General features: G+C 36.6%; 1 protein-coding gene across 1 annotated transcript; it reads right to left on the bottom strand.

Moving 5' to 3' along the window:
* Positions 1–11,603: 11,603 nt before the first annotated feature.
* vih (ubiquitin conjugating enzyme vih) lies at positions 11,604–61,788 on the bottom strand. Its single transcript, XM_090376838.1, has 5 exons — positions 61,693–61,788; positions 43,065–43,092; positions 31,011–31,097; positions 17,280–17,484; positions 11,604–11,792 (listed from the first exon to the last, which is right to left on the bottom strand). The coding sequence occupies exons 2-5, from the start codon at positions 43,074–43,076 to the stop codon at positions 11,683–11,685; spliced, it is 414 nt and encodes a 137-aa protein (XP_090232964.1). The 5' UTR covers positions 43,077–43,092; positions 61,693–61,788; the 3' UTR covers positions 11,604–11,682.
* Positions 61,789–66,847: the final 5,059 nt, after the last annotated feature.

Raw genomic sequence — 66,847 nt, 5'->3', positions numbered from 1 at the left:
TTGTTCTCCCTGCTGCTATGAAAATGATTTCAATCATACATGGAGAAAAGTACATCAACGATTTAAATACCATTCCTCTATCCAGAGCCAGTTCACAGCGTATTAGTTATCGCGGACAACAAAATTCAGTTTATTAAATCGATTGAGAGAAAGTCCAGTTTTTGCAATACAGTTAAACGAGTTGACAGATATTTAAAACCTAGCTCAACTTATTGTATTTGCGCGATACTACATATACGAGGGAGATATTTTAGAGAATTTTCCATTTTGCAAAGCTTTGGAAGGAAGAACGATAGGCAAGAAGATTTTTAATTTTATAAATATTTTCTTTCAAACAAATAATCTAACGTGGAACAACTGCTTTGGGATTTGTACTGATGGTGTGGATGCATTAACAGGATAAAATAAATGTTTAAAAGGTAAAGTAAAGGAAATTTCTCCAAATATAGTTTTGAATCATTGCATTGTACAGTACAAAACCATGTGCAAGGAAGCTACTGGCTAATGGATATTGATACATACGTTGCAGCATATAGTAAAATATTATGTTGTACTGTGCTCAGATAAAGCAGTTCAGGTGTGTGTTTCATTCTGAAATCTGAAAATAGTTTGGCTCGAAGATTGCCAAATTTGATAGTTTATGCTATATTTCAATTCCCCCCCCCCCCCAGAAATGTCCCTTTTGTAATAATATGTACTGTACAACATGACAAATATCTGCCGGACAGTGGGTGGAGTGGCATGCACAACATCCAAAATCTCCTCCTCTACTTCAGGAGTCATAGATCTTGGTCCTCTGCCAGCAGCACGAAGTGTAAAGGTCCCATGTTCACAAAGACGGCGATGGATAACTGAAACGTTTTTCTATGTGGACATCTTTGTTCTGGGAACCTTTCGTGATACAAATGACAAGCCTCCAGAACATTGCCGTCTGCCAAACCGTACATAAAGTGCATATCCGCTTGCTCCTGATTTGAGTACATGGTCGGAATGGAAAACCACCAGATTCTGTCAGTACCTTGTGATGAAGGAAATCACTTGCTGGAGATAAGACATTCTGGTTAATACATAACTCGGGAACCAAGCATTTGCGGAACTATGTTGATATAAAATATTTTTGTCTACATTTGAGGAACTCATTCCTGAAGTTATGCCGTGTATTTTTGAGACACCCTGTATACTGGAATATACAACAGATTTTCAGTTTGCAAGATATTTGTAATTTATAAAATAGGTATTAATACAATAAAATATGCTGGATGACCATTAGATACACTAACTTAATGAGTAGATTTATTCTTGAGGACAGCCTCCACTTTGTGGAGAATGGATGCCATATGTTCCAGTGGAAGGCTGGTAAATGCAGACTATTGGATCCCATTGCCTCAGAGTAGATGGAAAATTCCTGCAAATACCAAACCAGATTGAGATTCAGTGACTAACCAAGCCAATGGTAGTCACCTTCATGATCTCAGAACCACACCCAAACTATGTGTCTTAACATGCACATTATCCTGCTGGAAAAATTTGATAACTTGTTTTCATCACCATTTTCAATCCACACCAGGATGAAGGCCTCTCCAGCAATTTTCCAATTCCTTCTGTTTTATGCAATGACAGTATTTACTGCTCACAAAATTCTGAATTTCATATGTCCATCTTCCAGGTTTTCATTTAGCTCCTCTTGGGTACCATGTTTAGTTCTTGTTTTTCCAGTCTATTTATTCAGACAGCCACTGTGCTTAAGTATTTTTTTACTCCAGTAGCATGAATTAATGAATGAAAATGTATGCCTGCCTGCCTGTTTTTTCTTTTTAGATGGTATGAAATGTTAGTTTTCAAATCTTGGCATGTACACAGTATGTACACACAAGACAACTCATTCAAAATGCCCTCCCTTGTTTTTTTACAGACCTCAAATGTTCTGGCCATTCATTAACAGAAGTACACACAACACTCAGCAGGAAATTGGCTACAGCATGGCCATCCCTTCCACAAACAGCAATCAAGTGGATTAATATCTGGGCTGGCAGGAGGCCATTCGCCATGATTGATGAATTCTCGCACATTCTCAGCTGGCCATGTTTGGGCGATCTTTGGCTTCTGGACAGGTGCAAAGTCCTGTTGGAAGATCTAATGCAGCTCCAGAATATCCTTGCACTGGTCTTCAACCCCTGAACACAAAAATGCATCTTTGTTGCACCTTCACAGGAGACTCCCCACCAAACCAACACTGATGCAGGATGATGCAATTTAATGGCCTGACACACCTCTGCAGAGCTATGAGCATACACCTTGTCATTTTGATGGTTGTAACTCCTCACTAGCAAAGATCTTTTCATCTGTGAAGAGTATGTCAATGCTTACAATTGGCATGCCAGTGCTACAAGTTCCTCTGATCCATCAGAGCTGGAGTTAGGAGCTGTCCTGTTCTCCTGCTGTAGGCACTCATCCCTAGATCATGTGCGACATCAATCTTGGTGATATTCCCATTTCTCTGGACGATTGTTTACCACCATGATAGCTGCAGGGGTTCTCAGTTCTTGGGCAGCTGGACAGTGACCTGTCATCAATGCTCTGTTGTTCATTCATTGTAGTAGTAGTGACATGTAATGCAAGTATATGAGCTTATGCAGTCAGGCAAAAAAAAAAAAAAAAAAAAAAAGAAGAAAATCACACCATTCCCTCCAAATGCCTGTCCAGTTCCTCCTTAAATTTATTTAACCTATCAACTTCCACAGCAATTAACCACCACCTGGCTAAAGGCAAATTTCCGCCCATCTATTCTACATGTCTTTTCTTAATTTGAATTTATGCCCCCTAAGGTTCGTAATCTGAACAAGTGGAAGGATCCCATCAGAATTCAGCGTGCTCAACCCATCCAAGGCCTTATACACCTCAATCAGATCACCATGCAGGTGCCTAGTTTCCAGCCACTGCAATTTGCAGAACTTAAGCCTCTTGGTAAGAGGATCCCTCCATTCCCCTCACCAATCTTGTTGCTCTTCTCTGTACACACTCAAGCAAATCTACATCCTTCCTAAAACGAGGCCTCCAGACCTGTACGCAGTATTCTAAGCGTACTCTGACCATTGCCTTATACACAGGTACAATCACCTCCTTTTCCCTGCTAGCAAAATTCCTATATATCATTGATAAAAAACCCCACAACCTGCCCTGACAGCCTGTCTGCATTGCTCAGAAAACTTCATACCTACTGCACAATTACTCCCAGAACTTTTTCATTTTCTACCACCTTAAGTGTAGTACCACACAGTTGGTACATTTCTCTGGGGTTACTTCTACCCATATGCAGTACTTTGCATTTGTCAAGGTTAAACTTCAGTTGCCACTTCTTAGCCCATCTGCCCAAATTATTTAGATCCTGTTGCAGTAGCACACTGCCATTACTGTCATTAACAACCCTACCAACCTTTGTATCATCTGCAAACTTCGACATTAAGCCTGATATACCTTCATCAATATCATTGATAAATATACAAAACAACAGTGGACCCAACACTGAACCCTGTGAGACTCCACTAATAACATTAGTCCACAAAGAGCAGCAACCATTGATTACCACCCTCTGTCTTCTCCCACTCAACCATCCTTTTATCCATTGTAGCAACTTACCCTAAATGCCATTCTGCTCCAATTTGTACAAGTCTTCCATGCATAACAGTGTCAAAAGCTTTCCTGAAATCCAATATATCAAAATTATTTTTTGCATCCAGTTCCTTTGTAACCACATCATATCAAATTTGTCAGACAAGACTTTCCCTTAGACAAACCCATGCTGTCTGAATTATTGCTGCAGTCTTGTCTAGATGATCCTGCAATGCACCTTTAACCAGTGACTCCATTATTTAACCCGGAACAGAAGTTAAACTTACAGGCCTGTAATTACTCGTGTCACCCTTCGATTCCCCCTTTGTGAATTGGGGATACATTTGCACATCTCCAGTCCGTGGGGACCTCCCGAGTCCAAGGATGCTCTCATAATTATGGCTAAGGGTTTGCTTAGTTGCTTTGCTGCCTCCTTTAATATAAATGGAGCCTTTATGTTTAACTGGGGTGGATCAACTGTTCTGTAAACAAATCTTGAGCTTATTCCCAGTGATTTCAGAAGTTTGAAAATTGTAGGTGCATCATGTCCTGTCTTATGAAGACCACCTACGATAGTAGGCATTTTATTTCCCCATTCCATTTTCACTGGCTTCCCTACTTGATACCTGTTAAAGAAAACCATACATCAGTGCTACACATGATGCAACACCCTCAGCTCTGTGATATTTTCTATTTTTATGGGAGCCTTACTTTTGTGACAGTATACCTTTACAGAATACAAATTAATCACATGAACAATGACAGCCTATTACCACAAAGTTAACAAATCTCTTTTAGTACTCTTGTTGCTTTGGTTTTTAAGCCTACTATAATATTAGACAAATTATGAACACGTCAGATGGTTTTCAATAGATATCCCATATTTCCAAGAAGAAGTCCAACATTTTCTGTTATGGTCACTTTTTAACAGATGGCAAAGTGCTTTGAATATTTTTTATATTTTCTTAGGAAAGGTCACTACACAGGGATACAGCTCCAAATCACTTTGATTATTGCCATCTGTAGCAAATGAAAATGGCAATTTTAAGCACCATCACTTCCTTCTTTCCCTGTCCAGTTTCACTAATAATGCCTGCTGTTTAGTTCTCACAATTTCACTATCGGGAAACATTAACAATGATCTATACGATTAGTAAGCTCAGAAGAGCTTATCATTTAGGATCATATCATTTATATAGCACATTCACATTTAAGACTACACTGCTGTTTCGGTCTGTCTGAAAAACTCAGAATAACCCATAGGTAAGCATCACTCCCTCCACCTGAGATCAACTAACTACAGCCCCAGATGAAAATGTGTTCTAGAATTCCAGACCTCTCCAAAAGAATGACAAAGCTACTGCGCTTTTACGAAGGACAATGATTATGATGTTCTATGACAAATGATGCAAGTGAGAATTCAGCACAGATGGCACTTTGAAACACTACATCTAAAGCATTTCTTTATACTATAATACCTGCACTTTTCTTATGTTTGTCTACATTACATTTCCCACCACTCAAAACTGAAAGAAAAAAAATATATATACATAGCATTAGCATAGGCATTTGATGCAAGAAAGCAAGCTTATGCAGCATCAGCCAAAAAAAAAAAATAAAGTAAAATAAATAAATAAAAAATAACCACTTCCACTTCACCCCTCTGTTCGTTCAAAATACCTGTCCAGCTGAGCCTTAAACTTATTTAGGCTATCAACTTCCACGACAAGATGAAAGTCTGTTCCACCAACCAACCACCCGCTGGCTAAAGGCAAATTTCCGCACGTCTGTCCTACATCTGTCTTTCCTCAATTTGAATTTATGCCCTCTCAGGTGATTATTCTGAGCAAGAGGAAGAATCTCATCAGCATTGACCTCTATACACCTCTATCAGATCACCTCGCTGGTGCCTAGTCTCCAGACACTGTAATTCGCAAAACTTAAGCCTTTCTTCATAAGAGCACCCCTTTGTTCCATTCACTAATCTTGTTTCTCTTCTCTGTACTCGTTCCAGCAGCTCTACATCCTTCTTGAAATGGGGCCTAAAGGCCTGTATACAGTACTCTAGGTGTGGCCTGACCATTGCCTTATACAAAGGAATAATCACCTCCTTATCCCTGCTAGAAAAATTCCTATATATCATTGACAATACACCATGAGCTACTCTTGCAGCCCATCTGCACTGCTCAGAGAACTTCATATCTGCCTGCACAACCACCCCCAAGTCCCTTTCATTCTCTACCACTGTCAGTGTAGTACCACAGAGTTGATACGTTGCTCTGGGGTTGCTGTTTCCCATATGTAGTACTTTACATTTGTCAATGTTAAACTTCATTTGCCACCTCTCAGCCCATCTGCTCAACCTTTCCACATCCTGTTGCAGCAGCGTAGTGTTCTTAACAACCCTGCCAACCTTCGTATCGTCTGCAAACTTAGATATTAAGCTTGATATACCATCATCAACATCATTTATAAATACAGAGAACAATAAAGGTCCCAATACTGAACCTGAGGGACTCCACTAATAACATTAGTCCACGATGAGCAGTGTCCATTGATTACCACCCTCTGTCTTCTCCCCCTCAACCACCCCTTTATCCATAGCAGCAATTTGCCTCCAATGCCACACTGCTCCAATTTGTGCAGCAGTATCAAAAGCCTTTCTAAGATCCAAGTATATAATATCAAAGTTATTCCCTGCATCCAGTTCTTTTGTGACTGCATCATAGTATCCAATCAAATTGGTCAGGCAAGACTTCCCCTTAACAAAACCATGCTGTGTCTGAGCTATGACTGAAGTCTTGTCTAGATGATCCTGCAGTGCTTCTTTAACCAGTGCCTCCATTAATTTTCCGGGAACAGAAGTTAAACTCACAGGTCTATAATTACTTGTGTCAGCCTTTGATCCTCCCTTGTGAATTGGGGTCACATTTGCACATCTCCAGTCCATGGGTACCTCCCCTGAGTCCAAGGAAGCTCTCATAATTATGGCTAAGGGTTTGCTTACTTCCTTTGCTGCCTCCTTTAATATAACTGGATAGATCCCATCCACCCCAGGTGCCTTTCTTGTGTTTATCTTCAACAATTTCTCCTCCCCTTTACTCTCAGTTATTACAAGATTCTGTAGCTTACTGCTAGAGTTGAATACACCTCTGGCATTCCCCTCGCTGAATAACTCCTCATGTGTGAATGTCGATGCAAAATATTCATTTAGTTTGTTAGCTACCTGAGCAGGGTCATCAACAGTTGACCCATCGATATCAAGTGGACCAATCTGATTCATCCCCTTCCCTCTAGTTTACATAAGTAAAGGAGTCTGCTGTTTTTCTTTGCATCCCTTGCCAAGGATCTCTCGTAATCTGCCTTTGCCTGCCTAACCTCCTTTGTAACTTGGTTACAGATCAACTTGTATCTATCATAGGCTTTGTACACCTCTATCAGATCACCTCGCTGGTGCCTAGTCTCCAGACACTGTAATTCGCAAAACTTAAGCCTTTCTTCGTAATATTTCTTAGTTGGTATGTAAAGCCTAGTAGCTTGCAAGGTTCTTTGAATGCTTCCCATTTTGAATTTGCTGTTGGTAACATCATCAGTTGATCCCACTGTATAGAATTTAAATACTGTCTCAGTCCATCGTAGTCGCCTTTACGAAAGCAATACCCCTTCCCTTTACCCCTAATGGTAGTTACCTCTTTGAGTAACTCCCACTTCAGAACACTGTGATCACTGCCACCTATTAGTTCATTTATCTGCAGATTCTTAATGCATGAAGAATCACTACTGATAATCAAATCAAGAGTATTACTCCCTCTAGTTGCCTCCCGAACATGCTGATGTAGAAAACAATCATCCAATAAATCCACAAAAGCCTTGCTAGTGTGTGTGACCAGCCCCCAAATTCCAGTCAATATCTGGGAAATTAAAATCTCCCATTATAAGACTGATTTACTGGCCCACTCTATTTCTCTGTACAGTTTCTTATTATACTCATCAGAGTCATTAGGCCTATACCACACTCCTACTCTCAATTTTCATCTCCCAATGCTTATGTCACACCAAACTGACTCGACACTGCACTGTCCACTGATGTCGATTGGCTTCACTTCCTTGGATTTTATGTGTTTCTTAACTAATAGCATAACCCCTCCTCCCTTCCTCTCCTGTCCTGTCTATCCTTTCTGTAGACATTGTACTCCCCAAATTCCAGTTCTGTATTCCTTATATCTGTGTGACACCACGTCTCTGAAATCCCAACAATATCTGCCTTTGATATTTTGAGCAATAACTCAAATTCATCAAATTTATTTACTTAACTCCTAGCATTGGTGTACACGCAAGTATACATGCACCTGCTCTTCCTCTTAGCCACCCTAACACAACCCATGTGTTTACTTGTACCCCCATGATTCCCAGCAGTCTCTGTAATATCCTGCATCTTATTTTCCAGGCTGCTGCTCATTCCAATAGAAGCAGTGCAGGAATCACTTTCTCCTCTGCCAGTGGCTACTGTTAATCTATTAGTCCTTGTATCCCCCCCAATCTAGCAGTTTTCCGACCCACCTAACACTGCCTCGATAGCATCAGCAAACATTCTTGCACCCTTTCAATTTAAGTGTATCCCATCCCTGTAGAAGCAGTCTCTCCTGTTAACAAGTACAGACCAGGCTGAAAAAAATTCTACCCCTTGAGCCCTGCACAATCTTTCCAGGGCCGAATTGATCGACAGGGCTCTCATCATATACTCCCTCCTATCGTGTCTGGGCAGAATTGCAGACACTTTCAAATTCAACCCTAATTCACGGCTTTTTTTCATCAGTGACCTGTACTTGTTAAGTAATTCCGCTGGTTTACAACTTAACTCAAATATATATATATTTGAGTTAAGTTGTAATGTATAACATGAAATGAAAGCTAGTAAAAAAGCTACTCAAGAAAAACCAGAAACCTATAAGGGTGCTAAACGTAGCCTGGAAAAAAATACATATATGCCAAAAATAACATGAAATAAGCAATACAAATGTAAAATTAAATAGTTAATTACAGGCGATCAGATACATTGAAAGGGACTTTTTCGAGGGCTAACCCTTTCAAAGTATCAACCATAATTAACAAGCAATCCATTTCTGTAGTCATCTTCCAGCATAACTTGTCCGAATGAGAGTTAATAATTAATGAGATAATTAATAATTATCTCATTATTAACTATCATTCGGACAAGTTATGCTGGAAGATGACTACAGAAACGAATTGCTTGTTAATTATGGTTGATACTTTGAAAGGGTCAGCCCTCGAAAAAGTCCCTTTCAATATATCTGATCGCCTATAATTAACTTTAATTTTACATTTGTATTGCTCATTTTATGTTATTTTTGGCATATATGTATTTTTTTCCAGGCTACGTTTAGCACCCTTATAGGTTTCTGGTTTTTCTTGAGTAGCTTTTTTACTAGCTTTCATTTCATGTTATGCATTACAACTTAACTCAAATAATATACAGACGGATATAATGTTTAATCATTTTGATGGCATTAATCAGATCTGTGACGAAATAATATTACAGATTAGAAATAATATTATAAAATAGATATAAATTAACTATCCTATTTTCTTTTTACATACTTGGATATATATATATCTACATAAAGCATACAAACGTGTGACCTTGCCTTTCAAGATAACATAACGCAAGATAAATTTCAGATATATTATTTTTAAAAAGTACATTATTTTTTGGCATCTTAACAATGGACTTGGGTAAATTTTGCTTTGCACATGTAAAAAAAAAATTGGCTGATAACAGACTAGCATGTCGAACAACCAATTTGTTAACTAGGGACAAAATTTAATTCAGAATTTTTATTTAATCCTGAATTTAATGGCAAAGGTTTTTTTTTTTTTTGAAAAAGACAGGAAAACTTAACATACGAACAAGTAACATGATTTTACTTTGTTTGCTGGAATGACCTATCTGTCATCAACTGCCCATCCTACCCAAAACATGCTTCAGCAAATATGCCCTTGCATTACACCTGAATTGTGTGCATATATGTTATGAATTTTGGCAAAAAGTTTCCAGACTGGTACCGTTACAGTCACGTTCAATGAATCTGAAAATAAGAGACTTGAAAATAAATAAAACATTGTCCAGTAGTCGACAGGTTGCAAGTAACTAAGTTTCGTTAATAGAATTAACAGTCCATGTCATGATTTTGCAATGGAGCCATGAACAAATGTCATTATGCTTTAAACTGAAAATCTGCAACAGAAACGTGAAATGTTAAATTGTTTATGGTGATGAAACATTAAATCGTACCAGTGTATTTGAATGGTATAAGCAGTTCAAAGACAGACATGAGGATGCTTGCTTTGCAATGTCCCAAGGGGTTGTGTCCATCAACCTCTTGAAAAGAGGGCACAGTTGGGAAATTGTGGCAAGAGATCAGTTTAATCTTTAGAATTGCTGACGAGTTGGATAAAATGATTCGTCAAATTCTGCATGAAGATTTAGGAAATAAGGCCAGCAAAATTTGTGCCTTACAGATGAGCAGAAGCAATGAAGTGTCACATGAAGACTTCATCCAGACTTGTCAAAACAATCCTCAACTGCTCAACTGTATTTTCACTGAAGACGAGTTAGGTTTTTGAGTATGACTCAGAGACGAAACATCAGAGCATGCAGTCTACTTCAAAATCATCACCAAAGCCCAGAAACCTGTTTCCAGAAGTCCAGAATCAAGACAACACTGATCATATTTTTCAAGTGATTCACAAGGAATTTGTACCTGAAGGGGAGATAGTCAATGCTGCATTCTGGATACAGATGCTTCAAAGACTATTGAAGTGCATTTCCCATGTGGGGATGCAAATTGAAGAGAAAGGCAGCTGGTTCTTGCTGCATGACAATGCCCCCCACCATTTCACACTTGCTGTGAAGACATTTTTCACGAAACAAGGCATTATACAGATCAACCATCCACCCTACTCTCCCCACCTAGCACCAACAGGCTTCCTCCTTTTTTTTCCAAGGTGAAAAAAAAAAAAAAAAAAAAACTGTCCTCAAAGGAAAGAGACATCAGGATCAGGATGTTGTAGACAAAGAAAACTATAACTGCCAAATTGAATATCAACTCTTTGCATGCCTTGGCTGACTCTTTTCAGAAGCTTTTAGAACAGTGTAATAAGTGCATTCAATCAGGTGTTTACTTTAAACAAAAATAAAACCATTTTCGAGCTCCTCCACTTTGTTCTTTTAATTGCACCAGTTTGGGAACTTTATTGCCACACCTTGTGTATGTGCATACACACACACCAGGACTGAATCGCCGACTGGGCTAGCCAGGTGGGTAAAGTGCCTGCTTGGCAACCCAAAGGTCGCTGATTCGAATCAGAGTAAAGTGCAAAAACTTTGGGAGTTGCATTATGGCCACAGAAGCCGATGCACCAACAACTAACGGGGGGGGGGGACCAGGACTGAACGTTTATTAAAAATATATATTTACAATTATACACTGAAATAATGATTATGGTGGCTAGTCAGTTTTTTGTCATTTTAAACAAAAAGTGATAAAGTAACCAATGCAATGACATTTACTGACCCATAAGAAATACACAGAGCAAGCAAGGGAACTTTTGCAGTTTCATTTAACTAAATTTAGTTCTTACAATCACTGGTAGACCATGCAATTTCCTCAAAATCTTATATATTCATTAGTTCTGCTAAATGAAACAAGATTTCTTTCTTCTTTTTTTTAAATTTGGTAATACTTTGAGGAGTAATTTGTGTGTCTCTTTATATGAATTATCTTGAAACCTAGTAAGTGCTGCCATCTTTATCTGTTTCCTAGTAATAGTGCACAGTTAATAACAGATGGCAACACAAAAATGACTGAAAATAAATATATATATGGGGAAATAGTTAAAACCCTACAGATTCTTTAAAAAGTGACAAGATTTTGTTCCACAAGATGTGATGACAATTTGACATAAAAAGCCTCTTAAGAAAGTATATACTTTATTTACATAGAAACAGTATAAGACAAATCAGACTGGCAGATTTAAAAAACTAAGATTAACTTATTTCTTCTGTTTTGAATTGTAATGTTCTTGTAGAAATTGCCTATATGCAGTCTGGTTAGGCCACAATTCAGCAGCCTTTGTGTTCAGTGGACTCTCATTATTGGGTTCTGAAAGTAAAATAAGTACATTAGTTCAGAAATATAAACATCTGCACTTCTTTTCAGAGCAAATTATACAGTATGAGGTATATAGAGGGGGGAAAAAACTTCAGAGAAAAAAAAATACAAATCATAAATGTCTAATAAACAAGGTACACACTGAATAAGAGGTCATTCAAACTATCCCGATGTCTGGCAAACCTGTGCCACTACATCCACCACAGAATTCAGTTCTGTAATATATAGACAGGAGCTTTCCAGTGTTGTTCATAGGTATGGTTAATGTGCTGACCATGTTACATTCCCATGTAAAATTCACAGCAGAGATTGCGACACTAGCAGCTGGTGTGGTGAAATTTCATGACGTGCATTTATCACCTATGGTTAATTGGCATCTTCCAGAAACTTGTTAATTCTATGAAGACGGATGTTGCTAGAAAGATGGACATATAGCATAAAGCAATCAATGAAATAATTACCCAACAGCCCAGATCATACTTGGCAGAATTACTTCTGGCATTTGCAGAGTGGGATTGTGTTCTTCTTATGCCCATGTATAGTATTATCCTCAATTAATTCAATACTGAGTTATTTGAAATGCAAACTATTTCAAAATTACTACCATACCCCAATTAACAATAGTTATGTGCCTTTTAGTGTGAATAATTTGAAATACGTGTATACAATGAAGCAAAATTAATAGTCTTTTTAGAAAAGACTGCCAAAATCAACTACAGTCAAACATTATGAGAAAAAACTATTTTTTATGCCATTTTTCAAGAATTGTATGCTGAATAGAAACAGTATCACATGGAATTTGTATATCTTTAACTCTGCCATTGTACACAAGTTTAAAACTATACTACTAAAACCAAAATATACTGAGTAACTAACAACACTGTATGATTTTCAAAATGCAAATAGTACAGTACACATCAATTATCAGAACAAATATTAAAGAATATGCTTCACAGGGAAAAAAAAAAAATTTCACTTTCACATATCTAATGCAAACCTAATTAACTTAAAGCGTGTACAATATTTTTCAATTTACATGATTACTTTCTTTTAAATAAGGTACTGTGGAGAAATTGAATCAATTCTCACATGTAATAAAAAGTTTTTATTTCTACTGTAATTATAACTAACAATGCAGATGAGCTGTAAATTTAAAAAGTACTGTGTTGTCTATTATGTATAACTGTATCAGTTAAGAGAGTGTATCCATATCTTGAAATACTAGGATATCTACCACTGAAAATCATAAAAAACTAGTTAAGTTTTTTCTTTTAGTTTATCATCACTCAGTAAACTTAACTTAGTGCAAACTAAGTTAATTTGTGAATTAGAGCTATGTAACTAATCATTGCATGATCTGATTACCAGCTGCAAAAGAGATTATAGATGTACACTGAAAGGACAGAATTCATGGGATACCTGATTCCTGGGCAATGCGATGCTGCCACCCCTCCCACCAGTGGACAAACCCAGTGTTTGGCAGGTATATAGGTACAATGCATTCACGTAAATGGCCATTCAATGTCAGTATGGATAAATGTCACAAGTTAACCAACTTTGAAAGAGGAATGATAGTGGATGCCCGATGCATGGGTCACTCTATCGGAGTGTTGGTAAAGAAATTGCACCATCCCCATTCGACAGTATCGGGGAATACGCCATTTCCGGAATAACTTGTGGGCAGAGAAAGGTGGTGGATGAATGTGGCCACCGATGTGTGTCTGGCATTGTTTCAGCCAACCGGAGAGCGACAGTAGCACAAATCACCACAGACTTCAGTGAGGGAGGTGCCAGAAACGTCTCCAAAAAGACCATCAGGTGATCATTAATTGCAATAGGCTATGGGAGCCAACCCACCAGTGTTCCACTGATAACCCCATGATGCAGGACTCTGCCTAAACTGGATGAAATAATGTCGGCACTGGATGATTGAAGATGGATCTCCTGGTCAGATGAGTCCCGTTTACAGTTATTTCGAGCAGACGGGAGGGTGCATATCTGACAAAAACCGCACGAAGCTATGCACCCATCATGTCAACAAGGAGTTGTTCAGGCAGGTGGATGGTCGGTAATGGGCTGGGGTGTGTTCAACTGGCACACGTTGGGAACTCTGGTACATCTACATGCATTTCTGAATGGTTCAGGTTGTGTCCATCTGCATCCCTTCATGGTCATTATGCACCTACAAGGCAATGGACTCTTCCAGCAGGACAATGAGCCTCCCCACAGAGCCGTGATGACTACAACGTGGTTTGGTTCGAAGAGCATTCTGCAGATTTTACCACCATGGAATGACCTCCCCATTCATGAACCCTGTCGAGAATTTTGGGATACTGTGGAAAGGTCCGCTTGAGCTCTGGATCCTCCACCCAGGAATGCGATGGAATTATGGACAGCAGTGCAGCAGGCATGGATGGAAATACCTGTGGAATGCTTTCTCAAACTAGTGGACTCAATTCCTCACCATGTGACTACCCTTATCCGGGTACGTATTCCATACATTACTAGGTTTCCATCTCATGATTTCTATCCACTAAGTGCAGAAGAAAAAGGGAAAAAAATTTTTTTCTTTTTTTTTTTTCTTTTTTTTTTTTTTTTGGTTGTATGAAAAATGTGTATATAATGAAGGCCAAGTATACAGTTTTCTAACTTGTCCATGCTAGGCATTCTCCCTCTCAAACATCTGGAACCCAATTACAATATGAAGGTCTCTGAATAAGCAATACCACTAAAACAGAAATGCTGCCTTATTTGCATGGATTTGTACCAGTATTAGCCAAATATACTGGCAGACACAACAACTGCATAATCTTAAAAAAAGTACCATTTGTAGTGAAACATAAGAGTCAGTAACTGCGAGATGTTGCATCAGCCATTTCTATAAATACGGTGTTGGAAGGGTATACGCTCATTAGTATCATGTTTTGCAGAGGTATAAGCATGGCTCCATATGTTCAGTTGACACCAAGAAAAAAAGTGTAGCTGTTGCTCTGTCCCAGGAAGGGCTTTCTACATATGCTATTGCTGATAAAATAGGCTGCCACCAGTCAACACTATCCTTGGTGCTGAAATTAAAGCATGAAACCGGTGATGTGAAGAGAAGACTTTGATCAGGCCACAAGAGAGTGACTATGCCTTCCCAAGGTCAATATTTGAAATGGCTATGCCATCGTAATCGCCATGCTAGTGCTCCTAATCTAAAACTGGACTTTGAGATGGCCTCTGGTGTTTGCATTTTTCGACAGGACTCAGCACCTTGCCACACAGCAAAATTGGAAATTTTATGTTATTTAGATTTAATGATGAGCTTGTCTTCTTGTCTCACAAGGCTTAAAGCATACTTACACCAATGATTTTCATCCATTTCCTCCCTTAAGGTGCAGTCATACCTCAGAAATGCTGGCATTACAGTGTCAGACTGGCCCAGCAACAGTCAGATTTGAACCCTATTGAAAATTGCTGGCACAATCTCGTTAAAATTGCTCAGAAGAAACCAACAAGATTCAGCTGCAGGAGAGCATTGTAAGGTGGTACCACAAAATTGGACAACCACGTATCCAGAAGTTGATTAACTCTATGCCAGATCGTTGCAAGGCTGTAATTGCAGCTCAAGGAGGAACAACAAAATATTGAGGACTTATTTTTCTGATTTACAATACACAATACTATTAATGTACTAAACATACATAAAAATGTATGTTTGTTTGTCATGATTGCCACTTGCGTGATTTCGCATATTTTCATTAATTACGTATTTTACCCTTCGGGAAGATATTATCCCATCTAACAAATGCATTTCGAACATTCCTGAAACTCACAATGCAGCACAAACCACATTATTTCACAAGTGACACAGTTTTGTCCTTCAATGTACTACAAGGAAGCCACAGGCTTTTGCTGAAACAATTAGCAAGTTTGTATGATTGACTGTTGTATTAAAAAAAAAAAAAAAAAAACACTTTTAAACACAGAACTGCATGACTGTGACAGAAAAAAATAAAATAAAACTTGGCAATTTGTTAATACAATAGAGAAATTAATTAAATTTTCCCAAAGAACTGAAGTCTTTGGAATTGGGAAAATTATCTATGGTATTAATACAGCATCTGACAAAATTTCTTGATTAATATTAACATGTTATTTTATCTGGATTTTGAAACTATTTAAATCACAACCATCAATGTTCACTTGAAATTCAAATTAATGAAATTTCACTGTATAAAGGTTTTATAGGTTCCAGCATCTCTTTTGAATCATGCCACATCTGTGAACAGGCAGATCATAGATGCTTGAAATACAACAAACTAATCGATGGAAGAAGGTATGTGAAAGATTATCAGATGGGTTTGCAGTGATGCTTGTTCTCTTTCTTATACATGACTGTCACAATACAAAGAATTGAAGGAGCTCACACAACTCCCCTCTTCCACAATTAATGATCCACTAAAATATGAGTTTTATGTATCATGACTGATAGCTCTACATAACCCTATTTGTAGGGGTATGTAGAGCTGTCCCAGGTTATTTTATTTCTGTTTTTGTATCATGTTAGCAACTCTGCTATAGGGCACCTGCTAGCACGGTTTACATATGTATATACTTCATGGTCTGCACTACTTATTCTTCAAGATCTGTGGCAGATAACAGAAAAATTGTAAGTGGAAATGGAGAGACAGCAGTAATAATTCATTTGACTACATGGGTTACAAAACTCTGCTGTAACACAAATTTATTCTCTGTTTATTAGACTATTTCCAATTCAGAGTAGTTTTCCAGAGTGATCTTGCACTGACAGCTGAGACTGGTCAGTGGCATTTGGAACCAAACTGGTTTAATTTTTAAATAAATAAATAATCTTTACAACAAAATAACAACAAGTCCTGTTTATACTGTGGTGCAACCATGTAAGTCAGATTTACAATTAATCATTTTAACAATACACATGATGATTACATTTTTAACCCTGGCACAAATACATGGTATTTGTGCCAGGGAGATACAATTTCTGGAGAAGCAGAAGAGAAAACATTTCATGTTTTCTCTTCTGCCTCTCCAGAAATTGTAGCCTTGCTGTTACACTATCACACTCACCAAAGAAGTGGAAAAATCGCCGGAGTGGAATTTGCACTTGCACATTTGAAAAAAAAACTTTACACAGGTGTAGTTCTTTCAGATCAACTATTTAGATTTAAATTCATTGTGCCATTCGTAATCAGAAGAAATTGAAGTGAGGAGAAATTAGAACAAAAGTGAGAAGTTTTAAGAATTAACAATTATTACACATTGTTTATAATAACTCCTTGCCAAATATAAGAGATCCGCTGGATAATTTACATACTATTTGCATTCTTTATTATAATAAATAGATATCATGCACAATTTCCCAGAGGCTTTCAAAAGTCAGCAAATTATTTTAATCTTGAATTACGGTGTGAACAAACATCAAAATGTTGATTACAAATATGATACCATACATACCTCCTAATAAAGACTGTATTGAGAGTAAAATCGATCTTATATCGTAAAGGGCTGTCCATTTGTCTTTTAGAATATCTAAGCATATATTTCCATGGTCATCAACATTTGGATGAAAGCAAGGTGTAGTGAAACGCACAACAGGTGCAGTATAAGGGTAGTTTGGAGGAAACTCAAGATGGAGTTTATATGAATATCCTTCATAAACCTAGATGGGGGAGAAAAAAAAGTTAATGTTCAACAAAAATTAATTGAACTGGATATTAACTAAATTTACAGTATATTTGAAAATACCATTATTTTCAAATATACTGTAAATACTTTCAAATACACTTAGGAAATAACTCCCACACACATATATATATATATATATATATATAAATGTAGGTTGACCAAATTACAACCATTTCTAATCAAATAAATATTATCCTGCATGGGTTTGAAAATGTATATTTATTCTCTTTCTGATTAAAAAAAAATAAAAAAAAGTTTAGCAAGTACGAGAAGCGGGGGGTTTCAAAAAAGATTTGTATTCACCCAGTAGCTGTGATAGAAGGTTGAAACAAACCACGTAATAACTTTTTCAACGTAACCAGACAAAATGATATTTTTGCTGCCTCTCAGTACCCTTCTACAGGCCACTTTTGTAGAAATCCTCTTCTCACTCTCCTTCAAATTATGACTTGGCAGCAAAAATCACCACATCATCATCAGAAGTGTTTTCCATGAAGAAAGGACTTCAGGGCAGGAAAGAAGAAATCTGAGGGTGTAGGATCGTGAAAATAAGCAGGATGTGGCAATATTTCAAACCCTCATTCATGGGCACATCTCACTGCACATGCAAGGGAATAATCATTGAGCAGACACGCCTTTCAATAGTTTTCCCCATCTTTTTTTTCTTTTATAGCAGCACATAGCTTTATGAGGAGGACTGTCACAGTACAGCCCTTTTGAAGGTAATCTATTAGTATTACACCATGCAAAAAAAAGTCAAAACAATGGAAGCATGCAGAATCACTGCCTCCTCAAAATGCTGACAGCATCACTTTGCTAGAACCTTTGCAACCAAGTTGGGGGGGGGGGGAGATGATTCTGCATGCTTTATTGTTTTGACATTTGTTTAGCTTCAGGATCATAGTAATGGATCCAAATTTCATCCATGGTGTGAAAATCCTACTTTTCCCGGCACATCGACAACATTCCAGGTGCAAATTGTGTCCTTTTCTTCTGATAAGGGGTCAGAAGTCCGGGAACCTATCTAGCAGACTCTTTACTCATGTACAACTGTTGATGGATGTTTTCCACAAACCATACACCAATTCACAGCTCTGCAGCTAGTTCTTTGATGCTAATATGGCAATCTTCCAGTATCAATTTTTGCAACACTTTCCTGTTACAGAAGTTGCTGGGCATCCTGGGATTTCTTCACCACACTGAGGTTCTTCCACATTTGAACTGTTTACACCAATATGGAGCAACACTGTAACCTAGGCAGTCTTAATGAGCAGCAATCATTTCTCTGTAGATATTTTTTGGCATTTTCCCTTGTAGAAAGGGGAACCGAATCACTGATCTGTATTCCACTTTATCCATGTCATTCAGCACTGCCAAGAAAAAAATATGAACATATGAACTGTCAGATTAAAACCAAATAAATTTTGGTTGCTATAGAGATAAGGTATCAAACAAAAAAAAAAATAAATAATGAATAAAAAAGAGGAAAAATAAATAAATAATCATCTTTCTCACAACTATGTGAATAGAAATCTTTTTTAGAGCCTCCCCCTCATATAACTACAACGCTTCCTCGACATATGCTGTAAGAAAGATGTAAAGCAGTTAGTATAAATGACAATTTTTTATAAGTTTAAAAGAATTAACAAATAATTTTTTTTTTTTTAAACACTGCTGCATTCCACAGATCCTCCAACATTATTGGTGCTACCTATTCATTGTTCGTGAAATTCCCTATCCATTTAGTTGCAGAGAACAGTATCAAAATGTAGAGGTGCATTATCCTGTTGAAAAAATGCCATATCTGAAAACAATTCAAGACAATTTTTGATACTTGTCTTTTTCCTCCTACTGTTTGTCTTAATGATATTATGTACAGTTCTGCATTCTTAACTTTATCACCCAGGCAGACAAGTTACTATTAGATGAGCAGGTAACCTTTTCCACACACACTTACCTCTATAACATTGTTGAATTTCTAGTACCATTTAAGAATTTCCTTTCTCTCATCCAAACTTGTTACCATTAATATATATATATAAAAAGAAAATACAAATCAGCAATCCAATTCACAAATTTTGGATTGTTAAAGTGTATGTACAAAATTTCAGTTCACTCTGTATAATAAAAATATAAAGTACTTAAAACCACTGTTCCAACCAACTTCCACAAAACTACAATAGCAACTGAGCCAAGACTAATTTACAATAGCTCAGTTTCTCTATCATTTTGTAAACCCACCAGAGACCTCTGGATAACAAAAACAGTTCAAGGTTCTCTTAGTTGTAGGCCATGACTCCCTTAATTCTAAAAGATTAAAGGGAGTGAGTCATGGCAACTGCCTAGTGGAATGATCCAATAAACAATTTCAGTCATATTTAGAAAAAACTTAGTTTTTGGTTAAAGACAGTCACTAGAATTGTGAGAAAAATAACTAATTGGTTGAGTTAAATAGGAAAATTAAATAGGATGATATACAATTTTTAAAGATAATAAAAAATTAGTTGAAGGGAGAAAGTTTTATAATCTGTGGGATCTGTGCAATTTGCTTGGAACTTAAGTTTTATAAGGTGAAAAGACTGATTTACATTCACTTATCTGACTTATTGGCATGACTAGTAGCAACGTTTATTCCATGTTTTATATTTATACTGCACTGTATTGCATTTAGTATTTATTAAGCCGTTGGGAAGTCATCACCTATTGGTCAACCTATCTTTTGTGAAAAGAGAAGTTCAATGAAAATTCCACCAACATCCCTTCCTCTAAGAGCAGAGAGCTGGATTAGATCTGTTTTGCCTCTCTACATCAGGTTCTTCCATTTTGTATTCAGATGAGAATACTGATTTTCAAAATAAAACTGGAGAGAACTTATGATTAATGCCTCCTTTCATTTCCTGTGCAACATACCTTTTAGACAATGTTAAAATGATAAAGGTCTTCACAAATTTGTTTCAAAACCTAGGCACTTAGCTTTTTTTTTTAGGGGGTGTAATATATTAAACAAACAAGGGTTATTGCCATATACTCAAATTGCATGATGAGAAATATCAGTGTTTACCTTGCATGTTACCATTAACTTCCCAAAGCAGTCAATATCAATTAAAGCTCAAACCATAATACCAACAGTCTGGTGATAATTAAAAGCTTTTAAATTTCTTTACGCAGTTAATTTTTATCTATATGCTAAATGAATTATGATACCCAGGGACAGCCTGGCAAAACCCCATGTACTTTTTCTGTCAGAAAAAGTACATGGGGTTTGGCAGACTACAAGTGGAAATGGTCATCGCTGAGATTAGAATTTAGACCACGTATATTTGTGAAATGAACTAGGAAGTGTTTGGGAGGTTTAGATCTTTTCACAGATAGGCTTACTCTATTAGTTTGACAATTCATGGTGTTTTCAATAGTAAGAAACAGTGGAGGGGGGCATGCTGTATGAAGTAATGAAATTTTTGGGTATGGCATACATATGTTGTAAATTATATCTTAAGATATAATTTACAACAGGGTGTGCACAATCAAATTTTTACTCAGGAAAATAAAACAAGTTCTGAAGGAGATTACTGTAACCAAGAAGAAAGTTGATTGTATGTACAGTGGTACCTTGGATTACGAGTAACTTGGTATGCGAGTGTTTTGCAAGACGAGCAAAAATTTTTAATAAATTTTAACTTGATAAACGAGCGAGGTCTTGCAATACGAGTACAGTCAGTCCTCGTATAATACGTGTTTACACTACACGAATTCGATCATACACAATTTATAAATAGGGGAACGATATCTTATATAACACGAGCCGAATTCGCTTATGCACAATTAGCCTTTGTGTTTACAAGAAATGGCAGTCGAACGCAGAATCACCCCCAACCGAACGCAACCCGATAGGAATGAAGAGAAGATTTTGAAAATGTATTTATGGTTTTTTATATCAGTGAAGGGGAAACACATTTCACCATAATAACGTAAAAACCAACACAATTCCAGCTATCGGTATAATCGCAAAAGCAATTAGATCGAGTTTACTACCAGTTTATAACAGATTCACTCGCAGAAACGCAACTGGAAATTGTTTTTATTGTTTTATGGTAGTAACCCCTAGAAATGTGCTTTAGTAAAATGTAAGGTGTTAATAGTGTATCTCGGCCTTTACGGTGTTGTTTATTCAGTTGCTACACGCGCAGCTTTGTTTATGTGTATCAAGCGTGCCTCCTCGTTTTGTAATTGTGCTTTATTCCCTAAAAATGAGTAAAATAATTAAAAGGTTTGAAAAGAAAGCATCCTGGCGAAGACACTGCAGATTCAGAGAGAAAAAAAAAAAAAAAGCAATATCGATAAACAGAGGCGGACTGGGTCAAAAATTCTTACCCGGGAAAATTTATAGTGGCCTCATACTACGGTTTATGGCCAAAATCACACCGGCCTCCGGCCCACCGGGCTACACGCGTGCAGCTTTGTTTATGTGTATCAAGCGTGCCTCCTCGTTTTGTAATAGTGCGAGCGATGAATCTGATTTCCGTGAAATCCTCAAAAGGAGGCAAAAGCAAGTGTCATTGGAAAAATTCCTTGTTAAAGTCGCACAAAAAGAAAAAATCAACAGATAGCAGTGATTCCGTTAGAGACAGTGAAAGTCGTCCTACCCAATAATTAATAAATTCGATTGCTTTATGTATATTAAATTTAAATATTAAAAATATAAAAAGGTATGTATTTTGTATTAATCATTTTTACAGTATATGAATATTTTTGAGTTTTGGAACAAATCATCTGGGTTTCCATTATTTCTTATGGGGAAATTCGCTTTGATATACGAGTGCTTTGGATTACGAGCACGTTTCCGGAACGAATTATGCTCGCAAACCAAGGTACCACTGTATATGCAAAAAAAAAAAAAAAAAAAAAAAAGCAATTTCTCTGAAATGTCTATGACTAAAAGCAAATGCACTATAAATTTTTAACACAGGACAAAACTCATTTGACACATATGATGCCATAAAACAAGCTTATGCAGCATCAACCAAAAAAAAAAAAAAAAAATTCCCATTTTACCTATTCATTTGCTCCAAATGCTGGTCCAGTTCCTCCTTAAATTTATATTTAAGCTATCGACTTCCACAATTGCAGATGGAAGTTTGTTCCAACAATCAGCCATCCACTTGCTAAATGCAAATTTCTGCACATCTATTCTGCAACTGCCTTTCAAAGTGAGAAATTTGAGCAAGAGGAAGAATCCCATCAGCAATGAGCTTGCTCAGCCCATTCAAATCCTTATACACCTCGCAGGTGCCTAGTCTCCAGAAACTGCAATGTGCAGAACTTAAGCCTTTCTTGGTAACTAACTCTCTGTTCCACTCAACAAACTCATTGCCCTCTCTGTACTCATTCCAGCAGCTCTACATTCTTCTTAAAATGAGGCCTGACCATTGCCTTGTACAAAGGGATAACCACCTCCTTTTCACTGCCATAAAAATTCCTGTATATCATTGACAATACCCTATGAGTTGTTATGGCAATATGTCTGCAATGCTCAGAAAACTTCATATCTAATTGCAAAATTACTCAGAGGTCATTTTCATTCTCCACTACCCTGAGTGTAGTACCTCACAAGTTGGTACGGTACTCTAGGGTTGTCAGATTATCCTAAAAAAAAAAAAATTTTTTTTGTCAATAAAATTAGTTTTAATAAATACAAGAAAATTCAAATTGTCTAATATTTTAATTGTACTTATTTTGACATTTTTTCCTTTTTAACAATTGTTTATCCTGTTTTACATACTGAAGGAACTCTACAGGTAAAAGAGAAATTCATTACAATCTGCAACTCTGACTCAATTAATTCTTGGTGACTTCTGTTTCTGACCTCTCACTTAAATTTCATTAACAAAAACACCCTTTCTACTACAGCATTTGGGCCAGGAATATTTAACAAATATTCTACTCTTCTACTAATATGGGTACATTTTCTTTAGGAACTTTGGGAAAAAAATCAAGCTGCTTGTGCACATCACTTCCTGTGCTCAACACTTTACAGAAACTTTAACCTATTCTCACAAAACTCTTCATACAACTCATCCAGATTTACACATTCTTAGAGTTGAAAAATATCAATTGCCATTTCAAAATCTTGATACTTAATTTCTTCTGTTTCCAGAGAAAAGTTTATTAACTTAGAACACTTATTTTCCTCACCGAAGTCATAGATTCATCAACAATCCTTTTCTGTTTGCATCGTGGTAACTTTTTCAAAAATTGCTTTGAGAAATTTCTGTACTTTGATCCAGGATCAAAGTATTGATCCTGGATTCTTTGATTTATTTTATTTCTGATCATTGTCATTGATTTGTATGAATCCATAATACTCAAGTCACTTTTCTCAAGAATTTTAGTAGTAACATCAAACAATTCTCCAACATTGACAAAAAAAATTAAAAACCATTTGCAATTTTATTTTTTAATCTGTATCCTCACTTTGAAATAATTTGGAGAAAAATTGGGGCAATCATCAATACTTTGGAAATAGCAGGCCAGTTTTGAAGTAATCTTTTGACAGCTGTTGTTAAGGACAACCATGTCGTTGGTACATGGCGTACCAACGACATTCAGACCAGTCCAGCTCCACAAAGTCAAAAAATTGTGAAGTTTTAGTACAATGTTTTCTATATCTACTTCAAAACTGTCACAAGCATGTTTCATGGCATTATGCATGGTTACCACAATTAGCTTTAACAATATCGGCATTACTTGCCCTTAACAACTGAAAAACATAGTGATATTTTCCAAAATTTACATTTCCGTTATCAGCACTGTAGGCAGAAATATATTTTGGGTTAGGGTGAAAAGCCTCAAGCTTTTCTAACAACATTTCAGATATAGAAATAACTGTTTCATCAGCCCTTTCAACAACAGCTAACAATTTAGCAACCGACTTTTAACTATATTTACCGGGAAGTTTAAAACATGATTTTCATTGTAAAAAGAAAAAGAAGAAACCTACTTGCAGGCAAATTAAAAACGTAAACAGTAAAATCAACCAAAAAAACATAGGACCTGGCAACCCTTATATGCAGTACTTTGCATTTGTCAAAGTTAAACTTTAGTTTCCACCTCTCACAGCACATCTACTAGATCCTTTTCTAGATCCTGTTCAGTGCTCTCACCAAAAAATTTTGTCAGCCAGGTGGCATTATGAAGTAGCTGAGTGGGGAAGTGTAATACTTCCCAATATTATAAAATTTTCTGTTATTGATAAATTTGTAAAAAATGCAAAGCTACTAAGGCTCAATAACTTCTATGATGTAACAATATATTTAAGAGTAAGACATTACCTCAATCTTTTGCATAGAATGCTTCCACTCAATGCTCTCCAAATGCAAATGAATAAAATAAAATAAACGGATAAAATGATTTTAACGAATTCTCTCACTCAGAGACATGCCCGATCCGACACACAATGGAATCGAAAGCCGAAAGCCAACCCAACCCTGAAAGACATCAAATCAACTCAGGAAAACCCACGAGTGCGAGAAGACATTCTGTCAGAATAATTAAAATTGAAAAACAGTATACAAGAATAATTTAAAATCACGATAAAATTTGGCTAAACCTATAATTTAAACGAAATTCACTATTTTCCTCCTTAAGCAGACAACGCTTTGACTATTTGCCTTGATCACAGGACAGAAATAACGCAAGGTGTGTATGTGTTAAGTTCTTACATGGAGAGATAATTTGTATTGGTGTATGCATAAAAAAAAAAAAAAAAAACAGAAATCCGAAATTAGGTAAGGATGGAGCACATTGATAGAATCTGAATGAAGTTTCATTTCAAGGGTCTCAGTGATCAATAATTTTAAGTAATTATGTTGTATGTTTAAGATTTCTGCTTCATTAAATAGGAATACATGGCCTTCATTGACAGCATGAAATGCCAATTCCAATGTGTTTGCACACGATGAGCAGACTAAAGCAAAGTGTTGTTTCACGCATAATTCGAGAGTTGACCCTTGATATGTTATTTATAAATGTGACTTAAGTGATCCAGAGCAAAAATTAATTTCATAATAATTTAACTTTACACGCTCCTGTCGTATTAACCTCAATTGCATAGTATGTTCGGATTAATATTGATAGAGATCAGTGAGCAGTACCATATGGTACTGTAAGAATCGTTTAAATTTTAGCCAAGTGGTCAGTTAAATTTACCAGGTGGTGCACCCATTCAATAGATCCTGGGGAGAACACTGCTGTTGCAGTACTTACTGTCATTAACATCCCTACCAACCTTTGTATTGTCTGCAAACTTGGACATTAAGCCTGATATACTTCATCAATATCATTGGAAAGTACAGAAAACAACAATGGGCCCAACCCTGAACCCTCCTTTAATAGCATTAGTCCAGGAAGAGCAGTGACCATTGATTACCACTCTGTCTTCTCCCATTCAATCATTCCTTTATCCATAGAAGCAACTTGTCATTAATGCCATACTGATCCAATTTGTACAGCAGTCTTCCATGTGCAACAGTATCGAGAGCTGAAATCCTCGAATAACGAATAGGATGCGTTCCACGAAATTACTTCGTTAAGCGAAACTTCGTTTTCAGAGGTAAAAATACTATGGCCAGAATAGGAATACGTTCCTACGTAAAGAAAATGAAAAGCTTTTTTTTCGAACAAAGAAAAGTTTTATTAAATAAACAGTCAACTTACATATAAAGTGAAATCACATTTTAAAATATGAGTCTAAAGTTGATTGCTTATGCTTTTTTTCTCTTTCATTTAACAATTGCCTATACGGAGTTATTGCATTTAACACTGATCGCTTAACAATAAAACTTCTTCCTAAATCAGGATCATTTTCACTAAAAAAATTTAAAGCGTTTTCAATGTCATTTAAGCACCTTTTTAAATCTTTGGTTGTTAACACTTTTTCGGCAGGAACTTCTTTAACTTCGTCTTCATTATCTTTGTCTTCGTTGCTAACAAGGTTTTCTAAATCTTCCACTGAAAAACCATCATCTTCTGCATTCAATAAATTTCTAACATCCTCTTCATCGACGTTTTCGAAACCTATTGATTGAGCCATCTGGATAACTTCATTTCTAATTTCTTGGATGTTATTTTCTTCTTCTAGTACAACTTCTGGCCATATTTTGCGCCAAACTCCATTTAAGCATTTCTTAGTGACTTCTTTCCAAGAACTATCAATGTTTTCAATTGCGTTTTTAATGGTCTCATTTTTCCAAAAAGTTTTAACTGTCATTTCCTATTTATCCTCTAGTTCAGTTAAATTGCTTAATGTTCGACGCAGATAATAAGCTTTAAATGATGCTATTACTCCCTGATTCAATGGTTGAATCAGGGAAGTTGTGTTTGCTGGAAGAAACATAACTTTGACAGGAATGCATGTGTCCAACGTGTTAAGATCAGTAGGATGTCCCGGAGCATTGTCTAAAGAGCTTTTTCTTCAAAGTTGTTTTTTTGACAATACCGTTTTACTTCAGGACAAAAGTGGTTAACAAACCAATCAGTAAATAACTCCTTGGTAACCCACGCTTTTCTATTTGCTTTCCATATTACAGGTAAATTCATTTTTATGTTACCTTTTAACGCCCTCAGATTTTCTGAATGGTAAACTAATAACAATTTTAATTTATAATCGCCAGAGGCATTTGATCCAAAGAGTAACGTTAAACGGTCTTTTGCTGCTTTGAACTCAGCAGCTGATTTTTCTTCAATAGAAATGAAGCTTTTTGTTGGTAGCCGTTTCCAGAACAAACCACTTTCGTCAACACTGAACACCAAATTTGGTGGAAAATTTTCACGTTCAATTATTTCCTTTAGTTTTTCTGGAAACTTATTTTCAGCTTCTCCTGTTAATTTTACACTATAAATTCTGGCCCTTTTTTTAAATTTCTCGAACCAATCAAGAGAATCCCCAAAGGTTTCAGTAATTTCTTCAGTTTGTTTAGATTTCAGGTGATTAAACTGGAATATTTTTTTATGTTAAATGGGGCTTGAAATTGCCGACTTCGTTATATCGAAGCTTCGTTATCAGAGGTAACGTTAACCGAGGTATGCCTGTATATGATATCAAAATTACCTTTTGCATCCAGTTCCTTTGTGACCATATTGTAGCATTCAATCAAATTGTTCAGACAAGATTTCCCCCTAACAAACCCATGCTGTGTCTAACTATAATTGCAGTGTTGTCTACATGATCTAAAAAGCTTCTTTAACCAGTGATTCCATTATTTTCCCCAGAACGGAAGTTAAACTAACAGCTCTGTAATTACCTGTGTCACCCTTTGATCTCCCCCCCTTTGTGAATTGGGATACATTGACACATCTCTATTCCGTGGGGATCTTCCCCTGAATCCAAGGATGCTCTCATAATTACGGCTAAGGATTTGCTTACTTCCTTTAATATAACTGGATAGATTCCATTCACCAAGGTGCCTTTATTATGTTTAACTTCAACAATTTCTCCTCACATTACTCTAGGTTATTACAAAATCATTTAACTCCCTATTAGAGTTTGATAAACTTCTGGCCTCCACTTCCCTACAGAATTCCTCATGTGTGATGGTAAATGCAAAATACTCATTTAATTTGTCAGCTACCCAAGTAGGATCATCAGCAGTCAGACCATCAATATCAAGTGGACTAATCTGATTCATCCCCTTCCTTCTAGAGTTTACATAAGTAAAAAGGTCTTTGTTGTTTTTCTTTACATTGATGGCCAAATATTTCTCATAATCTGCCTTTGCTCGTCTAACGTACTTCGTAACTCAATTGCAGACTACCTTACATCTACCATAAGCTTCTGTCTCATCTGATAATTTATATGCATCCTATGTATTTTTCTTCTCTGCTATGAGTCGTCTCAGTTTAACTGATATCCATTTGGGCCTAAACCTTGAAGAGTATTTCTCAGTTGGTAAGAAAAGCTTAGTAAATTCTAAGATTAATTCCTTGATTGCTTAATAATTGGAATTTGCTGTTGATAACATCATCAGCTGGTCCCACTGCATAGAATTTAAAACTGTCTGATACCACTACAGTCACCTTACAAAATCAAAAACCCTTCCCTTTACCCCTGATGGTTAATACATCCTTAGGTAAATCCCACATCAGTTAACTGTGATCACTGCCATCTAGTGGTTCCTTTATCCGTAGATTCTTAATGCATGAATAATCACTACTGATAATCAGATCAAGAGTATTTCTCCCTCTGGTTACTTCTCAAACATGCCGATGAAGAAAAGAATCATCCAATAAATCCACAAGTCTTGCTAATGTGCAAGCGATCAACTCACAAGTTTCCAGTCAACATCTAGTAAGTTAAAATTCCCCATTATAAGACATTCTGTTTTACTGGCCCACTATTTCTCTGTACAGTTGTTCGTTGTACTCATCATAGTCAATAGGCCTATAACACACTCCTACTCTCAACTTTGCTTACCTAGCTTATGTCACACCAAACTAACTCAACAATGCACAGTTCACCCATGTCAACTGGATGCACTTCCTTAGATTTTGTTTCTTAACTAACAGCATAACCCATCCTCCATTTCTACCCTGTCTATCCTTTCTGTACACATTGTATTCCCAAACTTCAAATTCTGCATGCATTTGTTATATCTGTGTGACACCACATCTCTAACATCTACCTTTGATTCGATGTCTTGACCAACACTTCAAATTCATCAAATTTATTTACTATACTCCTAGCATTGGTATACATGCACCCGTTCTTACTCTTAGTTACCCTATCATAGCCCACGTATTTACTTGTTCCATGATGACTGCCATCAGTTCTTGCAATACCTAGCACCTTACTTTCCAGGATGCTGCTCATTCCAATGGAGAATCACTTTCACCTCTGCCTGCAGCTACTGTTAATCTATTAGTCTGTAATTCTCTCCCCCCCCCCAAACTAGTAGCAGCATCAGCAAATATTCTTGCACCCCTTGTATTTAAGGGTATTCCATCCCTGTAGAAGCAATCTCTCTTGTTAACTAGCACAGACTACACAGAAAAATTCAAACCCACAATCTCTCCAGGGACAAATTGACTGACAAGGCTCTCATCATACACTCCTCCTATCATGTCTAGGCAGAATAGCAGACACTTTCAAATTTAACCCTGATATCTGACTTTTTCAACATTGACCTGAACTTGTTAAGTAAATCCATAGATCTCCTACTCTTAATGTCATTTGTGCCAATGTGTACAACCTTTGTGCCCTTAAAATGACTTTGGCTTTACAACATCAACTTTTGCCCCTGACAGACATACTCTAGTCCTATTCCACCTATTCTTTTTGCACAATATATTTCCATTTACCTGACAATAGTCACCAACAACCTCCTTCTTGCATGCTTGGGGACCAGCACATTCTGCCTTGGGGATTGCCACTATGTTGCCTAATGATAAACTGAAAGCTATGTTATTGATGTGGCCAGCTCAGAGCGCGATGGTCTCCCACAATTTAAAGGCCTTTACGGGCATCCATCCTGTTCTTCAAGCTCTCACATAAAGGCCCATAAAACTGAGTTAGGGCCTAACACCCTCACACTTTTTACGTCGAACACACACACACCGCTTGGCATTATCATGTCCCGTTCCTGCTAGCTCTGCAACATTAAACAAGCAGAACATTATAAGACTGATTAAGTCTTAAGACTGATTCAGAGGACAACATCTCCCCTCAGTTCTCCCACTATTTTGAGCCTTTTGCTTTGCTGAGGCACGATTTCGGTTCAATTTCAACATAATTAAAAAATACTACACTAAACTTATATCCTAATGCAGTAATAACACTAGGCCTAATAACGCACTGGTTATGCTATGAAGTTAATGTTATTGAATATATATATATATATATATATATATATATATATATATATATATATGTTTCAATATCATGAATATGGTATATGTATTTTGTATCTCCTACCAAGTAAGGTATATGCATTATGCTATAACGTCACACTTGTAAATTCTAAGTAGTTATAATAGACAATAAATTTAACTATCTATCGCCAACTTATGCGATTTGAACCCTCGAGCAAGCTTTTTGCAATACTATATCTATGCTAAATCAAAGCTACTAAAAGCCCTATGAATATCAATGTTGTTTGTTACGTAATAAGTGATAAAGTTAAGTTATTAAACAAGTATATAGTGCTATAAATTATAGTTTATAAGCCTCTTCTGATACTGTTTACACTGCTACAAGCTACATAGAAACCTCCCGTATATGCTATATCAAAATCTCAGTAAATGGCAGCAGAATTTGAACATTTCTTTATTGCATAAAATAATAATAGAGCACAAATTAATTTCAATTTCACATCTAACAGAGGCAACAAAATGAATAAATGCTTAGAAAAGTCTTTCAATCATCAAATAAATTATGCTAAAATTTACCACTTATTTTCATTCAAATGAAAATCTCTCAGTTTACCAAAGTTAATTATAAATAAGACTTACAGTTCCATCCGCACCATTAATTGTGCCAGTCCAACTGAATAAATTATCGCCATCAGGGAAAGCTGAAATACCCGTGTTGCCTGACATCTAAAATGATATTAAACAAATTGATGTAATATCCTCTAGCAATGGATATACACTGGTGTACAAAACTTAAGGACCAACACTATTTCTAAAGAATAAAACCACAAAATCTTTACTTAAGGGTACTCTTTACTGATGAAAGTAGATTCAGTCTCAGCAGTGATTCTAGACATCAGCTAATTTGGCAAGAGGTTGGCACACGGTATCACCCGGCAAACATCACTGAAAGGGATCGATATGGCGGTTGAGGTGTTCTCGTCTGGGGAGGCATTATCTTGGATGGACATACACAATTCCAGATACTGGAAGGTAGTAACGTAACCAGTGCATGCCACCGTACTGAGGTAATCCTTCCCCATGTGTGTCTGTTCCGAAGTGCCATTGGCCCCGAGTTCATGTTTATGGATGATAACGTCATATCCCATCGCACTGCAGCTGTTGATATGCTTTTGGAAAGTGAGGACATTGCTCGCATGGATTGGCCTGCCTGTTCCACCCGATCTAAATCCCACTGAACACATATGGGACGCTCTGGGGAGATGCCTAGCGGTACGCCCACACTCACCAGAAAATGTTCACCAGCTGAAGACTGCATTGACAGAGGAATGGACAATATTACCGCAAGAACTTATCAACAATATTGTTCTAAGTATTGACAGGCAGTGCAAAGCTTGCATCAACATTAGGGGGGGGGGCATATCTCCTACTGAGGACCACTTCTACCCTTTGTTCTATCTTTGGCAGTGATGCATCTGTATTATGGCATCCAGGGCTATGTTGCCATTTTTGAATAAAGTTCCTCTGTACCATTTTGTTTCCATTGTTATGTCAGTGTTGTTTCCTTCATCATTTCTGTACCTCACGAGGTTCCTTTGGTATGCTTTTCGCATATCCAGGCCACTCCTGTGAGAAACTACGGGGGAAAACCTGACTGGTCCTTAAATTTTTCACACCAGTGTAGTAATAAATAATTACCGTCCAAACACAGCATAAAAATAATAAAATAGTTCATTTAAAAACAAACAATACAGTGATCCATACTATTTTCATATGAATTGTGCTTGAGAAATAAAAGTTGTGAAAATAATTTTGGAAAAAAAAATTTTTTTTTTTTTTTTATGAAGAGTCAAATTCTATTTATTAAAATACCAATTTCAGAAATAATAATAATAAAATTTTACACACCTGTATTATTTTTGCATTATAATCAATATCTGGTGCAAATATGGCCTGGATTTTAATGAAGGCTATATTAATATAGCCTTCATTAAAATCCAAAACAAAATGAAAGAATGATATATTACTTAAGCTAACATTCCATACCTTACTTGCATCACAAACTTGGTGCCTTCGTATGGTTAATATCAGTGGTAGGACTCAGCCGGTTCGCACCGGATGTTAAAATGGCACTTGTGATCAGGGTTTTCTCTAAGGTGGGCTCCAGGGCAGCCACCCAATGTGGAAATCACCAATTTACATTCCTTACTCTTTTTTAACGTTCATCTACGCAACAGGGTATTCCAAGTGCCTGTAGTAATGTTCATTCTGTCCATAGGTGGAAAAAATTAGACGGAACTATGCTTGTAATGTTTATCTATTCATTTTATAAAACTCATTATACCTTTGATGAAATACTACATTTTTATTCCCTCGCATTTGTTACTTAAATAAAAAAACATATACCATAAATAGAAAAAGTGCCAAACAACCAGGGGGTGATACACTGTCATTTGTTTCAGCTTTGTGTTACGCCCTAAATTCACACGAGATATTATGAGTGCGTTGGTGTTTCCCAATCAATAAAAACAATAGGAATAGGTTATCTTATCACCCATTTCGGAAGCCATGGAAGAATGTTCTTCCATGTTGGAATCCTTATGCCAGTGTGCACATGGTAATTAAGATGTTTTTATCACAACCTTCCCGTGACAAACAGGTTTGTCGTATACATTATTCTATCGTATTTAATCTGCATAGCCTATGCCATTTATTAATTCAGCAAGAAATTTTCGTTTAGTATCGATAAAATGAAGAAAATGTATGTTCTGACTGATATTTATCAATGGTATAAGCACGGTGCTTTGTTTATAAAAGTTTATGATATGACCACACGTGGACAAAACCAGTAAAAATATTCAAATATATAGGCACATACCCACTCCTGCTCTATAATATATTAAAATAAAACATTTAAATTTTTTGCAGTAGCCCTTAAAAGGATGAAAAGGCAACAGAGTTTGACAGATTTTTTCAATAAGAAACCAAAATCAGAATTTGTTGTATCAGAACTGGCCTTGGACGGTACAAAACAGTCACACGCACAACCACTCCAACTTGAAGAAAGCAGCACATCAATTATTGAAATAAAAAATGATAACTCCAAAATTTAAAATAATCTTCCTGAATGCTGGACAGTGCAACAATATAACAATTTTAAAGAAAAATATGACAGACTGGTAATTTTTAACAAAAAGTTAAGTTGCGAGTATTGTGCAAAATATGACTTTATAAAAGAGAAAAAAGTGTTCATGTGTCAAAAGAATTGGAAATGTTTTCAGATTGAGGCATCAGGGAAAATTAAGGAGGTACAACAAGCTTCTCTAATTAAAAAAATTAAACATTTTTCATCAAAAGCTCATAACATTTGTAAAGAGAACTTAAAACAATGTGAGCAGGATTCAATAACAAAAGTAATAGATATGATGAATGAAAAATATTTAAGTGCTACTTGTAGAGTATTTAATACAGTTTACAGCCTGGCAAAAAGATGTAAACTGTTTTCAGAAATAGAAGATGAGATAGAAGTGCAAATTAAAAATGGATTAGATATGGGAATAGGATTACATTCTCGTAAAACTGCTGTGAAAGTAGTTGATTTCATTGCAAAGGAAATTAAAAAAGAAATATTTATTAAAATTATTGAAAATAATCCGAAAATATGTTTGATTATTGATGAAGCTTCAACGATATCCTGCAAACCAGTTATTATACTTTTCTTAAAAGTTGAGGTTTCAGTTACATCACCAACAATTTTTGTTGAACTAGTTCAATTGGAAAAACAAGATGTAGAGACAATATGTTCTTCAGTTATGGGAAGTTTAAATAATGCTGGGCTTACTAAGAATTACCTAGAAAAAAATTTAATAGGATTTTGCTGCGATGGTGCCAGCGTTATGCTTGGGAGAAAATCTGGAGTGAGCACTAGGATTGCAAAAGAGTTTCCAAACATAATAATATGGCACTGTTTAAATCATCGCCTCCATCTTGTTTTAGATGATTCGATAAAGGAAATAAAGCAAGTAAATCATTTTAAAACATTTATTGATAAGATATATACTATTTTTCATCAATCCAATAAAATCCAAATTGAACTTTCCAAAATATCCGAACAACTTGGAATTGAAATTATAAAGATTGGAAGAGTTTTGGGACCAAGATGGGCTGTTTATAGTTAAGCTCAACCCTAGCTGTGTGGCACACTTATCCAGCACTACATCACTATTATTATTCAAATAAAAAATACAAGTACTTAGGTATGGCTGCCCGTCTTGAAAATATATATTTTATAACTGATTTGGTATCGATGATTGATATTTTAAATGAAATTTCTCTTCTTTCAGATGCACTGCAAGCAAGAAATATAGACATAATAAAGGCTGAAAAACTCGTGATAAGATCTATTAAAGCATTTCAAATGCTTGGAAAGGAAAAGAGTATATACGAAAAAAAGTTGATGAATTAGAAACCTTCAAAAATATAAAATTTATAGAAAATCATTGATTTGTCGGGCTGCCTCGGGAAAGACTTTTAGAAAACATTGTAACGAATTTGAAAAAAAGACTAATGGATTGTGAACATTTAAAAGCAAGTTGCAGCCAATTTCAAGATAGGAATAAATTACAATTTCTCAATTTTTTGGAGCCAGATTACTGGAATATTGAAGAAGTACTATTGAAGAAGCTGAAGAACAATTGCTCGTATTTAATGAAATTTTTAATTACCAAATTGATATTAATGATTATCGAGATTTCGTGGAAAATGTTTTAAAAAATTCCCAGAATTATGCAATTCCTGAAAGTGTTCAAAGAGCTAAAAATATTGTCAGAACAATTGCTATAAGTTCAGCAGAAGCAGAAAGGGGTTTTTCAAAGATGAACATATGTTCAGAGAAGAGAAGTCGCCCAACTGTTTCTAATATATCAAACACAATGACTATTAGTCTAATCGGCCTACCTCTAAAGGAATGGGATCCTACTCCTACAGTGAAGATGGTAAGGATAAATCACTCAGCCGATGATGCTCGGATAAAAGCGAAGAAAATTTGCAAGTGAGGATGCCAATCAAGAAGCCACATGAGAATATCTTAAATAACAATTTTGTTTTTTGTCAGGTATTATTTAATATTTTTTCATTAATATTTTAAAACTCTTTCTTATAACATAATCTAGTTTTGTGGACCTCTTTTATTGTTCTTATTTAAGTATTAACTGCATGAAATAATAAACAACCTTTCGGTATATAGTTTTTTATACTTAGAACAGTCATTAGGGCAGCGAACTTGGCTGTTAAATTATTTGAATCCCACCACTGGTTAATATGTATGTAATATTTTTGTTTTGAACAGAAATATTACATATTTCTGTCTAAATATCTAATATCCTGTTTAAAACAGAAATATTACACGAAAACGCTGTTCACTCCCCATTCAAAACTTAAAATTATGATATATAATTTTTTTTATTAATGAGCAGTTTATACAAGATACAGTATAGATCCAACCAATCAGAAAAAAAACATTCAGCGATAATACACACACAGGCCAAAAAATACAAACCTTTCTATTAAGGCAGTCACAGACAGAAGAAATGCAAATAGATGCAAAGCAAAGTGTGATGCCATGTTGCCATCCATGAAGTCATCTGTCATAAAGTCCTTACATCCCATCATTTTTGGACCACTAAAGTTGCCTGTGGATTTATTTGCATACTCATTTGGCTTCATTCAGGGAAATGAGCCCAATTTTTCAGGAAAGTTGGGCCATTTTCACTTCTATTTGGTTTCAAATTACCACACGATGGACTGGAATATCAGTTAACGGTATCAACCACATAACCCTTTGCTAAATCAATGTTTATAAATATGGAACCAAAAGTTCCCATCATTGATTATTTCTTTAGGGCCTGTTGTGTTGACAGTTTAAACAATAAAATCAAATATGAATCCAGTCAATGGATCACATAGCAAACATTTTTACAAGCCTATGGCACATACTGCTTGAAAGACAAATGTCCCCCTTTTTTAATACAAGCCTCTCATTTACACACAATAAATATTGAATACTAGGCAAAATCCCTTTCTAAAGTCATTACAGGACTGTTTTTATGCAGCCTCTCCTAGGGCTTCACAAACAGCTGTCATGGTGATTAATATTTTACAGGTAAGGTTATTTGTTTTATGATTGCTGTGATTTGTATTCTGCAAAACTGGCATGACTTTCAACAGATATAATGCAAATGAAGAATAATAGTCCAGTCAATCATGTCTTTCATCCGGATAGTGTGAAAATTAAAGTTACCCAAAGAGCATTTTCTAATTTCTTATTCAACATCAAACAACCTTTTTTATAGAGTTTAATTATCAATAAACCACCCCTATATCAAAGTACATGAATGATTGATAGAAATCAGCTGATTTGGGAATTCGGATTATATAAATTTATACTAACAAGTAATGTAATAGAGTAGAATTTCAGTTATCTGAAATATCAATTATCAGACATGTTTTTCAAAATATATTTGCATAATAAATGTTCTAATCTCACTCAAATAAATTGATACACTTAATATTTAATTGTAAGAAACAAAAAGTATTATATGAATAATTATTTCTCTTATATAAAGCACTACAAATAAAGCAGAGAGCAAGTTTTGTCCATATTGCTTTCAGTATAATTACTATTATTTATTTTTTATTTTTTTGTTTTTATCATTGTTTTGTTCGGATTTTTTTTTTTTTTTTTTTGGCTGGTGCAGCATAAGCCATAGGCTTTCGTGCACCATGCGGCCATTACTAATACCATTTCATCATGGACAGTGCTTCGGGCAGAGAAAGGTGGTGAACGAACATTGCTGTCGACATGTCTCACATTGTTTCAGCCAACCGGAGAGCGACAGTGGCACAAATCAATGCAGACTTCAACAAGGAAGAGGGGGTCCCAGAAATGTCTCCACCAAAATCATCAGGCGATCATTAGTCACAATAGGTTATGGGAGCTGGCAACAAATGAGAGTCCTATTGCTAACACCACAACACAGGCCTCTACACCTCAAATGGGTGGACGAACGTTGGCACTGGTCTTTACATGATTGGAGACCGACAAGTCCCATCTCCAGTTATTTCAAGTGGATGGGAAAGTGTGTATCTTGTGGAAACCGGACTAAGCTACACACCCGTCATGTCAACAAGGAACTGTTCAGGCAGGAGGAAATATGTGTGGAATGCTTTCGTGAACTAGTGGACTCAATGCCTCACTATATGACTGCCCTTATCAAGGCGAAAGATGGGCTACCCATTACTAAGTAGGTATCCCTTGATTTCTGAAACAAAAAGCAATGTTATTTAAATAAAAAACAAAACAATGATTATTTTGTTTAAGCAAATTTTAACTTTAGAAATAGTAATGTCCAACTGGCAATACTTAGTCCAATTTCACCATGAAATTGAAAAATTTCAGCTCAAGGTGAGATAGACCCCCAAAGGGGGGGGGGGTCTAACCTCACCTAGCAAGAATATTTTCTGATGCTATAGAGGCAGTGTTCAGTGGGGGGAGAGATACATGGACTAATAGATTAACAGCAGACCCTGGCAGAGGTGAAAGTGATTCTTGTACTGCTTCTATTGGAATCAGCAGCAGGCTGGAAAACAAAGTGCGGGGGAATTCAGAGACTGCTGGGAGTCATTGTGGAACAAGTAAATACATGGTCTGTGTTAGGGTAGCTAAGAATAAGAACAGGTGTAGGTATACTTGTGTGTACACCAATGCTAGGAGTTTGGTAAATAAATTTGATGAATTTGAGGTACTGATCAGAACATCAAAGGCAGATATTGTTGAAATATCAGAGATGTGGAGTCACACAGACATAAGGAATGTAGAATTGAAATTTGGGGAGTACAATATGTACAGTACAGGATAGGAAGGAAGGAGGGGTTATGCTATCTAAGGAAATGCAGCAAGTTGACATGGGTGGACAGTGCAATGTTGAGTCAATCAGAAGCACTGGGCAAAATTGAGAGAAAGAGTGTGTTATAGGCCAAATGAATCTGATGAGTATAATGAACTGAACAGAGAAAGAGTGGGCCAGTAAATCAGATTGTCTTATATTGGGGAATTTTAACTTCCCAAATATCGACTGGAACTTGTGGGTTGGTCACTCCGCTCACTAGCAAGACTTTTGTGAATTTATTGGGTGATTACTTTCTACAGCAGCAGCAGCATGCGCAAGAGATGACCAGAAAGGGTAATACTTTTGATCTGGTTATCAGCAGTGATTATTCGTGCATTAAGAATTTGCAGATAAAGGAACCACTAGGTGGCAGTGATCACAGCGTATTGATGTAGGATTTACTTAAAAATATAATTACCATCAGGGGTAAAGGGAAGAGTTTTTGCTTGCACAAAGGTGACTACAGTGGTCTCAGACAGATTTAAATTCTGTACAGTGGAACCAGAGAAGTTGTAGCAGAGAAGAAAAATGAATGGGATGCACATAAATTATCAGGCGACACAGAAGCCTATGGCAGATATAAGCTAGTCTCTAATCAAGTCACAAAGGAGATTAGACAAGTGAAGGCAGCTTACAAGAAACCTTTGGCAAAGAAGCTAAGAAAAACACTAAGGACTTCTTTACTTATATATAATCTAAATGGAAGGGTAGGTAGTAGTTGTTGGCAAATCTGCTTCTGTGGCCATAATGCACCTCCCAAGGTTTTTGCAGTACTTTGATCGAAGCCTGAGGTGGGATTCGAACCCGCGACCTTTGGGTTGCTAGGTAGGCACTTTACCCACCCGGCTAGCCCGGTCGGCAAATGGAAGGTGATGAGTCAGATTGGTCCATTTGATATTCATGGTTCAAGTGTTGATGATTCTGCTCAGATAGCTGACAAACTGAATGAGTATTTTGAATCTACATTCACACATGAGAAATTCTTTAGAGAAGTGAAGGACAGAAGCTTATTAAACTCTAACAGGGAGTTTGATGATTTTGTAATAACTGTAAGGAAAGGTACCTGGGTTGGATGAGATCTATCCAGTTATATTACAGAACACGGCAAAGGAAGTAAGCAGACCCTCAGCCATACTTATGGGAGCATCCTTGGATTCGGGAGAAGTCCCCACAGACTGGAGAGTGCAAGTGTATCCCCATTTCACAAAGTGGGATGAAAAGGTGATACATGTAATTACAGACCTTTTAGTTTAACTTCTGTTCTGGGGAAAATAATGAAGTCACTGGTTAAAGAAGCATTGCAGGATTATCTAGACAAGACTGCAGTAATAATTCACACACAGCATGGGTTTCTTAAGTGAAAGTCTTGTCTGACAAATTTTATTGGATATATGGTGGGCTTACAAAGGAACTAGATGCAAAAATATAAATTTTAATATCATATACTTGGATTTCAAGAAAGCTTTTGATGCTGTTGTGCATGGAAGATGTACAAATTGGAGAAGTATGCTATTAAAGGCAAGTTGATATAATGGATAAAAGTGTGGTTGAGTCGGAGACGACAGACAGTGGTAATCAATGGATGCTGCTCTTCGTGGACTAATGTTATTATTGGAGTCCCCCGGTGTTCAGTGTTGGGCCTGCTGTTGTTTCGCCTATTTACCAATGATATTAATAGGTGAAGGTATATCAGGCTTAATGTCAAAGTATGCAGATGATACAAAGGTTGACAGGGATACAAATACAAATTAACAGTAATTGGCATTACTGTTAATGACAGTAATGCCAATGTGCTACTTTAACAGGATATAAAAAAAGTTGGGCAAATGGGCTGAGAAGTGGCAACTGAAGTTTTTAACATTGATAAATGCTAATTATTCCATATGGGTAGAAGTAACCCCAGAGAAAAGTACCAAATGTGAGTTACTACACTTAGTGTTAGAAAATGAAAAAGATCTTGGAGTAATTGTGCGGTCATATATGAATTTTTCTGAGTAATTCAGACAGGCTGCCAGAGCACATCATGGGCTATTGTCAACGATATACAAGAATTTTGCTAGTAGGGAAAGAAAGGTGATTATCCCTTTGTATAAGGCAATGGTCAGGCCATGCCTTGAAAATGTGTACAGGTCTGGAGGCATCATTTTAGGAAGGATGTAGAGTTTCTTGAGGGTGTACAGCGAAAGGCAACAAGATTGGTGAGAGGAACGTAGGGGGCCCTCTTAATAATAAAGGCTTAAGTTATGAAAATTGCAGTGGCTGGAAATAGGCACCTGGGAGGCAATCTGATTGAGGTGTATAAGGCCTTGGGTTTGATCATGCAGAATTGTGATTGGATTCTTTGGCTTCCTTAGATTACAAACCTGAGGGGGCATAAATTCAAATTGAGGAAAGAGTTGCAGAACAAATTTCCATCTGTCATAGAAGTGGACAACTTAAATTCAAGGCAGAACTAGACAAACATTTGAACCAAATGGATGGGCAAAATGGGAAGGTTTCTTTTTTTTTTTTTTTGTTGCTGCTGGTGCTGTATAAGCTTGCTTTCTTGCATCGTATGCCTCTAATAATGCTAATTGCAGGAACAAACTTCCATCTGTTATTGTGGAAGTTGATAGCTTAAATAAATTCAAGGAGGAACCGGACAAATGTTTAGGGGGAATGGATGTGCGAATTTTTCTTTTCTTTTTTTACGCTTGCTTTGTTGCATCACATGCCTCTATTACTACTAGGCTTTTTTGAGAAGAGCTAGGGGAACATTGCAAGTGTGCAGCCATTAGAAGTGATATGTTGAATAAAAAGTTGATTATTTCCAGATTGCTTCATCTTATTAGGAAATTTATAAAAGCAAGTTTTTCCTTTAATGGTGTGGTGTGCAGGTAACCATAATTAACATTGAGAAAATGCAGCACTTCATCCTGTTTAGATTCAAAACCTTTTTCTTCTTGCTGGCATTAATTACAGTTACCATTTTTGTGTTTATTAGTACTTTTTAGGCATGCCTGCCCTGCATACGTAACAGCTTGACTCCCAGTGAACTGTGGGTGCACCATCCATGTCAATGGGATGCGCTTCCTTAGTTTGTTTTTCTTAATTAACAGGTTAGCCCCTCTTCCCTTCCTATCTATTTCTGAACACATTGTACTCCCCAAATTTCAATTCGGCATTCCTTACATCCACGTCTCTGATATCCCAACAATATCCACCTTTGATGTCTTGACCAGCACTTCAAATTCATCAATGGAAAGAATCAAGTATAGTTCTAATATTGGTGTACATGCAAGTATACATGCCCCTATTCTTATTCTTAGTTACCCTAACACAGCCCATTTATTTGTTTCATGATGACTCCCACCAGTCCCTGAAACCCACAGCTCCCCATCTTCCAGGCTGCTACTCATTCTAATAGAAACAGTGCAAGAATCACTTTTGCATCTGCCTGCAGTTCTTTTAACCTTTTAGTTTCTGAATCCTCCCCAAGCTAGCAGTTTTCTGACCCACCTAACACTCCCTTGATAGCATTAGCAAACACTCTTGCGCCTCTTTTATTTAAGTGTATCCCATCCCTATAGTAGTCCCTCCTGTTAACAAGCACAGACCACGCTGAGAAAAATTCTACTCCATGAGCCTTGCACAATCTCTCTCCAGGGCCAAATTGTTCAACAAAGCTCTCATGTACTGCCTCCTATCGTGCTTGGGCAGAATTGCACACTTTCAAATTTAATACTAACTCAAGACTTTCAACATTGGCCTATACTTGTTAAGTAAATCTGCATAGCTCCTACTCTTAATGTCATTAGTGCCAACGTGTGCAACAATATCACCCTTTGTGCCCTTAAAATTTGATATCTGCTCTACAACATCATCAACCTTTGCCCCTGGCAGACATACACTGGCCCTATTCCATCTATCCTTATTACACAATATATTACCCGTCTACTTGACAATAGTCACCGACAATAACTAACCCCTGTGGGACCAGAGCATTCTGCCTTGGAGATTGCTGCTGTGTTGCCTGATGCTTAAGAGTGAGATCTGGCATTGAGTTTGGCAGCTGAGAGCTTGATAGGTCTCACATTTTAATACTTTCAAGGCATCTACCCTACTCTTCAAACTCTCATAAGTGCCCATCAGAATGCTGAGGTAGCATCTAATTTCTTGATAAACCTAGCACACACAAAGACATCATCCTCAGTAGATCATGCCCTGTTCCAGAAAATTCAGCAAGCACTTCACAAGTTGCACATTTTTTTTCAGGCTGTGATGCATTGGAGAATTAGGGAGCATCTAATTTCTTGATAAACCTAGCACACACAAAGACATCATCCTCAGTAGATCATGCCCTGTTCCAGAAAATTCAGCAAGCACTTCAAGTTGCACATTTTTTTCAGGCTGTGATGCATTGGAGAATTAGGGAGCATCTAATTTCTTGATAAACCTAGCACACACAAAGACATCATCCTCAGTAGATCATGCCCTGTTCCAGAAAATTCAGCAAGCACTTCAAGTTGCACATTTTTTTCAGGCTGTGATGCATTGGAGAATTGCCCCCCCCCCCCACTACCTACAAAAGCAGGCTTCTAGCACAGCTAACATAGTGCAGGCTTCGACAATGAGTTTCACATGCTTGCCATTTTGCCTGCTTACTTCCTCTAAGTCATTTCACAAAAAAAGACAAGAAATTAGATAACTAAAAATAGCATGCAAAATAACCTACATTATTATGTATCATAAAAAATAGTATACTTACCATTAGTTTCATTAGTTCTTGTTGGAGCCTGCAAACAATATTAGTTAGTGAAAGGTTTTAAAAGAACAGTGCAATAACATACAAACTTGTATAATTTAAAATTTCATTAATGAAAAACGACACAATTAGAACAGTCTTCATAAATATTTTAAAACAATTAAATTAAAATCACATTAATACAATATTTTAATAAGTTTAGAAATTTCATTTTTAATAAATAAAAATAAAAGTTGAAATATTCTGTTTTTGCATGATAACTAAACCCTGCAATTTCAAAGCTCCAATTTTCTAAGTATTGTAATTGCATATACTGTGGGAGCTATATGATACAATCATTTTTGTAAATTAAATTTTGACTATTAATCAAAAATTGCAAAGAAATAAGTACAAAAGTTTATGACATCAAATGTATGTATACAGGGTGTCTCAAAAATATTAGTACAAACGTTTAGGGGAGGTAGGTAACATCTAAAGGAATGTGAATCGCACAGGAACGCATAAACGGAAACGTCACAGTAAGTCGGTAGATGGTGCGGTAGTCACCACACAAAGAGCACGCACTGATATACGAACTGTGAGCTGGCAGACATGCACCTAGTATATGGATTAGCAGAGGCCAATGGACGAGCTGCTCAACGAATTTATAGAGAACTCTTCCCAGACAGACACGTACCGGACCACTGTTTGTTTGCACGTGTGCATCAAAATTTGTGCAATTATGGATCATTTAGAGGTAACAGGAGTAGTAGAGGTAACACGTTCGACGCAAACTCTCGCCACAGAAGAAAGTGCGTTGAATAATCCTACTACCAGCACACGTGCCATTGCCTCTGCCTTAGGAGTGTCTCGTTGCAGTGTATAGCGTGTCTGGCACGACGATTCCTTACACCCCTTTCATCTCCAAAGGGTTCAGTTACTGCTCCCCCAAGATCATCCTGCATGTGTGGCTTTTGTGCAATGGTTTCTCCAAGAAAGTGTTCAAGACTTGAATTTTCCAGCCTATGTTTTGTTCACGGATGAGGTTTATTTCACTCGGGAAGGCTTATTCAATCAGCACAATGCTCTTATGGGCTCACAACAACCCACGCGGTGTGCGCACCAATGCAGCACAACATCGCTTCGCAATAAATGTGTGGGCAGGTATGGTCGGTGACTGCTTAGTCGGCCCATACCTGTTACCATCCCACATGAACTCCGCTAAATATTGGATCTTTCTTGAACAAGTTCTACCAGGGTTACTTGAAGATGTTCCAGCAAATGTGAGATGCGACATTTGGTTTCAACATGATGGGGCACCTGTCCGTTATGGAAGGTGTGTTCGTGGCCATTTGAACAGGCGTTTTGGGCATCGATGGTTTGGCAGTGGTGGACCCATTGCCTGGCCCTCACCCTCACCTGATTTATCAAGCCTTGATTTCTTTCTTTGGGAGGCCCTCAAATCTATCGTGTATGAATCGCCTATGGAGATGGAATGGATCTCGTGACAAGACTCGTCTGCGCTGCTGCTGCTACTGTCAAAGAAACTCCAGGTGTGTTCGACCATGCCGGTGTCACGCATGCATCGCATCTCATGGTGGAACCTTCGAGCATCTGTTGTAACATCATGAAATGCATCCATCTCGTACTCCATTATTAATATTATGTCAAATAAATGTTTGCCACTAATTACTGTCTTGTGTTATTTCTGCTTCTTGTGCCTCTGCTACTACTTTCCCGTGACATTTCCGGTTATGGGTTCCTATGCAATTCACATTCCTTTAAAATGTTATCTACCTCCTCTAAACGTTTGTACCAATATTTTTGAGACACCCTGTATTCTAATATTCAAATACAATCAATATACAAGGTGTTCCCTAACAAGTGGGCTGTACTTCTAGGATTGATTCTGGACCTAAAGGTAGACTCAAACCTCAACATCACGAAAGGTTTTTTTTTTTTTTTTTTTAACTGTTCATTTTCTTTTACTAATCAATAATAATTACTAATGGTATCATTAATTCGGTAATAAAATATTCAAACTGTCTGAATACAGTCAACTGTATTCAGAAATATTTTAAAATGTATGCTGGTAAAATGTTAAGAGCTGGTGCTATGATCATAAGTGTAATAATAAGTTCAATGTTACAAATTAAGCAGACAAAGAATTTTGCCCTTTTGGAAATGGGTGTTTTTTTTTTTTTTCGAAAATTTTGCCCTTTTTGACTTAACATATTAAATATTGTCAATAAATAGCTTAACAGTCAATCACACTTGTTAGCTTACTTTAAACTTAGCGAGAGATTTTGTAAGTAGAGCTTTGTATCAGCGATTTTGCATGATTATATCACATAACTAGAAGTGTAGTGCATAGTAGGGGAATTGTAGGGTTTTAATTGTGGTAAAAAGTAGCATGAAGATTTTAACCACATAGGTTGGCATTTATATTTTTGTTTTAGCTAAGAAATTTCATTTCTAATAAGACTAATTTAAAACTCGAAAAAAGGTAACTTGATAGCGTAATACATAATGCAAACTTGATAGCGTAATACATAATGCAAACTTGATAGAATATACACAATTGCATTTAGGTATCTATCAGTTTATTGCAGTATTCTCAAATTAAAGTGAATTTAAACAGAAATCAAGCTTCACAACAGCCTAACAACACGCTCAAAGTATGTGCTGTGGCTTGGGGAAAAACTGAAAAGGTGGTTCTCCTACGAATCACAGCCTAATAAAATAATTGTATGATGTTTGCAGCCTTACCTTGAATGAGACATTATACAGCCAAGGATGGTTGTCTTTGTATGTGTATTTCTGAAGGGTATCTATAAGAACAATATGGATGCCCTTGAAGGAATTAAAATGGGGCCCATCAACCCAAGCTGCCCAACTCAACACCAGAGCTAACAGCTGTTCAATCAACACAGCAGCGATCCCCAAGGCAGAAGACCTTGGTGACTGCCACTGTGCTGGCTGAATAACCACCTCCTCTGCTCCCGCAGGAGGTAGTTATTGTCGGTGACTCTATTGGAAAAGGAAATATATTGTGCAAAAAAGGATAGGTGAAACAGGACTAGAGTATGTCTGCCATGGACAAAAGTAGACAATGTTATAGAAGAGATATCTTTTAAGGGAATTAAAGGTGATTTTTGCACACATTGACACTAAGTAGATCTGAAGACTTAATAAGTATTACTAGTGGCAAATAATGCAAGAAAGCAAGCTTATACAGCACCAGGGAAAAAAAAAAAAAAAAAAAAAAACTTCCCATTTCACCTATTCATTTTATCTAATACTTTATCTAGTTCCACCTTGAATTTAAGCTATCAACTTCCACAACATGGAAGCCTGTTACAGCAATCAGCCACCCACTAACTAAAGGCAAACTTCTGTACATCTATTCTGCAACCATCCTTCCTCAGGTTGAATTTTTGCCTCCTCGTGTGTAGCCTGAGCAAGAAAATCCCATTGCCATTGAACTTGCCCAGTCCATTCAAAGCCTTAAACAACTCAATCAGATCACCTAGCAGGTGCCTAGTCATCGGATGCAATTTGCAGAACTAAAATCTGTCTTGGTAAGACCACCCTTTCATCCACACTGCTCTTTGTTAACTAACATATCAGTGGAGTCCCCGTCCAGGTTCAGTGCTTGGCTCATTGTTTTATTATTATTAGCCATATAGTGCAAGGAAGCCTGAGGCTTATGCTGTACCAGCCAAAAAAAATTGAGTTACCTTGAGAGAGAGAGAGTTTTTTTTTGGTGCATCGGCTTCTGTGGCCATAATGCACCTCCCAAGGTTTTTGCAGTACTTTGATCCAAGCCCGAGGCGGGATGCGAACCCGCAACCTTTGGGTTGCTAGGCAGGCACTTTACCCACCTGGCTAGCCCGGTCGGCTGAGAGAGAGAGAGAGAGAGAGAGAGAGTAGAAGGGAATCACCAAGAAAGAGAAGAATGATGATATCCGGCTAAGGACCCTGAATATGCCAAGCCTATATCCACCAGATATGAGCCACTGGGATTATTGTTATTTTCTATATTTATTAATGATATCAATACCTACTATATTTGCAAAATATAGTAGGTATATTACCATTTGCAAACTTAGGCTTAATGCCTAAGTTTGCAAATGGTAAAAAGGTTGACAGAGTGGTTAATAACAGTAATCAGGATTAGCTACTGCAACAAGAAATAGTGAAATTGGGCAGATGTGCTGAGAAATAGCAGTTGAAGTCTAACATTGACAAATGCAAGGTACTGCATACAGATAGCAGTAATCCCAGATGAACGTTCCAACTGTTGTAAAACACTGAAGGCAGTGGCGAACAAAATGAGATCTGGCAGATATGATATTCTCTGAGCAATGCAGCTAAGCTGCCAGGTCAGCTCATGGGGTTTTTTTGTCTATGATACACAGGAACTATGAGAGCAGGAAATGACTATACCAATATACACACACTGACTGGAAAAATATGAATCTTCGTATTAATAGTCACAAACAGAAGAAATACGAATAAATATGTTGCCTTGCCAAGTATAGAGACTGCACAGGCTGTTTAACTGCAGTAATCGGAAGCCAGAAAGGAAGAAATGTGTGACCTATCAGACTTTGAAAAAGTTCTTATTGTGGGTGCACATTTATGTCTTTCAAAATACAAAAGACAAATGGTTTCTCAAAAGCATCAATCTCGGTTTCAATGACCACACGAGGGAAAGCAAGCAGCTCTTCCATATCTCAACGGCCCAAGTAAATGTGGCAGAAAAATCAACGCTTCAAGAGTGAAGCTGTTGTACTCTAAGGAGTACTAAGGAAAAATAAGACGGTCAGTAACATCTAAATTCAACCAAGTCCAGAACTTTTCTATTTCAACCCATACCATGCGCAGGAAATTGAATAACTTGGGTATTGGCAGCTGCCTGCCTATTCCGAAGCCAGAGAAAAACAGAAAATTCCACTTGCTGTGGTGCTGAGAGCATTGCAACTGGACAGTGGGACAATGGAAGTAAGTCACATGGTCAGACGAATCACAACACAGTTCTGCACTGATGGTATGCAAAGAGTGTAACAAGAACCTGACGAATCAATGAACCCTGCTTGCTTTGTTAAGATAACTCAAGCATCTGAAGGTGATATCACGGTATGGAGAATGTTTTATTGGAAAGGACTGGATCAGATGATACTGGTGGAAAGTCAAATGTCATCAAAGGAGTATCTGAATTTTGTATCAAATCTACCCCACCCTGCAATATTGCATTTATCCTGAAGGTGATGGACACTTTATGGATGACAATGCAGCAGCTTATGCCAGAATCATGCAAAAATGGTTCAGCAAACATGACATGGATTTCCACCATATTCCTTGGCCCCCCCCCACATTTTCCTGATCTCGATTTTTGAGAATGTATGTGATATGCTGAAGAGAGCTATTCAGCAATGAAGTTCCTGTTTGTTATTTGTTTTTTTTTTTTTTTTTTTTAGGAGCATTAGCAACTAAGGCCATATTGCTCCGGGGATATGCAGTGGTCAGTCCCTGACCTTTCCGCATTTGGTGGTCACGGGTTCGAACCCCGGTCTAATCAAGAAGCGTGTGCTACGCACTGCTGCTCCTGCCCACCTGGCTATGGAGGCACCAATGAAGTTCCTTTTCCTTCAACTTTATCATAGCAAAGTTGAAAGAAGAGATTTAGGCCTGACGTAGCCCAGTGGTCAGGAGCGAGAGTGCATCGCACGCGTTCCTTGAGTGGACCGGGGTTCAAGCCCGTGACTACTAAATACGATAAATATTTGTATTGACGATTTATTGTAAACTCTACTGACTTGGTTGTCGTGCCGGAGTATAAACAGAAAATTTATTTATTTATTTATATTTCGCCAGAGTAATAGTTACAATTACACCTAAACTAAGACACAAAACATATTACACTGCACACTTGCTGTTATTCAAAACAAAGCTAGCCCAATCTGATACTGAATAAAAGTTTGCATTTTTATTGACCAGCGTGTACATAAGGCAATGGTTAGGCTGCATCTTGAGTACTGCATACAGATCTGTAGACCTCATTTTGGGAAGGATGTAGATCTGCTGGAGCAGGTTCAGAGAAGGGCAATGAGATTGGCAAAGGGAACAAAAGGGTGGTCATAACAAGAAATGCTTCAGTTCACTAAATTGCTGCATCTCAAGAGTAGACACCTGTGAGGTGATCCGATTGAGGTATTTAAGGCTCTGAATGGATTATTCAAGCTCACTGCTGATGGCATTCCTCTTCTTGTTCAGACTACACGAGGGGACAAATTCAAATCGAGGAAGGATGGTTGCAGGATAGATGTACAGAGGTTCGACTTCAGCCAACAGGTGATTGATTGTTGGAACAAAATCCATCTGTTGTTGTGGAAGAAGGTAGTTTGAATAAATTCCGAAGGAACTAGACAAATTACTGGAGGATATGGAAAGTTTTTATTTATTTATTTTTGCTGATGTTTTATAAGCTTGCTTTATTGCATGAAATACCACTACTACTAACAATAATATTGCTCTGGTTGAAGGAGATTTACTGAGAGATTCTATTGCCAAGGAAATGAGTGATTTTTTTTTTTTTTTTTTTTTGTAATAAAGATAGGTGGGCCAGAACCAAGGTGTGTTAGACCGAAGCAACAAATGATGATGTTACCAAGAGATTGCAGCTTTTAACAGGGTAAATAGTGCATTATTATTCATGGGGAGACTAACGATATTAAACAATCATGACCTGATGATTTGTCGGATAAACATAGGACCATGCTGAAAAAATGCTGTCAGTTATATGAGAATGTGTGTCTCAATTCTGCTCAGACACAATAGGAGGGATTGTAGGCTGAAAGCCTTGTGGATTAACTCAAGACTTGGGGGCCTCTATAAGACTATAGGGGAGAAATTTTTTATCAACATGGCTGGCAATTGCAAGTAGAAGAAATGTATTTTGTAGAGATGGCATTTATTTGAACAAAGGCGATACAAAGATTTTTGCCGGTATCATTGAAGATACTGTAAGAGTTGAGGGAAACTGCTTGTTTGGAGGAAAAATGGCAATACAGACCTGCATTTATGTGATATGGGTCAAAGTAATGCTTGAAAACATCAAGAATTCTTGTTTGTTGCAGCAACAGCTGATGTTGGCAGGATGTTCAGTGTGTAGCAATGTTTCAAATGAGCAGGAAGATAAAGCTAGGGGAAACAAACCTAAACATTTTCAAGTGGTGTGTCAGGGTAGTAAACAATAAAAATTACTTAGTCTTAATTGTGTCTACAGTAATGTCAGGAGTGAAAAGGGTGAATTTGAACTTCTGGTTAGGACAACTAATGCCGACATAATAGGGCTAACAGAAATGTAGTGCCAACCAGAAATTGCTGACAATGAGTTCCACTATTGTAACGTATAATGTATATAGGAAATATAGAAGGGGTGATGGGTTCACGTTTCTTATCAAAAGCAGTCTGAGCATAGAGTTTTTTCTTTGTCAGAAGTTGTCTGCCAGCATAGAATCTGTGTGGTGTTAGTTGGAAGCTAATGCATAATGGAGAGTGGAAGTAATCTACAAACCAGAAGACTGCAAATGGTATGACAAGAGTCTCTACATACTGATGGAATGGGCAAGAAAGTGTGAATGTCTTATAGGTGTCTTCAATCTGCTTCCAATTGATTGGAATAAGTGGGAGGGAAAATCACCATTGGGAATAAAATTTTAAAATAAACTAGATGAACATTATTTGCACCAGCATGTTAGAGAAAATACTAATTGGTAAGAATATTCCTGATCTCATCACCACTCACGAATCAGATGAGATCACAGGGCTTAAAGTACAGGAACCAGTGGCAGGTAGCAATTGCGCAGCCGTTACTTGGAAGAGGAAGAAAGATGTTGCAGTAGTTAAAGGTAAAGACACAGGTTTTAATTTCAGAAAAGAGGACTATGACAGTTTAAGGCACTGTAAGGTCTTAAATCTCTCTGCAGTCTGACCAATTAATTGGTCAGACTGCAGAGAGATTTAAGAGCGAGTGAGAGAGCAAATACATTAAAATCATGCAATACTTTTAAAACAATAATCACAGAAGCCATGCATATATGTCATTAAAAAAAATACAGCACAAGGAGGATGAAAAATATAGCACAAGGAGGATGCTGAGATGGATGAATATGGGGCTTGCCAGTCTAAAAGGGCAGAAAAAGATAGCATGGGAAAGTTACAAAGCAATGAAAAGTATTGAAGCCTACAACAGCTACAAGTTTATCTGTAATAGTACCACAGATACAATTAGGGAGACCAACACAGTTAGGGATAAACAGTTCAGCCTGGCATGCTCCCGAGCCATTTCTGATCTCCATGCACACGTTAAGAATAATTCCCATGCTCCTCCAGTACACATACCAAGAGCCATGATCTTGGTGGTATTATTTAAGGATGTACCGTGGCTCTAAATCTCCACTGTTAACAAAGGAGGCAGTCGGCTTTGAAAGCTTCACAGGTTTTTTTTTTTTTTTTTTTTTTTTTTTAAGTAGGTACCCAAGACTCTTTCAACCCAACAAGTCATCCCCAGACAGGGGCAGTGGGAAAATATTTAATCCTACCGGTAACTCACTGGTTGGGGACTAGTAGTTGATTGTTTTTACACCTTTCAAAACAATGTCTTTAGTCTTATATATGCCACTTTTTTCTTTTTTTTTTATCCATTTATATTATTTTTCACCTGACAAAAGCCAAGTGGCCCTGAGAGACAATATCACTTACATTACTCCAGTATGTCTAGTCAAGTACTGTTCATTGGCAGTGTATTCACAATGACATATTTTTCACTGTCCAAAATATATGTGAGAATTATCGTGGAAAATAAAGAGAAATTTCAGTAGATTTTGTGGCCAGAAACAATAAATCAACTAACCCTAGCACATTTGCATTCCAGGAAGATTTCACAATAATATCCTTCATTACCAAAAAATGGTTAGAACATTATTCTGAAGGGTAAATCATGGCAGTAACACCAATGCTTCGACAGGAGGGGCAGGGAAGCCATAGGTAGAGGGGAAAACAATATCGAACAAGTTGTGTGCTATGTATGATATGAACTGGATGCTGGTCCATGGCAATTTTTTCTTCCAAAATGAAATTAGAAGCTATCTGTTTGCGAGTGGTAATATACAATGACTTCTAACAAGAAAAACAAAAATGACAGTAATAAAACATGTGCACACAAAGTGTTGTAATACAATTGTTTTTCTATTCCAACCATGAAGAACTTTCAAGTAGTGAATGCCACAATAACCTAAGAAAAATGGATATGAATGATTTCATGATTATTGTTGTTTTGGTTTTTAGGAGCATTAGCAACTAATGCTATATTGCTCCGGGATATGCGATGAGCATTCCCTGACCTTTCCGCATTCTCCGTATTTGGTGGTGACGGGCTCTAATCCCGGTCTAATCAAGAAGCATGCGCTGCGCACTGCTGCTCCTTCCCACCTGGCTACGGAGGCACCTTCATGATTATAATATTTGTCATATATAAAAGTAACTTTAATAGAAATTTATTAATTTTTTTCAATGAAATACATTATTTCAAAGTATTTTTTTTGTAAATATTGGTTTAATTTGTTGTGTTGAAATAGCTTTGAGCAATTCGTACCTTTAAACTTAAATTTGGCAGAAATCAAAGTTTTGCTATCATCTTTCCTGAAAGTTCAAGAATAATTAATAAACTTTATTCTATTAAAACTAATGAGTATTTTCAGTGGCAAAAAACACATTTGCAAAATTTTCAAACTGAAAATAATAAACATCACAGTCTAATGGTAAAAGGTCAAGCATTAGAACACTAAAAGCACAATTCAAAAAACAAATTTTTATTTATTTATTTATTTTTTTTTTTTTTACAATATAAAAGACTGGGCCTGTCAGGGGATGAGATGTGTATTATAAAAGGGAGCCAGATTAAAAGAAAGATCTCCTTACACTGTAATACCAAGTACAGTGGACCCCTGCTCCATGACATTAATCCATTCTAGAGACACCATCATATTGTGAAAATATTATAATATGAATCCAACAACAACACTGTTTTTGGAGAATTTGTTCCAAGACCATGGAAGTTGAAATTTTAGCTATACAGCAATACCCCACATAGCACTGATAATTGGTACCGAAACTGTTCTGTGTTAAGTGAAACTGTGCTGATTGAGGTGTAATTATAATGGGTAGCAGATTTGAATTTGAATTGAATGCATATATAAGTCTATATAATATATATGTTTATAATAGTCTATAAACAAATCTAAGTCTATAAATCTATAAAGAATTTATGCTTGATAGCCAATTAAAAGGATTTGAAATAAAAAATATTGCAAAAATTTTATTAATGAAAAGGTAACATCATAAGAGATGAGCAAAAAGTTTTGTTTCTTTAGCTATTTCAGTAATGAAATCTGGTGAAGTCATCTCTTCTTTTTTCTTGGTGTACAAGTCTTCGTAGCATCAAATCCCATCTTGTACAATTTGCATATCTTGATGCTATCATCAAGATTTCATCAAGATATGAAATCTGAGTGTTGAACGTATCTTGATGCTATGCATCAAGATACGTTCAACATTCGGATTTCCTTTCATAATTGCCTCACAGGCCATGTCAATCCCCCCAAAAACTTTCTCCAATTCTTCTGCTGATAATTCTTTTGGTGCCACTTGTGTTTATTTTCCTCTTCTTCATATGCAATTTGCTCATCAATTTCAAGGAGAATTACATCATCTAAGTCAATACAGTCGTACATTGGCAGTGTCCAAAAGTTTCAAATCCAAATGTTTTTTTTTTTTTTTTTTGTTAGTTGTTGGCACATCGGCTTCTGTGGCCACATTGCACCTCCCAGGGTTTTTGCATTTTCTACTCTGATCCAAGCCCGAGGCAGGATTCGAACCCGCGACCTTTGGGTTGCCAGGCAGGCACTTTACCTACCCAGCTAGCCCAGTCGGCTTAATCCAAAGTCTTTTCAGATCTTCACAGTGTCTTTGGCAATTGTCTGAGCTTGCATTTCCAAACCAATGAAATCATTTTCCAAATGTCGCAAAACATGCTGCCAAACAGAAAAAGGGGTAAAAAATAAATTGTGAAATTAAATGTTTGAAAAGCTATCACGTTTGTCTCGTCAGGATAGAATTAAGAATACTGAACACTGTTTACGTTGCAGCTGACTGCCCGAGGGAAGCTATTGGCACACGTGCATGTGAGACAATAGAGTTGGCACCGCAGCATATGTGTACATGTATGTATATGATGCGGTGAATGAGTTTTAATATGTACAGTAAATTTTCGACCTAAACTTAATTGAAAACCGTGTTATAGTGAAACCCGTGCTAAATAACTAAGGTATTTATATCTCTAAGAGGTGATTTTTATAATGGAAATTGTACATATTGATTAAAACTAATATACTGATTAACGCACAATGCAAAAAAATCACTTCAACTAAAGGAACAAAAACAAAAAAGATGTAACTATAAACAGGGGTAAAGGGAAGGGTTTTGGCTTTTGCAAAAGTGACTGCATTGGGACCAACTGATGATGTTACTAATAGCAAATTCTAAATTGGAAGCATTCAAGGAATTAATCACGGAAGCTACTAGGCTATTCATACCAACTAAAAAAAATACCATCCAGGATTTAGACCTAAATAGATGTCAGATAAACTAATGAGACTCGTGGCAGAGAAAAAAATTGCACGGAACAAATTATCAGGAGACGCAGATGCCTATGGTAGATATAAGATGTCTGTAATCAAGTCATAAAGAATGTTAGGCAAGTAAACACAGATTATAAGAAATCTTTGGCAAAGAAAAACAGTAGACTCCTTTACTTAGTGGAGAAGAAATTGTTGAAGTTGAAAATAAGAAAGGCACCTAGGGTGGATGGGATCTATCTATCCAGTTATATTAAAGGAGGCAGCAAAGGAAGTAAGCAAACTCTTAGCCATAATTATGAAAGCTTCTTTCAACTCAAGGGAGGTCCCCATGACTGGAGATGGGCAAATGTGTCCCCAATTCACAAAGGGAGATCAAAGCGTGACAAGTAATTACAGACCTGTTAGTTTAACTTCTGTTCCAGAGAAATTTCATTGAATACTATGATGTGATCATAAAGGAACTGGATGCAAAAAATAATTCTGATATCATATACTTGTATTTTAGGAAAGCTTTTGATACCGTTGCACATGGAAGACTACTGTACAGATTGGAGCAGCATAGGATTAAGGGCAAGTTGCTACAATAAATAAAAGGATGGTTAAGTGGGAGAAGACAATGGGTGATAATCAATGGACACTGCTCTTTGTGGACTAATGTTATTAGTGGGGTTCCCCAGGGTTAATGTCTAAGTTTGCAGACCATACGAAGGTTGGCAGGGTTGTTAATGACAGGTGCACTACTGCAAAAGGACCAGGAAAAGTTGAACAGATGGACTGAGAGGTGGCAACTGAAGTTTAACATTGACAAATGTAAAGTACTTCATATGGGTAGCAGTAACCCCAGAGAAACCTAGGAACTGGGTGGTGCTACACTCAGGTAGTGGAGAATAAAAGGACCCAGTGTAACTGTGCAGTCAGATATGAAGTTTTCTGAGCAGTGCAGACAGGCTGCAAGAGTAGCTCATGGGGTCTTGTCGATGATATATAGGAATTTTGCTTGCAGGGATAAGGGGGTGTTATCCCCTTGTATAAGGTAATAGTCACGTCACCTTGTGTACTGTATACAGGTCTGGAGGCCTCATTTTAAGAAATAATGTTGAGCTACTGGAATGAGATTAGCGAGTGGAATAAAGGGTTGCTGTTAAGAAGATAGGCTTAAGTTATGCAAATTGCAGCATCTGTATACTTGGCGCCTGTGAAGTGATCTGATTGATGTGTAAAAGTCCTTGAATGGTTTGAGAAAGCTCAATGCTGATGGGATTCTTTCTCTTGCTCAGATTACTCACCTGAGGGGACATAAATTCAAATTGAGAAAAGATGATTGTAGAATAAATGTGAAGAAATTTGCATTTAGCCAGTGGGTGGTTGACAGTTGGAACAAACCTCCATCTGTTGTAGTGGAGGTCAACAACTTAAATAAGTTCAAGGCAGAACTAGACAAACATTTGGAGTGAATGGAAAGGTTTTTTTTTTGGCAGGTGCTATATAAGCTTGCTTTCTTCTATCATATGCCTCTACAAACTCGACCAACACGTTTTCAAACGCTGCTATTGGTAGAGAGGAAGGACCACGTGGTTTGGTCAGTGATACTTGTAAACTCATCGTAAAGTGAAGTAGGTGCTGGTTGACATGATCACTGGTTAGTAGAATCAGCCGCTTTATAGAATCAAATTTCAAAAAACCAATTATAATGCACTACATTTTCATCCTTATCATATGTTCAGTTATAAGAGTCAATTTTTAACACCTTTGTGATAGTTTTCTAAAGCACATTTCTTGAGGTTACTACTATAAAACAATTTGCTGTTTCCAGTTTATTGGGCTTTTCTGTTAGTGCAATCTATTATAAACGGGTAGTAAACTCAATCTTATTGCATTTGCAATAATATCGATAAGTGGAATTCTGTGGGTTTTTATGTTATTATGGTGAAATATGTTTCCCCTTCCACAAAATCTTCAATCATATAAAAAATATAAATAAAATTTCACAACTATCCTTCATTCCTACTTTTTAAGCTTCATAAACTTGTTACTCCGTATCTCACTAGCACGTATCATGTAGTTGCAATTTGTGTGTACCGTGGTCTTTGTTATTGATTGCTTATCTTTTTTATTGTTTTACATTTTACAACCCCCCCAAAAAAAGTCAGTGAACAGTAATATCAATTAATTGATATATATGTATTACACTATTAATTAAGCTATGTACGTAAGCATAAATTTATTTTGCCAACCTGTGGAAAATATTCTTCCTATTTTCACTTATTTAATTTTGTTAATTGGTAGGGTAATAAAGTGTAAATTTGTGCTTTATATCATTACTTTTATACCCTGCGGATAATATTCCTCCTATTTTTGCTATTGGAATCGCTGTTTAATAGAATTTTAGAATATAGACATAATATTCAATTATATAGATGAATATAGGAGTTAATAAATTCAATTTGCAAACATGATCACAATGACTGGCGCTTACTACATATATGAACTATTCACAAAGTGGGGATCCACTGTACTTCAGCAGTTTCCAATAGTCTAATGCAGGAATACTGTAAAGAGATCTAAAAAGGAGACATAATTAAATGCAATAAAATGAGATGCACCATGATTGACCTTTGGATAAATTAATTCTCCCCCCCCCACAAGAAAAAGCCACTTTAAACTTACAAGTGAAGTTTTCAATGCTCAAGTACAGGTAACCCCCGCTGAGTGCAGGGATTATGTTATGACCAACGTCCACACACACTAATTCTGCATTCGGTGGGACATTGTTGGCATGAAAAAAATGGGGGGGGGGGGGGGGGTTAGGTTCTGAAACTTTATGTAGGAAATTAAAATCATAATCTGTGTTACAAATGGTACAATTTATTTTTAAAATAAATTAACAATTTCACTTTATAATTTAAAATGTACAGGCAGTTCTTGCTTTATGAGTTCCCCCCCCCCGCCCAAGTATTAAGTATCAACAAAATCAAAAATATGAAAATTAATTGCAAAAAAATGAATGTTAAACATTCATAAATAGTGAATCTCAACCCACATGCGGAGCTATTCAAATGTACCCAGCTTTACGATATTAATCCGTTACAGAGACACCATCGTATCGTTAATATATCATAATGTGAACCCAATAACACATTGTTTTTTGCTAATTCGTTTCAAGATCTCGGAAGTTAATTTTCACTGTATAACTAAGCTATTTATCTCTCTAAAATGTCATTTTTAAGTCCATGAGTGTGATCTTAAGGCCATATAAAAGGTTGTGAGCTTGGTTTGTAAATTGTATTAGTTTCCAATTCAAATCATTAAAATGCACTACACTTTCATCATTATCACATGTTTCGTTTTAAGAATCAATTTTAAACGCCTTTGTTATATTTTTCTAAAGCACATTTCTGCAGGTCACGACCATAAAACAATAAAAACAATTTGCACTTCAGGTTTATTGGGCTTTTCTGTTACTGCAAGAAATTATAAACAGGTAGTAAACTCGATCTTCTTGCATTTGCAAAAAATGCCGATAGCTGGAATTGAGATTTTTTACGTTATGGTGAAATGTGTTTCTCCTTTACGGAAATCTTCAATCATATAAAAAACAATTTTAAAATCTTCTTTTCATTCCTTTTTTTTTAAAGCTTCGTAAACTTGTTACTCCACACAAATCATGTTAGTTGCAATTTGCATGTGCCACTAAAAAATGCTTATTCATGCAATCTTGAAATTTATAATTAAAAGAGATTATCTTGGAAACAAATGCCTCTTGAAACATTTCTGAAGAAGAGGATTCCTTGTGTAACAAACCAGCGAGTGCCGAGCCAATAATGAGTGATCAACGAGTGTGCATTTAGTCAATGATGATGAAAAATAAACATTCTTAAACATTTGTAAGTCGTAAATAATTTCTCTATTATTATAATTTGCTTGATTTTACAGACTACGTTTTCATTTCTTTGGATAAATCAATCATTGTTTAAACAAAAACTAATTAGCTAACTAATTTCATTGTTGAGAACGTGACCACTATTTTTAACCTTATATCTATGCAAAATAAATTCTTGCTTTACAAGTTTTCACTTTACCAGCGTGCGCTAGGAACGAATTAACTCGTAAAGTCGAGAACTACCTGTATTTGAACTAAAAAAAATCAAAATATATGGAAGTAACATTTTTCTGTGCAAATTTTTGCTGGAATGGGAGTTTCAAAAATAAACAGCAAGACTGACGTCCTCCACAATTTCTCATCTCTCATTCCATTGATCCAACTGAACAACAGCGAGTTCTTGTCCCTAACGTAAATGTAAAGAGCCTCTATGTAAAAAGAAAACTAAACCCAAAAAAAAAAAAAAAAAAAAAACCAAAACTAAATTTTGGAAAAAACAGAAACTTAATCGGGTATAACGCTTCCATTATGGAATCGAAATGAATTCCCACCTAAGTTTAAAATAAAACTGCATGCTGAAAAAAGTGAAACAATAAAATAAACTTAACTGACCATGACTTACCAACACATATGAAGAAACATTTAATTGATGAAACTGCTAGCAGAAGGTGAACATATTTTGAAGTTGACCTATTTACAAAATCCGTAATTTTTGTTTGTCGCTGTTTTGTCATGATCTTTCTCGTGTCAACATAAGAAACTGTAATATCGTCAGTGCCTCTCTTAATTCTCATACTCCTAAGAAAATCAGGATCTTCCTGCATAATCTCCTTTAGGAACTCAGCTGCTTTCAGAATCTCTGATATACCCTTGTTTGTTAGTTCAGGTTTCTTCTGCTCTTCATTTTCTTCTCTTCACAAACATCTTTATTGGAGTCCAGTAGTTCTTCTAACTCCTCGTTTTTTAATTCCTCCTGATGGGAATGAATATATGTTCTAAAATTTCTTCCTGGCCTATATCACTAAATCCCTAACCTCCAATAATGTTTGAAAGTTTAATAATTTTCTCAACTTCTGTCTGAATTATATTAAGGTATTGTGAGTCAGGGAGTAGCTTCTTCCAACAGTTCTTCAAAATTGACTTCTTCATTTCAGTCCATGACTGTTAATATTGTTAACTCAGCCCAACACTGACGCATGTTTTTATCTATATATGTTTCAATTTTATCAACAAGATTTGCCAAGCTTATCCTTAGATAATAACACTTAAAAGTCAAAATGATCCCTTGGTCCAGAGGCTATAAAATTGATGTGTTCAGAGAAAGAAACAAGTTTTGCATTTGGACTGCAATCGAGAAGTGATACTGGGTGACTTGTCTAAGATAAGGAGCACCTTGAATGATAAATTCTTATTTTTCATATATCCTTCAACTTCAGGTACGAAACAATGCTCTAAACCAGTTACTAAACAGCAAGCCAGTCAGCTATGTTTTTCTATTCCATTGCCAAGGGAGCATTTATTTTTGCCTTTCAAAGCCCTTGGTTTTCTGAACAATACACTAATAAAGGCTTGCATTTATAATTACCAGAAGCATTACAACAAAATAGGAAAGTGATTCTGTCCTTTGACACTTTGAATCCAGGTGGAACTCCTTTGGATAAATATGTCCTGTCGTGCATTTTTTCCAATAGAGTCCAGTTTCATCGCAGTTAAAAATCTGATCTGCCATATATCCTCCCTCTTCTATTACATTTTTCAATTCAGGTAAAAAAAAAATTTTCCACTGCATCCACATCAGCAGAAGCAATTTTACCAACAACTTTAATATTGTGTAGATTTGCTCTTTTTTTAAATCTATTGAACCATCCCTTGGATGTACTGAAACTTGATTCACCATTTGCACTAGAAGTGCAAAACTTTGTGATGATAAATACATTTGGCCTTGATCGTATTAGAACTGAGTGGCACATTTCTATTCCTTTGGTCTTCAATCCAAATATTCAATAACCGTTCCATTTTTATAATAAGCATATCACGTAGACTAACAAAAGTGGATTTTGCACTTGCAGTTCGTTGCCAACCTAAGTCTTTCTTTAATTTTGTCCTCACACATTTTAATTGTTCATACTGATGATTCGTTGCACTCACATTCTTTGGCTAAAGATGCACATGTTCTTCCTTGCTCTATTTATCCCAAAATAATAATTTTCTCATGCAATGACAGAATTTCTGTTTTACTTCTTCCCAGAATCACTTTCAGATGTAAAGGCACGCTTTGAAGCCATTACGTTAGGGTTCTATTGAAATAAAATATAAATTCACTCAATGACAAAACACGCACAATGAAGTCACTAGCAAAAACTAAAGCAGACTAAGGGGTCATTCAGGTATTATTTCATGCTGTTTCTGAGAACTGCTGAGTTGAAAGACACATAACAAAAAATATATATTGTAATAAAAAAGTAGATACAATGTAGAGGATAAATTTTGAGTGACTGCAGAACTTCAAGGTGCCACAAAACAGCCGTCTCTGATAACAAAGTCGCTTAGAATGAAATCAATGGCACTATAAATTCAATCATGCTAAAGCAACCACACAATATATAATAAGGTAGCATGGCTGAGTCAGATGCTCCGTGGTACTGCTGCAAACCTTGGGCCACGCTCGACGGGGGGGGGGGGGTGTTTACCTGTATATCATATTAATGGAACAGTAAATCAGGAATATGGCAAAAGTTAAAAATGACTGCATGCAAAAAAGTAAAATCCCATCCCTGAGAGCTGGCACCTAGATGCAGTGCCTTCCATGTTAATAAGGCTTTGGAGTATATAAAATCCTGACTGCACTACAAGAACTAGGAAACAAATACTAATCAATACAGCTTGGAAGGACAGGTTTGCAGAACGGTGTCAATCAAAATCAATCACATAAAACTATACGCAATTGAACTTTCACCCAGATTAGGATCCTTGCCACATTTCTGAAAATAAGGGTTTTTAGGCTAGCCTACTGTAATTGGAATAAAAGTGTGTGCCTTATTTGTACCAAGCAGTAAAAGGTATTTACTTTTCACAAATGATGTTTCCACGATCTTAGAATGCAAATTCCTCCATGGTCTGGAAATCACCCTCACCAAAATTCCATCATGAATTTGTGGCACCTAGTGGGAAAAGAGATACAAAAAATGAAACCTACAATTCTCAGTAGCAAAAAAATAATTACCATCAGACCATAAGATGCACTTTTTTTACCCCTGGAATTGCTGCCTAAACTGCTTCTTATGGTCAGAAGGTATACTAGATGCACAAGGTGGAAATTATCTTTAGCTGTGGCTAGAGACAGTATGGCCAAAATAAGGTGACTGCCAAAAAAAAGTCAGCTCTTTTATTGTGCAACCATTACTGATCACACCTAACAAAGGCAACAAAAAGGATAGTATCTGAATTACACGGGGATTCTAGTTGGCTAAGGCTGCCCGTATTCCCAGGAGGCCTTAGCAAACTGAAGCCATTGGACATTTCAATTAACAAAAACCCCTTTAAAATATTCGTGCATAAGGAGTGGATCAGAGGGATGAAGGCACCAAATCATAATTTGATATCAACAGGAAGAATCAAGTGACCATTTGCAAAGTGTGAATGGATGAAAAATTAGTGGGAGTTAGTAAAACAACAGTTGCCATGCATTTCAAGAAATGCAGAATCAGCAGTGTCCTTATAGCCCTGAAGATTATGAACTCTTTGAAGACAGTTCAGACCATAATATTAGTGACAATGAGTGTAAAAGTAGCAATGGCATTCTACAATGCATAAAAGCTTTATTTCACACTGATATTTTGTTTAGTAAGAACTTCTGAATTTTTGTTTCAAATAATCATATATGCAGCAAAACATTTGTTCCCAAAATCTGCATTCTGAAATTTCAGTGCATCTTATGGTCCAAAACATACAGTATTTTGTTTCTAGAATCATGAAATTAGCAGTGGTTGTATAGCCTATTAATTTTCCATATTTTTAAATTATTTCTACTAGGTTATATATATATATATAGTTTTTTTTTTTTGAAGAATTTTAAATTTTCCTAATTAATGGTATTCATTCATTTAATTGGGAGGGGAGATTAAAAATCCAGTTAATATATACCATGCATTTCCTCAGTAGTTCTTAAATCAGAGTGACTTTCCCTTGCATAAAATGATACAATGAAGAGTGCATCTTTTTACAGTATTATTGATGCACTGTTTAATTAAATGTCTAATATTATTTATATATTAGACATTTTTTATTTTCATTTTTTTATAAATATTATGCAATAAATGTAGCATAGTGATGAATGTTATACAATGCACCACTGAAATAGCAAGTCTGAATGAAATACAGCAATGGTTAGTAAGGCCAAATGAAGCAAGAAAGACAAACTTATACAGCATCAGCAAAAAAAAAAAAAAAAAAAAAAAAAAATTCTACACAGTTCATCCATCCATACCTTCCAAGAATCTGTCTAGTTCTTCTTTGAATTTATTCAACCCACCCACTTCCACAATAGATGGAAGACTGTTAAAAGAATCAACCACATGCTAGCTGAAGGCAAACTGCCACACATTTATCCTGCAACCATCATTCCTCAACTTGAATTTATGCCTATCATGTGTGTAGTCTCAGCAAGTGGAAGAATGCCATTAACATTCAGCTTATTCAATCTATTCAAGGCTTTAAATACTTCAGTCAGATTTCCCTGCAGGATCCTAGTTTTAAGACTGCATTTTGCAGAACCAAGTGCCTTTCTTGTTAAAACCATACTTTTGTTCCCTTCACGAATTTCGTAACCCATCTCTGCACCCATTCCAGCAATCTACATTCATTAAGGCCTACAGACCTGTGAAGTACTCAAGAAGTAGCCTAACCATTGCCTTGTACAATGGGATAATTAATTATCTCCTTGTCCCTGTAGCAAAATTCCTGTGAAAATGAGCAGCACTGGCAGTCTGTCTGCACTGCTCAGAGAACTTCATATCTGACTGCTCAATTATCTCCAGGTCATTTTCATTTTCTACTAACATGAATATAGCAACACAGTTTGTATATTAATCTGGGATTACTGTTACCCATATGCAGTAACTTGAATTTGTCAATGTTAAACTTCAAATGCCATTTCTCATCCCATCTACAGTACTTAATTTTACTAGATCTTGTTGCGTGGCTTACCTTCATTACATAGCCCAGTGGTCAGGCGGGGGGTGCAGTGGCACATGCTCTTTGAGTAGACTAGAGTTCAACCACCGACTGCTAAATATGGTCAATCTGCCAACCCACACTGGACTAGCCTGGCAGATTATCATCCATTTCTCTCAACATGAGTTGTTGAGGAGGCCTCCATCCTGCAGTGGATTGATAACAACTGCTGCTTATTTTTTTATGTGAAAACATCTATGGCAACACTGGAGTAAAACAGATTGGTAACAAAATTTTCTTACGTTGATTGTTACGATGCAGTTGATTGTTAAATTTTTTTTTACAGATATGGTGCAACTGATTGATAACGAAATTTTTTTAAGGAAATTATGCAATTGATGTCACTTCCTAAATGGTGCTAACTCAGTCATTAAACATTGATTCTGCAGAGTAAGTAGTCGATTATTATTTATTATTATACATATGGTGCAAGGAAGTCTGAGGCTTATGCTGCACCGACAAAAAAAAAAAAAAAAAAATTGAGAGAGAGTAGAAAGGAATCACCAAGAAAGAGAAGGATGATGATATCCAGCTCAGGACCCTGGGTGTGCAGCCCATACTCACCAGATGTGAGCCCCTGAGACTAAATTCAGTAGAGTAAGTTCATACTAAGAAATGGAAATGACGTCACTTTCTAAATGATGCCAACCTGTCACTAATGTTGATTCAGCAGGGTAAGCAGTGGGCAGTAATATTATGCAAGAATGAAAGCTTCGAAGCAATTAAAAAAGCCTCTCGTGTCGAAAAGGAATGAATTCGAAAACAGAGAACAAAAAAAAAATGCAGACTTTTAAATCTGCTTCTCAAGATTTTGACCTAATCAGCATAAGTTTCCATCACAGTTCAAAAATTTAAACAGTTTTACTCTAGTGCCACCATAGATGTTTTCACATAAAAAAAAAACATCTTTCATGCAAAACAAGGTACACAGTTTTTTTTTTTTTTTTTTTTTAACTTTATTCCCTTACTTCTCAGAGGTTTATCCATTACATAGGTGCCTCTCAAGCCTACTGACATGAGGTCATCGACGGCAGACTGTGGTCATCCACTGATGGGCCCCCCCACAAGCTCAACGTCCCCTGACTGCAGTTATCTTTAAGTCAGCAGTGGTAACGGCCATTGACTGAAGTGATGATGCCGAAGTTTTGCACCAGGCACTTATACGATGTTATTGTAGTAGAGACAATAGACACTGTCTACCAAATTCCGGGGCTATTGTTTCTTTGAGACTTAAGTTATTATATTTATTTTTCTTTGTAAAATGACAAGTCACTAAGATCTTTCCCCGTGTCTACTATCTGGGCATCGAGAAGGAACAGTGAACCATCTCTTGCACACACAGAAGGTTAGGTTCCCAAAATCCTTCCATAGTTTGATATCAGGGCTCCTTTTGGGCCACCCAGCTCTTCTGGCAAAGTCTATTTTTGACTATGCTTACAATTGCATCATGGCTCTTGACGCATAAACCAAGCATATGAAAGCACCTTTGGGAGACATGGGCCAGCGACTCGACAGCATTGCATCCAGGCCTGCATATCCTATCCGTACTACGTTCTCTTGATGTTCTAAGAGAGAGTGGGAAGAGAGTTAATTATTGTTCTTATAAGGTCAACACACTACTACATATGCATGGCCGGACAAGAATTTGGTTCTGTCGCCCACATATCAATGCTGAGATCGGACTGTTCCGACTCACGTGAGCAAGTGCCATTGAAGAAGGCATGCAAGAGATGGTTCTACTGCCTCTTCACAAATGCCTTGCTTTCAAGTAAGATACACTACTACCATCACATTGCAGCCTCGATGTTACTTAACTCATTTTGTTAGTATGAACCAGAGCTGTTATGCTCAATACATTCTATGTTGATATCAATATTTGTAAAATAATAAGAGGTTTACCTCAATATAATACGTAGAACACTTCCATATGATACTCTCCAGCAATTATAACGAAAAAAAAATCAAAAATCTTACATTACAGTAAAAAATAATTAAAAATCAAATGAACACATTTAAAAATTAAATAAATTAATTGAAAGAAATTTAACAAAAAAAATTGCAAAACAATTTTCCTTCCTGAGGTTGACAATGCTTTTCGACCGTATGTTGTGATCACAGAAACAAAAATTACCGAATAGGGGTGAGCATGAAACTTAAATAGGGATTATTCGTCTTCGCATATGCATGTATTTTTCATACATGCATGTATCGCGTGCATGCATGTATTGCGCATGCATACATGAATTCTCGTGTAATTTAATTTCGACGGTTTCTGCAATCAATAGTCTGGTATAATCACATTGGACACTAAGTATTTTGGCCTCGTTAAATAAAAAAGTATGTTTTTCGTTAATGGCACAAAATGGTAATTCTGACGCTGCTGAATGACAAGCATAAACTAAGGCGTTGTGTTGATTAATATGAAAACTCAGAGGAAAACACGTATTATTATTAATTTGCAATTATTAATTCTGCTGGTTAGTATTTGTATGTCTGAGCACAAAGCAGATTCTGTGGTTGAATATTTATAGGCATTTAGAAATCGATTAAAGATAGATCTCTTGTAGGAGAACAGGTGATAGCTGTTATAATGTAGAAGCATGCCAGTGTTTGTAGGTTTATGATAGAAGTTAAATTGATGGATTTTATTCGAATCCCGAAGTGTGAAATTTAGAAAATCTGATGACTTTGTATCCGTACCCTCCCTTTCCAATGTAAATTTGAGTCTAGAGTGAATATTATTAAACGAATGTAAAGTGTCTTGGATAGTACTACTATTAGTAATAACTAGAACATAGTCTAAATACCTCCCATAGTATGTGATACGGGATAGAAAAGGCATCAAATGTATACGCTCAATCGTTGAGAGATATACCTCGGATATTAAGCCGCTCAAGCTCAATCCCATTGGCAATGGCATAAAATGTAAAATTTGTTTGTATACTTTGTCTCGAAAGGTGATATAGTTAGCCTCAACTGAGAATTTAACG

Source organism: Mastigoproctus giganteus, chromosome 7, assembly GCF_048544385.1.
Source record: "Mastigoproctus giganteus isolate SK-2022 chromosome 7, ASM4854438v1, whole genome shotgun sequence".
NCBI classification, from domain to species: Eukaryota; Metazoa; Arthropoda; class Arachnida; order Uropygi; family Thelyphonidae; genus Mastigoproctus; species Mastigoproctus giganteus.
The sequence above is the reverse complement of the archived record's forward strand: the minus strand, read 5'-3'. Positions and strand labels throughout refer to the sequence as shown.

Coding starts and splice junctions, on each gene's coding strand:
- vih (XM_090376838.1), bottom strand. Junction 17,485..31,010: donor TTAATGGTGCGGATGGAACT/GTAAGTCTTATT, acceptor TCCCCCATCTAG/GTTTATGAAGGATATTCATA. Junction 11,793..17,279: donor AATACAGTCTTTATTAGGAG/GTATGTATGGTA, acceptor TTTTACTTTCAG/AACCCAATAATGAGAGTCCA.